Below are 72,089 nucleotides of genomic sequence, written 5' to 3' on the forward strand. Positions count from 1 at the left end.
AGTTTGGGAGAGAAACAAGGAAACCAAGTCAAGAAGGAAAAATGAGTTTTCCTCCTCTGCCCGGCCCACTCCCGAAATCCCTCCCTTCCCCGGGCGCCCACGGTGCCAGCGGGGAGGCTGGCGAAGGGTGAGCGCGCCCGTCCCCACCAGGGTCTTCCCTAAGTTAAATGAGGCTCGTTAGAGGGCGAGGGAATACATGTAAATAAACAACTTGGAAGATTTATGGGAAGGAGTTCAATTTTATAGGACTGTATTTATAGAGCCAGCGCTGGCTCACTTATAAATAGATTAATGGGAGGCTAAAATTAATGGACTTGTGAGCTGCGCGTTTAATTTCTAAGGCTTCAACATGATAGACAAGCGCCCTGGAAGACCTGGCGCAAGAGGCAGCTTGTGTTGGGGAGTCCAGAGCGCCCTCGAGAAGGGGCAGATCCCATTGGGCCCGCATTTCTCTGGTGGCTCTAAGCTCAGGCCGCCCTGGGTCCCTAGGAAGAGATCTCACGGGGCCCTTATTTGCACATGAAGAAAAAGAACGTGGCCTCATAAAAAAAATAATGGGATCTTCCTCCTCGCATTATTTTTAACCAGGGCCCTTAAGCCCCTAATACCGGCAGGCAGGCCGGCTTTGGGAGAACTGTAAACAGCTTGCCCGCGTGGGCCGCCTCCAGGCAGGCAGGGGCAGCAGCCACACTTCTCCCAGGTCACCTAGGGTCCCCGCGCTGGGTCCACTGCTGCAGCTCTTTCCTCGCCCCCTCTGCAGCCAGATAAGACAGTAACAAAGAGGCTGAGGAGCTCAGACAGGCAGCCCGGGGCCCTTCTGTTAGCCAAGGCTGTCTCCGGCTTTCCGACCCTTTCCTTCCCTTCCCAATTTTTCCTTCCAGGTCTTTCCTCTAGATTTTTGTTGTTGTTGTTGTTGTTCCCCCCACCCCTCTCCCCCCCTTACATTCAGGGACCTCGGGATCTTGGGTTTTACCCAGTAAAGGTGATTGTCACCGATCCTCTCCTTGTCCAGTGGTGATGGGTAGGGGTGAGGGAGGTCTATAATTTACCTGTGGGATAATAGATGGCAGGTCTGTTTCTCCCAAGCTAGAGCTAAACTTTATGTAGAGACATTTGCCATGGGATATGGAAATTACTCACCACCCTCTTTGTGTAATCCCCGTGGTAACCAAACACTCACTCTCCAAAACGCAAATGAAAAGGAAGCTCAATACCGTTGAGCCAGAGACATAGATTTACACCTATATTCTTTCTAGATGAATGGATTGCACGCCTTCTTTATCACACTTCCCTTGGTGTTTTTTTTTTCCTTCCTTCTACTTCCCTTCCTTTGGAGGGGGGTCTTTTCTTTGATTCAATCATGTATAGCTCTAGCCATGATGCACCCCCCTTTTAATTAATAAAGAAGACCTGGAGTGGGGAATCTCACATAAAGTAGATTACATGGCCCCTTCTGTCTTTCCCTATAAGGAAGTCCAACTGGGAATGATTACCTGAAAAACACAAAATTGATACAGGAGGCATTTTATTAAATAACTGAGCACCAACTATATGTGACGTACTCTCATACCCTGAGCTTATCAAGATTTAACTTTGCCTATTTTCCTCAAATGCATATGCATACTGCTTTTTCTGCTTTTAATGATTCGGCAATGTTGATGTTGGAAAGGACCTTAGGAGGCCCACATTTTATAGATAAAGACCTTGAGTTACAAAAAGAAACAGTGACTCCTCCAAACTGTATAACATCTTGGACGACTTTATTTTCCTAGCCTCGGGGAAGACGCCCAAGCCTTGGGATGGAATACAGATTGAGATGTTTGATCACTGCAGCCCATTAGGACTGGGCTGCAGCCCATTAACCCAAATGAGAAAGGCTCTGGCTTCTCTAAGCCTCTGAGCCTAAGGTAGGAACCAACCTCCTAAGACAGCTCCGCCTTTGGTCCTCTGGGTCAAGGGTCTTTTTCCTCATTTGTTTATGGAGGGCCTTGCACTGCTTATGAGGTCAGGGTTGGGCTCAGTCCTGAAGTAAGCCAGTTAGCTCCTCCAGATCCCAGATCCCAGGGTTTTGGGGTGCGGCAGTCCATACCTGGCCCTATGGGCATCTCTCGTGAACCCTCTCCTTCAAGGAACACTGTGCCAGACGCTGTACTACTAGCAGTGAGGAGAGGAGCATCATCTTTTATTTGCACCCAGAGCCCCTGTAGGTGCTGAGACATGTCACTAAATGTACGTATTAGGAAGTTTGACGCCTCATTCTTTAAAAGGGCAAAATAAAGCAAGAGATACCATTAACATGAGCTTTTATTGCAACTTGGTTAGAAATAGGAGAGAAGAGTGTCAGTTTGGAATTTTAAAACACCTCCACTGAAAACAAAAGTGTCAGTTTTTCTGAGAAGCGAAATTTATTGTATTTATGATGTAACAAAGACATTGCCTGTGTTTTGGTGAGGGGAGGACAAAAACCTCTTGGCTAGGGTTGGGGTTTTCTGTCTGTTAATTTCTGAATTAAACAATTTCCATATTCAAGAAACTGAGGATGAAAACACAACAAAAACACAAAGATCTTTTTATTTATGTAAATCAGATCAACACTGGACAATAAACCAATTTCTACCCATTACCATAACAGCTTGTCTATAAAGAACAGAAAAAGTCAGATAGGATTCTATCTAGGGTCAAGCGGGTTTTTTGTGTTTTTTTTTTTTTAACCACCCATTCACAGAGGTATAGATTCACAGATAAATAATCCCAAACTACTTGCTCGCCATATTTACACATTCCCATTAAATTAAGCATAAATAAATATATACAAACTTAACATGGACACCCTCCCGCGCTCTTCTCCTGAAGAGTCACCAGATTGAAGTTATGTGGCAAAAACTATCTTAGTGAATTAGAGACCAACTCAGCAGAGGAGTCAATTTTGACCTTTAAAGAATAGTTCTTGTTCCGCTTTTAAAAAGAAAACAAAACTAATTTTGATATATTTTTTTCTTTTCTTCCCCCTCCCCCATAATTTAACAACATCAGCACAGGAGGGAAAACACTGTGTGGGCTCTTGAGGCAACATCAGACGGTTTAAGGTTATTTCCTTTCCATGTAATGTATTACCCTTCCAGGATATCAGATGTGATGACAAATTCTCTCTAAACACTCCGAGGAGGAACAGGTTGCCATTTTAAGTAAGGCTTTGTACCGGAGAGACCGTGTGTAGGTAAGTTTGGGGTTTCAGGTTTTCCATTCGACCAACGTTTTCTTAGGATATGAAGCAATTGCTCGAGAGAAAGTAGTTTCCGTGGCCAAAGAAAATAAAACAGCCCCCAGTCTCTGAAAAGCCTCTTCGGTTCTTTATGTGGGGGGTGGAGAAAGCTAAGGTTGTGGAGCCAGAGAGGGGGAAAGAAAGTTCAAGATAATTGGGGCAGGGCAGGGGTGGGGTACCTTCCGAGTTTGGGGGAGAAGTTCAAGATCACTTTGAGATGGGAGGCTCACCCAGAACCAGAGCCACTATTTGCGGGGCAGGGGGGAAGTGCCCCCCGAGACTGGAAATTCCTATAGGAAGAGACAGGTGGACGAGAATGGTGGGGGGGAAATCGTTAGAACCTCCAAAGGAACTTGCAAAGTGGAAAGTGAGGGGCCGAGGGCTGCGTCCTGACTGCTCCTTTCTATCTTTAGCGCTTTTGGTTTTGGCCCGAGCATCAGGGAGGGGGCCAGGGCCTGATAAAATTGTCTAGAGAGGGTAGGGTGGGGGGAGAGCTGCAACTCACCTGTTTGGTTTGAAAACAAAACTCAGAAAAGCTCGCTTTAAAAAAAGGCAAACTCTTGAGTTAATCCTGTTTATTGATTTATGGGCCCAAGGAAACCCAATCTTCTAATAACTCAATTATCAGATAAACATAGCGGGCCTGGCTAAGGAAAGCAAGGGGGCGGCGGGGTGGTACACGAAAGAAGTGCAAAAGGGCGAGGGGGCCAGGGCTGTCTCCACCCCGGGTTGGGGGCAGAGGAGACGCGCATCCAGCCCTACTGGGCGGGGCGTGGGAGGAACTTGGGAATGAGGGTGCAGGACCACGCAAGCCTGAGCAGCCAAGTAAGACCATTCCTATTCCATCACCCGCTTCTGGAGCCTGAGGATGGAGTTTTCGTCCTAGCAAAGGTGGGGGAAACTCCGGTTCCCTGGACAGTTCTAGGCCACTCGCCGCCCTGCAGGAGCAGGCGCTCAGGGTGGCCGCTGGGAGCAAAGCGCCTAGGCGGTGCTGAGACCCCTCCCCGCCTGCAGCCCCCAGGACGCCTCCCCATTACCTACTGGAGAGTGGGGCTATCTCGGTCGCCTTAGCCCTTAAGATGAGACCGAGAGCGGGAAGGGCCCAGGCGGCCCGCGGCCCCTCCAGCGGCTGATTCTATGTCCTCAACACGACTGGGCGCGAGTGGCCCACGCGCTCTCAGGACCTGCACAGTAAGAGCAAGGCGCGTCCATCGCGTCTCTCGCACGTCACACGCGTGGGGCGCGTTGCCCTGCAAGGAAAGGAGACGATGGTTTTCAGTGTGGTTTCTCCTGGCCTTTGGCAATAAGAATACATCTAATACCAGCGGCCAGGCCCTCGGACCAAGGCGCAGGCTTCTGAGCTGGGGAGAGATGGAGTGTCTACATGACGCTCCCTAAGGTCTAGTTCCCGGCCTTGGTACTCCTAACACGCTTCTAGGGCTGAGCCCCCCGAAGGAGCTGGCAGTGTCACATTAACCCTTGCTTGGGCCCTCCTGGTGACCTGAAACTAGCTCCCTAACTCCCTCCCCCATAGAAAATGTCTACGCAAAGCTCCCAGCAGCTTCCTAAACCCAGCCTTTCAACCTTCCGAGGCCAAGACCCACCCTGGCGGCAGAACTGAGCGTCCCAGAGGGTCCTAACTGGAAACCCCTTATCTTCAAGGAATGTAGCAAACGTCCTCAAGCCTACTTTGTATAAAGAGGTGTCTGTATGATACTAAATTCAGAGAACTACCTCACCCACCCCTCCCCAGGGGACTTCCCACCGCTTTTGGGAGGGTGGGGACAGTGGGTTCCAGATCTTATTTCCAGATAATGCGCAGATAAAACTCAAGAAAGGAGAGGGGCTGCCAGGAGAGAGAGATCTTAAATGCATGAAACTGTATCCACTGGGCATAGCCCCAGTGCTGTATATCCAGACGGTGAAATTCAAAGCGGAGATACATTTCCTTTCACTCTGCATTATTTTAGCATCATACACCAAAACAAGTGCACGCCTGGGAGAGGGAGAGTGCCTCATTCATAAAGCATCTTGTAAGAAAGCAATTGTTGCTGAAACCTGGGAGCTTGCCCCCACTACTCCCCACGACATTGCCAAAGCTGCTTCTCTGCCCGCTAACATAGCAGTTGCCCAAGAGCCCAAGGAAATAGAACCCATTTTAAAGGCAGGGCAGTACTGTTAAAATAGGGGGCTCCAAGAACCCTTACTCCTCTCCTCTAACAGTCATTTTGCAGTTCAGCCGTTCCACAGAATTCCGCAATGAGGTATCTGTTAGCAACTAGACTCAGAGCTGCTTCCATCTCTTATTGGCCACTTTCTAAATTATTCCCTTTGAGCTTCTTTAAAGAAGTGCCCCTGCAGAATTCTGACACACAGGCTTTGATTAAAAAGGGATCGGATTTTTTTTTTTTCTCTGTACCTTATAGATTGTGTAGGAAGCCCCAGTCCTCTTTGAAGAAGCTCATAAACCATGCGGGCAAAGCTTTGGAAAACAGAAGAGAATGAAATGGTACATACCCCTCCGAAGGAATTACATACTAATCAACGTATTCATATTGTGGTGTGGGTTTGTTTTTTTCTTTTTACTATTATTCTTAAAATTGGTAGATGACACAAATATAACAAATGCAAGATTCTCTGTCTGCCGATGCTGGCAAGGCTGGGAACTAGTAACATTTCTGAAAAGAACTGATGATGAGTCTGAATCAACCTATTGGTCCGGATTTGGCTCAGGGCGGGTACCAGAAGCTGCAGCCACCGCCGCCTGCATCTCCGATGGCCTCCCACCCCGCCCGCCCTCGCCCTCCCTAAGTAGGCAAGCGGCTGGCCCGGAGCCGGCACCGGTGAGTTTGAAACGCGGGGCGGGGCAGGGGGGCCTGAAACACAATGCAAAAGTCCTAACCGTCTCGTTCATCCCGGCAGACTCCCGTGATAGCTCGAGGGAGGGAGGGAGGGCAGAATAGAAAAGGGTAGTTGGGAGAAGGGCGAGGTGAGGGGGGAAGGGCGGGGACTCGCGAGACAGTTTCCTAAAAATATATCAAAAATTAAAAAGTTCGTGCGATTCAGTCAACCAGCTGTCAAAGCACTGACACCAACAGTTTCTCCGATTTTCTTCCAATAAGTTAGCGTTTTCTCATGTTTAGTCTTATGTTTATTTTTCCAAAGGGGGTGGGGGTAAAAACATGGTTTTCTTTTATTATCAGTATGACTAAGCTCGAAAAGAACCGAAGTGGAAAATCCGGACGGTTGTCTCCAAGTGTATCTTGCAATAGACACTGAGAACCGATACTGTTGCTCCGTGGAACGCCTCAAGTTTTAAGTTACTTAGCTGTTCTGTTTTAATTTTGATTGCATATGTATTCTACCTAATATAATTCTTCCAAAGCCAATCCAGTATTTTAAAGCTAAAATTAATTTTTTTCCTGTTTTCCTTTTGTATTTAAAACATTTTTTTTCCTTTTTTTTTAATTTTTCATTTCCTGTGTTTCTCCTCCTTGTCGCCAGTTTTACTACCTGGGCCTTCCCCAGACGTGTGCCTGTTAGTGGCGGTGTTGTTCAAGAACATCTTGTCCATGCCTTTGAGCGCCTCGGTGAGATAGTTCTGCAGGGCCGTGAGCGCCGCGCAAATGGCCGGGGCGCCGAAGCCGTGCGTGATGAGGCTGAAGTGCGTGAGGCAGCTCTGGATCCCCGGCTCCAGGATGGGGCTGGGCCGGCTGTTCCCAATCGGCGTCCGGTCCTGCGCCAACAGATCTGTAAATTCTTTACAAAGTTGCCTGCAAAGGGGTGGGAGAGGAGCAGGAAAAAAAAAAAAAAAAATCACCCTTCGTGTCGTTGTCATTGACATTAGAAAGGAGATGCTCACACAAGCCCAGAGGCGCCCGGTCACCGTAGAGCCAGCCGGGGAGCGAGGCTAATGTGAGCGATTCCGCTCTGTTTCCTTTCCCAGCGCTCGCCCTTCTAGAGCAGCTGGGACTGGAAGGAAAGCGGGGGTGGCGAGAGTGTACACCCCTTGCATCCCACCGCCTATCTTCCCCCCACCCCCTCCCTGCAGCCTCCCCCCCCCCCTTCGTTCCAGGACTGCGTAACTGCTTTGAGAAATCTGCTAGGCTTTAGCGATTGATTTTGAATATTCAGCCATTTTTAGCTCTCACCTGGCTGTTCTTTTAAAAACCCTTCCCCCCTCCTTTTCCCTGCCTCTCCAACCTCTTGGTTATCAGGCTCAAAAAGCCCTGAAAGATTTCAGCCCCTGGGCCACACGCCTGTCCCTGGCACAGAAGCAGATTGCTGGAGCCTTGCATGGCCCAGGGCAAGCAACTGTTTATTGCAGAAGAGAATGCTGATTCCGTTCAAAGCAAAAATCTGTTTACCTGCAGTATTTGGGAAGGGAGGTATTTTTCCAGCCCCCCCCCTTTTTTTCCTTTCAAGTGTGAGTGACTGAAAACCTTTGTACAACACAATTGTCGTCAATATAAAAGGATTCCGACACTGTTTAAATAAATCCTAAAGGTAGATGGTTAAGACACTGGGAGGGGTAGATTTTTATTTGTTGAAGGTTTTTTCTTTTTATTTCCTCAAGGCACCTACAATTTAGAGGAATCTCCCAGCCTTAAAAACCCTGTGGGCCTCACTATAGATTGAGCTTATTTGAAAAATTTTATATATAGGAGGTAGGCAGGAGGATTTTAGCCCAGCAGGTCCCATGGCTTGGCTCTGCTGGCAGTCAGAGGCATGGCGTCCAAAGGCCACAGCCTTTTACCCACTGGCAGGCTCATTCCATCAGCCTCATTCCTCCACCACAGCTAGCCAGAGTGGTGAGAAATGAAAAACGACAGAATTCCAGCCCCAGGCCCTCTTGGGATAACCTGACACCTGGTGACACCTGGCCTGGCCACCAGGTAAGGCAGGCAGGTACCTGGAGGCTAATGGGAGTGACCCTTGGGCGTCCCCTCCCAGATTACCCCCAGGAGGAGTAATGTCGAACCTGGGTGGAGAATACCTCCCCCCCCACCCCCCCTCCCCCCATATGAAAGGTTTTTTTGTTTTAGGGCTGGTGGCTAGAGAACACTAACAGACATCCTCTCTCCACCCCTTTCTTCTGGTTCCTCCATTCAAAATGCACACATACATCCTCACACCAAAGAAGAAACATGTACCAGTTCTGACCTAAATAGGGCCGTTCTTAAACCCGAGGTATCCCAGAAGCATCGTGGGGTTCAAATGAACACCCACTGATTCCAATTCAGGGGGCTTTGGGCTAGGCCCACACACAAAAATATCTTGATACATTAAAGAAAAAAAAAAAGGAAAAAAATATCTTGATAAAGCTCCCAGATGGTTCTGAGACTCACCCCAGATTAAGAAGTGCTGGCCTAAGAGAAGCCACAAGGGGGGGGGGGGGAGTTCCAAGCATTCCTTAGGGAGGTGGCAGAGTGGTTTGTGGAATCCTGTCATCGAATTTATACTTTTCGTTTTACCCCCCCCCCCCCCACCGGCCCCAGGACCTTTACTCCTTTGTAAAGCACACTGGTCACCCACCACCAGACATAAGGCAAGGGGTAGGAGGGCAATTTACTGACAAAGATCTATTCTATTGCTACTGTTAGTATCAGAGGAAACCCTTCTAAAAATAGGGTGGGTGCCAGGTTTTGATCTTTGGAAGAGATGGTTCAAGTCTTTCCTTAAGTTTGTACTCATTACCGAAGTGCCAATAAGGAAATTCTGAACTGGGGAGAACAAATGCTTAAAAGTCAAACATTTTCCATCTTCAAAGCCCAAACCAGGGTCTGTAAGCAATTAAAGTTCTGGGACATTAATATTTTTTGACCCTGCGGAAAGGGGCAATCAAATTCCAATCACGTCTCAAAAACATCTGGACAAATTTGAGCAAATGATTTTTCAGCCTTCCATATATTTCTTTAAATTACGCTGTCAACGGAGCAAGCCGCGTCCTCCAGCGCTAAATAAATGAGCGCGCCGCTTGGGCCGCGCCTGCGAGAGAAACGTGCGCGCGCACGCAGCGCCGCCCACTGCAGGCCTGAGCCGGCCATAAAACACCAACAATATGACACGGAAGCCAAAGACGGGAGTAAATCAAATAAATAGAAAACCCACTGTAAAAGTTCAAATGAGCTCTAGACCTAAATTTAGCCAGAGATTTACTATTTTCCCCTCTGGAGCTGTAGTAAATTTAACGTCTCTGGAAGATGCCAAACAGCAACGTTGGAAAGAGAGTAATTAGAGCTGCGGGTAGAGATGGGCACACGTGGGGGCCACACAGACACCCTGAGTGAGCACACGTGGCTGTGTGGATATGGCAGGGAGGGGTGAAACCCAGGCAGAAATGTGCACATCGGGATCCGGGGAAGAACTGGAACAAGGACCCACGGAGAAGAGATCGGCCTGCTATCCCCAGGGTTGGAGAAGAGAACTCTGAAAAGCCTGCATTCAGAAGCCTAAAGCCACCCTCCCCAGAAACTTGGAAACAGAAGAGACAGAGGCTACCCCAAACCCACAGCCCATAATTAACAGGGGGAGTGGAGAGGGGGAGAGGGGAGGGGTAAGGGGGAGGAGGGAACTACCGGCTGAGCAGGGAGGGCTTCCAAGCCTGCAATACACAGGCTGCCAATCAATCCTACTTGTATGGCTGAGCACTTTCTCTGCCCAAAAAAAGGTCTGCCCTGCCCCCCTCCCCCCCCAAGCCAGGTGAAGTCAGGGATTTGCGACACTCACTTGGTGGCCAGCAGCATATTCTTTCGGGAGTGCAGGTCGCTGGGGTCTGTGTGCTGCCGGTTCAAATATTCAGAAACAGCTTTGGCGGGAAACTCTGTTTCGCAGATGTAGCCAAAATCCCGAGCTAAATGAACAGCTTCTCCTGCAAAAGCAGCAGCAGCAAAGGTAATCATCAGCACCCAGCCTCTCATCCTGCCGGGGCAGGAGGGGCTCCCTAGGAGGTCAATTCTTATTATTTACAGAAGAGGCCAGCTGTTGGGAGGCAAAAGCAAAGGTGTGACAGATGCCTGAAGTAAAAATGAGTCTCAGGCTGTAATTGACTTGATGGAACAAACTTTGCTCCTGCCTCTTTTTTCCAGTCTCTCCCTGATTATCCTTGCAGCCATTTCTTAGTTAGATATTCCCTGAATAGCTTCAGGGCCTCCACATCCCATGCTTTGTCTTAAGGAAAAGCTGGGCCGATATATTCAGAAGCCACTTTACAATTGCCCATAGACACTAGGTTGGATATTCAAGATAGATACCACTCTTCTTAGTAGGATTATACCATTTTAGATAAATATAAAAGTCTTTCCTATCTTTTGTGTTACCTTTTCCACCCAAATCCCTGTCTTGGGTTGAGATTACTATGACTGCTTTTAAAAATGACGATACTTGTATTAGGAAAAGTCTCTTATTAATAACCAATATATACAAACACAAATCATGTGTGCAGATATCCACATATATTAAAGATGTCCCATATGGAACATTAAAGATGTTGTTCCATATACATTTTACACAAATGAGTATTTCTATCCAGCAATGAAATATTTATTTTCTGTGTCTGTTTCTAGCTACTTAGTTTTCCGGTTTCTCCTCTTCAGAGGTCCCTGTTATCGTCCTTCTACTTAAGGACTTTCGACTGCACAAAGGTGACAGGGCAGCTATAGAAAACTTTGATGTCTGAGAGGTCCCAGCTTCTGTGGAAGCCCCTCTCAAATAAGGCATTATCACCCTTTAAAGCACAGCCTTAGGGGTTCGAGGGAAGATCCCAAACATGAAAAAGAAATACACTGAATTCTCCCATAGCCACATTATTTTTAAGAACCATGTCTTACTTTAATCATCATTATGACAGTAACAACAAAAGACCAGAAATGGTGCTTGCAACAATTCAAAAAACTGAAAACTGCCAACCAACTGCTGGAATTTCAGTTCCACCCTTTTCCACCCAAATCCCTGTCTTGGGTTGAGATTACCATGACTGCTTTTAAAAATGACGATTGTGATATTACCCATTCACTGAAGGGCAAAAGTAAACCCCCCGGGCTGAGAGTCAACCACTAATAAATGTGGTCTGGATATTTGGTGACTGTTGCCAGTGGAGGGTAAGTTTGGGCCAGGCAACTTTGCCCTAAAGCTGGCAAAGTGTGGTGCCTATAAATATGATGACTTTATGGTTGCTACTTACATAGTCTAAGACCCTGTCCTCCAAAAACCAGTTCCCCACATGAGTGTCATAATCTAACACCCATGAAAATAGAAGGAAAAACATACATGTTAGCCTCTAGACAAAATTCTACAACTTCCCCCATTAGGACCATCTGGATGTATTTCCTGTCCTTTCCTCATCCCACAAATTCAACAGCAGATCCTCTTGTTCTAGACTTCAGAAGATCCTTTTTAATATATATCATAAATATCACCCCCAACCCCAAAATGATGAGCAAATAATAATGCATTTGTTGTAATTATGTTCATTAATTCATAACTGATGGATCTATATTGAAGATCATACATGACTCCCTTCCATGTTTCCTCATGCCCCACCCAATTCTCTCCTAGGCCTTACTAAGCTGTATTTCAATAACAATAAGTCCCATGTAATCAATCAGCAGGAGATAGGGCCCTGGGAGTTTAAAATAACCATTGAGAATTATGAACGTAATAATAGTTTCATAACTAGACAATGTATTTGCTACTCCTGATTCAGACGTAAAATCTGGGAAGGAGAAGGGGTATAGAATGGATTGCTATTTACAGTGACTCTTGCTAGAGTTCAGAGGGTATTTCAGACACTCTGCCCTGCACCTGGCAGCAGAGGTGATCCCTGCACTGGCTTGGAAGCTGAACCTGAGTACTCTTCACAGCACAGGGACCCTTATAGACCTCCAGTGGCCTCTCTACAATCGCTGGCTCCCTCTAAGTAAAAAGACCTTTGAACTTCTCTCTCCACCAGTCGCTTGACATCCACTCATAAGGGCACAACAATTGCAATGATTTCCAGTTAATCATGAAATGTGTAAAATGTCAGCCTTCAGCCGACAGTTAAGCTCAGCCACTTCGTGAAATGGCCACACGTCTTGCTTACCTTCCACCAGGGAGGTGAGTAACGTGACATTTGCTGCTTTGCGCCTGCCCGCGGGTAAATTCAAACCGATTTTTTCTAGCCTTTCCCGCAAAGATCTCCCCCCATTTTTCGATTTGGCTCTGAAATTGCAAGAATTAACATTCTGATTAACCTCGGAGTGTTCCTGAAACAAAGTTTAGACTTAGCAATCTAAAGCCCAGTGGAGCTTGAAGAGGTTTTAACTTGAGGTTAGCACATTTCCCCCCTTCCTTTTGGTTATTTGCTGACAGTTCGCTGAGGTTTGCTTAATTTCTGCAATACAGGGCATAAAAAAAATTGCGCATTTTCTTTTTTTTATCTCATGAGGAAAAAATGATAGCAGATGGGAATAATTAGGGTGTAGGTTGTGGGTCTAGAGAAGGTAGATGTTGCACACACTCAAGCTCTTTCCTTGTCACAGAGCCAGTTAGGTGAGCAGAAACTGGGCGAGCACAGCCATGCAGAAAAGAGGAAAGAACTGGGTGGTTTAGAGAGGAGGAGGCACTAGCTGAAACAGGTGGGCTTTGCAAGGAAGGGGTCAAGAGTTGCTATAAGCCCAGCCAGGTGTGGCTAGTGGTTGAGCATCTTCGACCCAGGAACCTCCCACTCAGGGCATATGCCAGGGTTGCCGGCTCAATGCCCAGTGTGGGGCAACCAATCAATGATTCTCTCTCATCATTGATGTTTCTATCTCTCTCTCCCTCTCCCTTCCTCTCTGAAACCAATAAAAAAATATATATATATATCTTTTTTAAAAAAGAGTCACTATAAAATGGAATTGGGTTAAAAGGGGAAGGAAGATAGAAACATGAAACTAATGGTGATGCTAATCATAACAACAGTAAAACTAACACTTTAGGGAGTTTAGTTATGTGCTAAACACTTTATATTATCTCACTTAATCTCATAGCAAGTTTTATACACACACGCTTAAGGCCTGGGGGTGATTGAAAGAAACTTCCACACTCTGGGGCTCAAAGGACTCACTAGAAAACTGAACCGAAGTAGAGCACAGCTAGAGGATTCAAAGTGAGAAAAGCCCGCAGTTCACACCCTTAGTTCCTCCCAAGGCTCTCCCTGTACCTGCTAAGGTATGGGCAAAAACACAAGAAGAGAACCGGTTACTCTGACCTCTCTTGCTATTCCCTCAGCCACTTTTTGGAAAGAAGGGGGCCACCAACCCCTGAAATGGGCTAACCCGGAGAAGTTCGCCTCATACAATGTCACCTTCGCGTCAGTGCCATTACCAAAGGGTTCAGGCCTTGGCAGGGACTCTGGGGGAGGCTTTACATCTTAAGATAAAAGCCACCTCAACTTTCCACAAGGAGCCTATGGATTGTCTTCCTCCACATTAGGGCGTATCTTAATGGCCCCAAGAAATAACTATTGATACTTCTAAAGGGGTGACATTGTTATTATTGGTGGTAATATCACTGGGGAAAGAAGGTCACAAGTCTAGAACAAAGTGTTCCAAACTGTGGGGCACAGTGCACTAGCGGGTTGTGACCAACTTAGACGCCAACTGCATTTTAATCAAAATAGAGAGATTGATCAGAGTACCTTGCAGGTACGAAGAGGGTTGCTCTGTGAAACTTCTGTTTCAGACAAGTGTGTGTAGCTTTCAGGTCTCACTCGGGCTGCATGCCCGGGAAGTGTCCTGAGGCTAGGAGCGAGCCGGACGCGGGCCAGGGCTGGGAAAGTGGAAGGTTCCCAGGGTCGAGCACCCCGTGGCGGAGCAAGGCAGCGCGGACCTGCAGAGCGTGAGCCGAAGGAGGCGATTGCGCCCCCGGCCTCACCACGTGCGGCCTGCAACTCCTCTCGCTCCGAGCTCCGGCCGCCCGGTTGCTAAGCAACCGCGTCCAGCTTCCCAGAGGTTTTGGCGCGAACCCTCTCCCCCTCGCCCCATAATAACTAGCGTGGGGGCGTTTTACCTCCTGAGGACGCCGCCGAGGAGAGACGCATTGAGGCATTCGGGGGGCGAGAGCCGTCTCTGCACTTCCCCCACAGTTACTTTGTACTTTGAAGTGGAACTGAGCAGAGACAAACGGCCGGGAACCGAGCAAAACACCTCGCCGGTGTTGACGGACATGCCTCCCAGGAAGCCATCTTTATTCATCATCAGAGAAGTCACAGATTTGGGAGGAACCGGAACTAGAGAGAGAGAGAAAAAAAATATATGCCATAAAGGTGACCGGGTTTCGATCCTGGTGACCGGCTGATAGAATGTGTCCGTGCGTGCGCAGGGCCCAGGCCACAGGACGCGCGCTAAGCGGAAAGCGGGAGGAGGAAGTGTTTGTGGCGCTGCGGTGCGTTCAGAGCACTGTGTACCAGCAAATGGAAAAGCCGCCAGTCCTCTGGAAATTTACCCCGTGTGTGCAGACAGAGGAGTGTCGCTGGCCACGGCCCCCTTCGTTACATACACACATAAAGACGCAACCCAGAGTTTGGATTGTGCTAGGGAACCGGGAAAATCCTATTCCATACTGGCTTGGTGACCTTAGACATGTCACGGAACCTCTCTGAATCTTGCCTGGTTTGAAGCTTGCCTGGTTTCTTCTTCTGTCTCCTGAAGGTGAATTGTCACTCTCCATGATATAAAATGGTAATGCAGTGGGGCCCTCTCTCCTCTCCCGCTGGACCCAAATCCTGGTCATCACTGGAGAGGATCAAAAGGGTGGGCCCCATCAGGTGCTGTGCCCAAGACCGACCAAGTAATAAATACCATTAAGCTGGGGAGGTGGGCCCCAGAGTTGCTCATTTCTCTAAAACGAATCGCATTCTTTCCTACATCATAACAGCAGATTCATTTAGAAATGAACCCAAATGCTCCTCTCCAGTGAAAGCAATTCCGCAGTGACATGAATTTTGTTTACAAATTAACATAAAGCACCGGCTGTGATTGTTTGGAGCCCTTATGATTTACAACAGGTGCCCTGATCAATCAACCAATCACTCTAATTCATGTGAGCTGCGGTCTTGCCTTGCCCCAGTTGTTTCATTTCGGCAAGTAATTGATAACAAACCGCACTCAAGGTATGTTTTATGCAGAAGTTAATAAGAGCTGACAGCTGGTTGCCACTGCTACCCAGGCGCACTCAGTGTCTCCAGCCTGTATTTCTGTTTAATTGTCTCAGTGTCATCTGCACCCCAGGCAGAGGCGGGGCTCAGCAGAACCAGAAGGCTGGGAATGAGGAACAGTGAACGGTCAACCACCCAGTTCACTGGCACTCTGGCTCCCTTGGACTTCCACACTGCCGAAACCCATTTGCTTTCTTCAAGCTCTAGAAGCCACTGTGCAGGCGGCTTCTCCCGACCTGCCCTACACCTTAGCTTCTTCCATTGGGTAAGGAGGCTCCAAATATTCAAGCAGTATTTGTTCATCACCAGTCCAGGAAATTTACTGAAAAGGGAGGCTTCCGTTCCCCCTCTTTAATAAGGACCTGTCTCACCCTGTAATCCTGGTAGTAGAAAGAAATGCTCTTTCTGCCATCGGGAGCCTAGAACTCTACATGTCAAACAAGTTGTATAATTTCCCTGGTATCGAACAGACTAACCAGCACAATATTTTGGTAACAGCTTATTCTCTGTATCACAGATTCCAGCATTCAGACCTTCATGATTATTTAGAGCAGCGGTTCTCAACCTGTGGGTTGTGACCCCTTTGGCGGTCGAAGGACCTTTTCACAGGGGTCGCTTAAGACCATCATGCATATCAGATATTTACATTACGATTCATAATAGTAGCAACATTACAGTTATGAAGTAGCAACAAAAATAATTTTATGGTTGGGTCACAACATGAGGAACTGTATTTAAAGGGCCAGAAGGTTGAGAACCACTGAGAGAGCCTCCTAAAAGCCAGTTAGGTCCCAAATCTTTCATTTTCTATGAATTGTATTTGGCCCTTTACAAAGGTTTTGTGGAAGGGGGCTTTCCTAGGGCAGTGGGTGTAGGACTGAAGCATTCCCTTCTGCCAGTGCTTAGCAGATATTTTTGAATTTCTGGCTCTGTCCACAGAGTCCAAGACCTTATCCCAGGGCAGATGAATGATGTCAGCTAGCAGAGGGGATCTTGTGCACTGACGTGGGGAGGTGGTGAGTTACAGAGGGACTTGCTTCTTTCTCATTCCCCTCATCATATTCTCATCAGTGATGCTGCTTCCCACTTAAGAGGGAGCCAGTAAAAAGTTGAAGTGTGAGTATTAATTAAATTTGAGTTAAATTCACTTAATAGACAGCGATTGGGATGGGACCATCTATCATTTAATTCTCTTATACAGCATCCACATGTTTTAATCAATCTTGTTCCTCACAGCAGTTCCGATTTCCATATGTCAGATTCATATTCAAGCATTATAAACAAATAAATTATGATCATGGAAACTGACATTAGATCACCTTGGAAAACTTTCCCCCAAAATACAGATTGCCCTTTGTATTTTGACATGGTATGAGCTGTAGAAATAAACTGTATAAAAAATCTCACACTTGCTACTCAGCAATATTTTCATATTTAAATACTACTTAGAATATTTTAACAGAAGAAACCCCACTCATCTAAAAATAGTAAGTTCAGTTCCTAGTTCCTGGATAACTGAGTATCTCCTGAGGACTGGAATTGTACCTGCTTCTCACAGCCCCAGATGCCAGATCTCTTAAAGAGCCAGGCCTTTAGAGACACTTTATAACTTGCCCTCTAATTTCACTATTGTTAATTGCCTGATTTACCTGACAAGAGCTATTTCCTTTGGGGAATGTGTATTGCTCCCTCCCGTGGGCTGTACCTTCCTTTCCACATATACATTATCACCTAAATATCACCAATCCAGTCAGCTTCTGCCAGCACACTGCTGTCTGGGGGAGAAGGGGGAGGAGTTTTTTGTTTGTTTTTATCCATAAACAACTATTTGAACAGACATGCATCAGATATTTCCATTTTTTAATTTAAGTGTCCGTCATAGTCCTATCCTGTATTTTCTCAACCTCAGGTTACAAACCTCTTTTCCACCGGGACCTCAGCATTGGTCACCTAGACTAGAGCCTATACATTTCTAGTTCCAACTTTCCTGTAACTCCATAGCACTGTTATCATCTACCTTCCCCTCCACTCTCACACCTGCTTAGCTCAGCTGATTAACCCCATATTTTATTCTTGGTCTTTTCCCTTCTGCTTTCCTCCAGTTTATCAATAAACCCAGGGAGCAACAGGGCCCGGTTGATTTGTTAGTAATTATGAGTACACTGTTCCTGCTCACGGAACCCAGAGATGACTAAGATAGGTTTAAAGCGACAGCAGGAAATGGTAAGGAAATGGAGCATAGCAAAACTCAGCACGAAGCTTTCAGTTCTTTACATGTTTACAATTTTCTGTGCATACATTAAAACTGTTTTGTGGTGTGTGTGTGTTTTTTCTCTCTTCAGTTCTCAGTTGCATGGCATGGCATGCAACACCCTCAAAACTTGCTCCCCTCCTCCCCTTTCCCTTGCATTATTTTGGGGAGAAGGAAAAGGTTTAAAAACTGAATAGTATTCCATTACTGTGACTGGAGTTTTATTTAAGAAAGAGGAAGAAAAATGATTAGAAGGAATATTATTTATTAGTGGACTATATAGAGCCAAAGTGTTAATAGGCTAGCTCTTAATCTGTATTCGTTAAACTTAAGTGTGAAATTGTAGCTTTTAGATCTTTGTGTTTGACTGGAAACAGACCCTCTTAATCTGATCTGCTGGGGGGGAGAGGGGGGAGGGAAGAAATAGATTCAAGGGCTAAGTCCTTCTGAAAGGTACATGGGCTTAGATATGTAAACTATACCAGGAAGCCTCCAAGAGATTGAGCATTGCTTGAAATAATTGCTTCTCACCAACAGAGCACCCCCTTTCCCTACACTTGCATTGTTTCTCATCTACCAGACGGCTAAATTTTATTCCAAATGTATATATAACAATTGTACAAAATGAGGACTGAAATCCTGGAAAGAAAAATAAAAGGATTCCCACAAAGAAAGCTGGAACATAAGAAAAGCTGCAGACATCCAGAGCTGGCACCCTTTAGGGACAAAGTCTAAAGAGGCTAGAAACTGAGTTGGGTCCCATGGCTTACTCGACGCGTGGGACCTCGAGAAAGTCATTGACCGACTCTCTGTGTTCCCACACCGGGGGTGGGGTGGGGTGGGGTGTGGAAGAAGCGCGTCTAACCTTCCCAGCTTTGAAATTCTATGCACTCTGATTCCTCCCTGGGTGGCTGGAATGTATCTCAGAGTTCCTACTTGAATCAAGAGGGATCCAAGTCAGCTCTGGAAACTCACACCTTTTCAGACTCTCAGTCCTTTTGAACTTTGAAATCTGCAAATTCTCTATTCTCCCCCACCCAAAAGAAAATCCGCACCAATCAAGGTGTTTTTGTGGGGAAGGGGCCAGAACTAACGGGGAAAAGGGAGAGAATGGAGGTTACACTGAAACTAACCAAACAGGATATCCCTAAGACCAACGAAAATGCCCCACAGTCACATTTGGACATTGGACTCCAGCCACACGCGCCTTTCCAAGAAATCCCAGCATTTTTTTCTGATGCCTAAGGTGTGTAACCAATTGCATATTGGCCTCTGATTGCACCAAAACCTTTTTCTTAAAATCTAGGTGAGACTTTTTTTTAAATTTGTCTGTAGGATGTTGGCAGTGATCATGGTATTAGCTGGGCACCCCCACCCCCAACCAGCCCAGATTCCCAATCCTAATGGAACTGAGAGTTAAGAATTATTTTTAATGTCTCGTTGGATTTTTAGACTGTTAATGTACCGAATCCTTCTCATTATTACTTTATTGATTGCTCATTGACCAGCCCCCTTCAAATCGTATTAACCACCCTCTGCCGGTTTAGATTAGGAGAGTTTAAAAAGCACCTTTCATTATTCCCACCCTCACCCCCCACTCCTGCCATGGAGTTGAGACTCTGAGACTTGGCAGCTTAATGGGAGCTCTAATGGGGCAGCTAAGAGGAGAGGGGCCACGGTCCCTGCCGACTGCATTAATAGCTCAAAGGGGGCCAATCCAGAAAATTAGCTGTAAACGAGCTCTGGAGATCCTCAAATGAAAGAGCCATTTATCACGCTGGCTACCTTCACTCCACTCGTTTGCTCTCTCTACTGGGAACAACTCATTTCCTCTTAACTAAATTACTTCAGAAATGTCAGCTAAGCCCAGATAGCAAACATAACGAGAGAGCTAGCCTATAATCTATGGGGTGATATCAACACGGCTGAAAAATTGGAGTGGTCAAATTTTAAAAGTGAGGTGTCTTTCCATAAGAGAGAGAGAGAGAGAGAGAGAGAGAGAGAGAGAGAGAGAGAGAGAGAGATCCTTTATACCTAAATTTCCTGGCTTCATAAACACAGGCAGAGACACCCAAACCTGGGCCAGTTGGGGCAATTTTACTAACAAGGTAGAATTTTTAAAAATCTCTTTAAAGGCCCATTAGAAAATAAATTAAGCAACCGAGTCCCCTGCCAGTTGTTGAAATTTAGAATACTTTGTTCAGAAAACTTTCTTACCTCCTCTTTTATGAAATTAATCTTTTGGAGACATCCCTCAAAAGGTGGGGGTTGGGGGTGGGACAAAGATGGAGACCAAAGAGCAGAGAAGGAGCTAATGAACTAACTCATAACCTTTTTTTAAGTGGTACATAGTAATTTACAAAAGCCAATCAACCACTTACTCATATTTCACCCATGACTCTCCAAAACTAAAAAATATGATATTGGGATCTTTTCTTCATGTAATAATAAAGCAAATACTTAAAATATTAAATAATGGAGTAAACCTAACACTTCCTATTCATACCACACCCCCTAAATCAATAAAGTGACAAGGGTGCCACTTAGATGTTTTAAGCTGCACATTATTTAAAAAAAACAAAAAACAACAACCTTTTAGGGCCATAACAAGTACTGCATGTTTCCAAAACAAAACCAGTATCTTTAGTCAATATCCTCCTTTTCTTATTCCTGAAGATACCTTCATGCATAAATATTCACATTCTGATGACAAACACATACAAGCCCTGAAAGGAAAGCCTCACACATCTGAGAATACAGTGGGGCCTTGACTTACGAGTGTCCTGACTAACGAGTTTTTTGAGATACCAGCTGTCTCTCGGCCGATTTTTTGCATTGAGTTGATAGAGTAATTTGAGTTAACGAGCTCCTTAACGAGCTCGGTCTCCGAACGAATTAAACTCGTAAGTCAAGGCCCCACTGTATGTTCAGCTCCCTTTGGTTAGGCAAGCTAAATTCCAATTATGTTTATTGGCCTGGCTATGAATAACATTTCTGATTGGTCATCGGTTGGCATGCCCCACTGCCAGCCCAAATGCTGCTTCTAGGATCTGGAACTCTTGAGCTAAGGATTCTGGCTTTCCATGAAAATGGATGGGAACTAAAACAGAAAGAAACAAAAGCAGCCAATGAAGAATTACACCTCCCATTCCCTCCCCCCCCATTAACCAGCAATTAACCAAAAGAGAAGACCCAAGAGGAAATGGTGAAAGTGAGCTGTCAGCACTGTTGCAAATCTAAGCAACCAGACACTGGAGCGAACCCAAAAGCTGGCATTAAAAACTGAAGAAACGATACTATCTAAAGAAGAGATGGAGAGATATTTAAAGCAACACTTAAGTAGTGTTGCCCCAAACCTTACTATTCTTCGTTCATTCCAAAGCCAAATGGCATCATTTTAAGCTTCCACCTCCCAGCTCCCACCTCTCAGAGCTACTTTCTCTGCCTTTTGTAAAAGAAATGTAGAATGCCTCACCCTTCTTGGAATCCTCACTTCACAACCCTCCTACTCTATCAGCTTGACTCTGGATTATTTTCCATAACATCTTTCATTGTTTTTGTGCAAGTCATGTGGCTCCCATGAATCATAAATGACTGAGGCTGGGGCTTGTTGACACCAAACAAGGACAGGTCTTCTCCAGCATAGATAAGAAAGGGTTACTGTAGTTAAAATTGTATCTCCAAACACCAGTTCTCGTGATAATTAAAGATCGTTCTGTTTACACATTCAAGCTCCTAAATCTGTGGCATGTGAGTGACATTGGGGCCCTGCGACAGCCACACTAATCGCCACGCGTTCTCTCAGTGACAGTCAGAGAAGAAGGGGAAAAATGAAGCAGCTGCAATACGCCCGAAATGAGTTATTGTAATTACATTTAATTAGTTTAATTAGTTAATTATTTTGCTTACAGCTGTACAAGAGACTGCAAACATTTGTTAATATCGCATGCCCTTTAACAGTATGGGGTGATTCCACAGTCACACTAAATCATGAACGCATATGTAGGAAGACTTAGAAATGTGCATTGGCTGGCTCGGCTTCTCAGGATGCGCATATTTAGCGACACATTTGGCACAATTAAACAAAATAAGGAACAACTCATAAAACACAGAGTCCTGGGAACAAACAGAGAACCACCGAAAAAACCAAATGCAAAAACAAGGAGAGAGGGCACTGTCTCAATGACCTAGGGTTTAGTTCAGCAAACTCCAGTTTCAATGAAATAATTACAGTACATTTTTGAAAGCAGTGTTTCCCAGCTAGTTCCATACATGATGGTAGTGCAATTATTTGAGAGAGTATTTAGAATTGCTACCAAATGTACCAGGAGAGAAATGGCAATAGTCTCTGTCCCTCTGTCTCTCTCATCCGGGTTTCTGCCTGCGGTTTTGTTTTTCCCTCCTCCCCCCATTTCCTTCTTCCCGACATGCCCTTTCACCCAGACAGCCGCTGTTCTGTAATTGTTAACAAACATTTGTGTCTTATAAAATAATGAATTGCCCAAAGTGAAAACTCATCATGAAGACCATGAATGCACAGGAGAACTCTGGTTACTTTTGGGGGGAAATATTCCATACCTTTTTTTATGACAGACTGGTCCAATAGATTCATGCCGCTGTTATTGGCATCTTCAACTGACTGTGAATATAAAAACATCACTATTCAAATTGACTGGATATTAAAGAATCGCACACATAAATCATGTCATTCCAAACTGGAGTGTCTGTTATTTCCATTTATATTAATTCACAAAGGGAGGTTTTATTATTATCATTATTATCTCCAAATCGACATCGAGATGAAATTCACCCAAATTATACATTCTTCCCATGAAAGAAGAGGAAAAAGGAAACTGGGAGAGTCATCTGGGATGTGGTATTGGTTCAGTTATTATATTCAACACAGACATTACATAGATATGTAAACTTTTCTATTATTTGCTCTTATGAATTGTGAAAATTTGGCAACAGCTGAAAGATTTCCACCAATATTAGTAAGAGCAATTTCAGTTTTCTATTCTATCCCTGCGCATCTTAACTCCAGAATCATTTCACAAATACATAACAGTTTACATTATGGGATTTTAATTAAAGTCTGAGCAATTTGGAATGGAATGCAAACAGCAACACATAGGAACATGTTTGCAAGCCCCCAGGACGGCACACCCACTGCAGTCCATACACATCCCGAGCACTGTGGCCTTCCTGCTATACGACAGTCCCTCCGAGGAACCTGCACAAGTTGCTCCCCTCTCAACCCAGCTGCCCAGCAGGAAGCACACCTGTTAGGAAGGCAGTCACTACAGATACACAGACACACACAGAGGCCCGGATGCTCCCAGTCAGCACCTGGCGATTGGCAAGAGCATTCATCTTCTGTGCCACAGTTTCATCCCCCCAGAAGGCAAGTTTCCACCCTGGGTGTTGGCAGCACTTCTGAGGGGAAATAGCTGTTGGAATGGGTTTCTCACTGTCTGGCTGTGCATCCCTGGGCCTCCAAAAGCAGTGGGTTCCCTTCCCTGCCCATGCAATGAGGATAAATGCTGGGTCCTTCTGAAATGGACAACTGCTTTCCTTGATCCACAGGAATCTAAGCTTGGACCAATTCGTCACCCATTGTACAGAGAAGTCCAAAGCAAAGGGCCCGGGAGCGAGGCGGAGTTTTTACAGCACCTCCCCACCTCCCTCCCTCGTGCGGCATCCCAGACAAGGTGTGTGCTCCTCACAGGGGAGAGACTGCCTGCCCCAAACAAGCAGCGCGTTCGAAACTAGAGATGAGATGATCTAATCGTGGAGGGGGCATGTTACTCTGTTTCTTTGGGTATTTAATAGTCACTCCCCCGTTCTCGGAAAGGTGAGGGAAATTGTTATTCTCAGTAAGAACCGTTTTTCCAAGTTGCAACATGCCAGGCACATCTTAAGAAATAGCAAAAAGCCTTTAAAAAAAACAAACCGACTTCATGGAACTTGTTGGAAACTCCTCAAGAGACCCCATCACACGCGCGGGCGCGCGCGCACACACACACACACACACACACACACACGATTCGCGGCTCTCTGTGCCCACGTGTCTACAGTGGCGACGTGTCCACGCAGGACCAGAGCATTCGCCTGTGTCCGGGGGCGGGCAGAGCCCGCGATCTCACGCGCCCGGACCAGTGCGCCCCCCACACCTCGCCCTCACGTCGGTACGTAAATATGTATATACGCCTCATCAGCGACGTGGGGTAGTTGTGGTAGTTAATGAGAAGGCTCTTGTCTGATTTTCTATCTAATTACGGCCGCCTGCTGGGTTTTTGTACAGGATATTCACGCAGCATGCTGGCGCTTAATCGTCACAGGGAGGATCGTAAAGATTTAATTAGGACTGCATGCGGAAGCGCAGAAAAACAACTCAGACTCGTAATTACTAGACTTCTTTAGTTAAAAGTGATACCAGGGGTTGCTTTAAGACACTGGGGTGTGTGGGAGTGAGTGTGTGTGCCTGTGTGTGGGGGGGTGCGCGTGCGCGCGCGTTGGGAGGTTTGACCGAACAGCCTCATGTGTTTATACTCATGGGTGGTAGAGGTGATGAGAGGTGAGAGAGCAACTGATGGGAAGAAGAAAAGAGGTGTTCCTGGTAACTAAACAAACTCCAAACGAGGTGTCATCTCAGTCCCTCTTTCTTTCTGATGCTGTTTGTTCTAAGTTTTTTTTTAAACACTGCCCCCCACCACCAACACACACACACACACACACACACACACACACACACACACACCGTGAAATGTAGCATACCCAGAACCCAAGCAGCGATTTGCTAGTTTAATAGCCCCTGTGAGTAAATTGAAATAGAAATTGACAGGGTTTTATAGTTTCATTTAAAAAAATATTAGGAGCATTTGGTTAATTAGCTCTCCTTCTCTCATGGTTGGGGCGGTGGCCATGAGTGTGTGTGTGTGTGTGTGTGTGTGTGTGTGTGTGTGTGTCACAACAGCCCCCCAACCCTTGGCCAGATGAGGACCCCTGGTTGTGAAGTCCGCCAGCAGGCAGCACTCTCGGGATCTGTCTGGTTGGCGGGCGGGGTGGGGTGGGGGTCCAGAACACACACTAACTAGCCTTTGAGACTGAACCAGTGACTACAGCCCAGGCCTGTGGAACCCCGCGCAGCAAGCCCATTCTGGCTGCAGGGAACTTTGAGACCCAGCAGTTTTCTGTAACTTTGGGCCCCCCAAGCTCCAGATCCTGAAGCTGGAAATGGAACCTCTGGATCCTGGGCTCTGGTCTTGGATACATCTCCTCTCCCCCGTCTTTGGCATCCACCCTGTGTCAAGACAAGCACACCTCACGAGATGGGCCCCATCTGGGAAAGGTGCAGGGTGTATCCTTCTCCACCCTTAGCACCGGGGACCATCCACACAAAGTCCCCAGAGCCTCCCCATTTCCCCGGACTCCTGGCTGGGATGCTTCTGGGGAAGGAACTGGGCAGAGGTGGGGTGGGGAACCCGTGAGGCTGGGCCTGCACCGGCTCCCCTCTGAGCTACCTTAGCCTCTGTGGTCTGTGTTCGCACCTGCAGCAGCTGGGCCCACTGGCCACGCTTTGACAGGGGAGTTCTCCCAAATGCTAGCCCCATTTTTCTCTCGCCCTTCACATTTGGCCAAACACCCAAAACACTCAAAGCGCCTCACAATGATCTTTTTCTTTAACATCTAAAACCAAATAAATCCGTTCCCTCTTTGGGGGGAGGGAGTTCCTCTGTTGGGTCACCTGAGCCACTTGGCCAGCAGGGTGGGGGTGAAGTGACAGCCAGTGTCAGCACTGCCAACAGCAATGGTGATGAGCTGATCCACTTTCATTATCTAGCACTTTGAACCGTACTCAGAAAGGTTAATTTAAAAACTCCTTCCCCCCAGACACACATCACTCCAATGCATTAAAAAAACCCACAACTATTAAATATTTCTTTTCTCATATGATATTCTGAAATGAGCATGATCTCCAGACAGGGACAGTCAAGCTCGATTAAATCAACAAAACTATCATTCTTATTACGGTGGGTAAATTCAGCCACAAATCAGGTGAGACCGTCATTTTTTGGAAACAATAAATAACTGAATTTCCTTTAAAACAGTAAACCATCACAGACTACCCACAGACAGCATTTGATGCTGCCACCGCATTTTAACTGTTCAGCATACATTTCTTTTCTTCATCAAAATAGAGAGGAAGGACTTGTGCACCCTTTTCCCTTTCCCATTTCGTTTTTCTTTGCCTCCGAGGTATGCCTACCATAATGCACAAAGTATACAACTATGCCAAGGAGACCAAAGTGTCAATTAAATACCTTTCAACCATATTTATCTTTTCTGGAGACTATTTAAACTAAAGAGCCAAAGGAGACCTGCTTAGAATCACCCAGACAGGTTTTAAAAAGCATTTCTTTGATGTCTCTTTGTTTAGTTTAATCAAGTATTCTCAACCAAATCAGGCTCCATTGTGTAGGTTGCAGATGGGATGGTGTGTGGGTAGGGGGAGTGTTTTGAGCCTTTTGTTTTAAGAAATAAACACGTGATGCCTTTCCATTGGGATGGTAACATTGAGGAGGAAGAGTATTAATGGAAGGGGAGGGTTGAGAGGGACGTGCAGAATATTGCTCCACAGGCATTTAATGGACCGAAAGGTGAACAGGACCTCTCAAATAGTAGTTGTGCTCGTGGACTCTCAAAACAGAATTGTGGCTCTCTGGGTCTCTCCCACAAATATTCCATTTCTTGGGTGATGGTTCTGGAATTCAAACATCTTGGCAAAGGGACCTGCAGGTTATGGGACATTCTAAGGGATACCTGGCTTGGATCAAGGTAGCCCATGTTTTTCTTCCAAAGTGCCCTGTCATGCTTAACCAAGTCTTTGCAAATCCAGCAGAACCTCTGAGCCTACAGAGGACCCTGTGCCTCTGCGCAGTAGCCCCAGCCCCTAGGCAGCTGGGTCTTCACCTGCCCAGTCCTGGGGCCAGGCCCACTCCAGGACGGGCTGAGCGAGGAGGTGCCGTGGGGAGGGTCCCCAGGTCGCTCACACAACACACCAGCGAACAGGAAGGGGCCGGTAGCAGGAAGGCGAGACAAACACATCCAGCCTTGATGCTGATGATGCTAAACGATCAAGCTACACACACATATTTCCCTCCTTCATGATTTCATTCCTAGCGGTTCTACTTTCATAATTGGACCTCCAGACATCGCCACTAGAGAGCCACACACGTCCCTACAGACAGAAACAGTTACACATGCTGTGTCCAGCGGATCCCTAAAGATGCAAACTACCTCCCCCAGGAGACAGCCCCCCTCCCCCGCCGCTCCCCTCTCCCGGAGCCTTCGCGATACATTTACTGTCATTTTCGTTTGTTCGGTGGTGGTTACCTGGACGTCTTCCATCCCGGGGTGGCCGAGGCCGTGCAGCGAGAGGCTGTCACCCATGCCCGCGTCCAGGCCGTGATGCGCCGAGTGCAGCAGCACGTCGGGCCGGCGGACCGAGTGGTAGTCCCTCCGGGGGTCGAGGCCCGAGAGCTGGGGCAAGGCGGCCCGGGGCTGGGGCAGGAGAGAGCCGGCTTCCGAACCCACTTCTTGCCGCTGCCGTTGCCCCCAGGGGTGCTGCTGGGGCTGGTGCAGGGGGTTCAGGGAGTAGGGGTCGTTGACGTGGGAGTAGGGGTCCTGGCTCTGGTGGTAGGGGAGCGGCTGGTAGGGGGGCGGAAAGTAGGGCGGCTGGAAGTCGGACGACGGGGTGTGGGACAGCGGCGGGGCGCTCGAGTAAGGTCCTTGGGACACCGAGCCCAGCTGGGAGAGCCGAGAGCTGTGGCTCGGGACGCCATCGTGCCGGTCCTGGGAGCCGAGAGAAAGGGAGAGAGAGAGAGGAAAGAGAAGGGGAAGAAGAAGAAGGAAAAAAAAAATACAAGCGACAAATGGAGAACCGGCTTCAGTGCTTCTTCCCGGGACGGGGGAAGCAGGAGTCTGAAACTTACACGGCCAAGTTGACTCAGAGGGCGAGTGATTTTCAGCAATTCCAAAGGCAAGGCTTTGGGGGGCAGGGAATGGGGAGAATCACCCACACAACCGACATCGGAGCCTTCCGTGGGGAGTGCAAAGCCAGCAAAAAGGGCGAGGGGGAAATCGCTGTGCATGGGGTGAGGTTCTCAAGTCCTTCGTTAAAAATAGAGCCGGCTTACAGATCGTCTTTGCTCTTCTGGGTGTTCAGGGCAATTGTTTCTAACTCTGCCAGGGTTCCCAAGCACAACAGATGAAACTGCACCCTGTCAGCTGTGCTGCTCCTCCAGTTCAAAACCAACTTCTTCCTTCACTGGCAACCCAGGGGAGGGGGGGGGGGCCGCCCGAGGGACTCCCCACACCGCCCGACAATTCCAGGAGCTGCGAGGAATCTGTGTGATCTGGGTCCCCAGTCCCCCCTCCCGCCCCAAGAGGAATGAATTGAAATCGTGTTTGATTGAAATGGATCTCATTAGGAATCACATCCTAAGCCCCTGTGAAGTTGAGCTGTGGTTTGAAGGAGCTATTTCGAAGGTTGCCTTTCTCTATCTAATGCTATTAGATACTCCAGGGTGTGAAAATGAAGGACTTGAGGTTGGAAGGAGGGAAAATAAAAAAGCCCAGAACTCCCTGTTGGTCCTATCTGGAGTGGTAAACTAAGTGGAAAAAAAAAAAAAAAAGAGGAGGTCTGTGTGAGAGAGAGAAGGGTGTTGAAGTTTCTCCCTCTCCGCTGTGCAAATGCCACGGTAAAGTCCCTGTGTTTCTTTTTGGAGAAATAGTCACCTCAATTTCTAAACTGCAGTAGCAAATGAAAAGTTTTCTCTTTGGTTCCCCCCCTCCCCTCCCCAGCTGACTCCAAGAGCTCAGACGGAGAACACACAATGCAAGAGAAGCAGCTGCAGCCTCGTCCAATTATGGTGCTAAATTACCAAGCCAAAGGCGCTCGGAGGAAGACAGAGACAGAGAGAGTGAGACACGCACACAGAGACGGAGAGACGCAGAGACAGCGAGAGGGAGCATGCAGTTCTGGTACAAAGTGAATCCAAACTCACCATGGATGAATAGGTGTGGACTAACATCTGGAAAAAAAAGCCTGGTTACTGCTCAAAATCAAACAATGATTTCCAAAAAAAAAAAAAAAATCAAGGAGTCCAGCAAAGAAACGAGCTGGACCCAGAAGCCGAGCTTGAAGTGTTTCCAGGGCCAGCCATCAAAAAAAAAAAAAAAGTCCCCCCCCACCCCCAAACAAGATTGGCACTGCTGTCACACACAGAGCTCTTCACCGGTCTCTTGCTGTCTTTTTGGCCTTTTTTTTTCCTTCTGCCTTTTTTTTTTTTTTTTTTTTCCCGGGCCCCAGAAGCCGTCCTCTTCCACCCGCAGCTGGGCTCAGACTGCTCGGGCGCCCCTTCCTCCCTCCGCTTGCCTACACCGCCTCATAATAATTGATATTCATGACTATTAATATTACACGAGTACTTTAAAGGGAGAATGGAGGACAAATGGAGCGTGAAGCAGCAGCCAGCGCAGAGCTCCCCTACTATTGTAAATGACGTTCATTCAGTGGAGAATTACTAGATGTAATCAGACGAGGGGGCTGGCAGAGGCGGACGGGGGAAAAAGTTTAGCAGGAAAGAGGCAGAACTTCAATGGACTGAGCTGGGGACAGCCGCTCGCAGAGCAGCCTCTGTTCCCTGGGACAGGGCAGTGAGGGAGAGCATCGCAGGGGGCTGGTGTAGCAGGAGGTGTCCTGGTTCCTGGAGAGGGACTTTCCTGATGGGAAGAACTGATCGCCCCGAGGTGCTTGGTGTGCAGATTAAAAAGCAGAATGAGAAGGCGTTGTCTCCGCGTTTGGAGGGGAGAGGAGAGGAAGCCGGCGGGCCCCCGTTGTTTACAATGATGTGTGCGGACATCCACCGGACATTGGAGATGATGCTTATGTGTTAGAGGACAGAGGCGACATGGGGGCTCGTGCAGCCGTCCCCACTTTAATGCTCACACACTGAGTCTGTGATTTTTACCTCAATTTAAAATACATGCCATCAATCTTCAGGCACACTAAACCTATCCTTTCCCGGCAAAGCCAGGGGCAACAGAAAACCTTTTCGGATATTTCAGGAACCCGTTCGACTGGCTTGACTGCCATTTCTGTTAAAGTTCAACCTTCCTCCCAACTTAAATGGGCTCCTTCCACCAGGCTGCGGGTTCTCCTCTATTTTTCAGCACAAAATTTAGCAGCTGGGAATATCTGCAATTCTCTCTCTCTCTCTCTCTCTCTCTCTCTCTCTCTCTCTCTCTCTCTCTCTCTATCTCTCTCCTCTCTCCCCCCCCCCTTTATTCTCTTCCCCTCTTCCACGCCACCCCTTCCTCTTCCTCTCGCCCTCCCCTCTTTCTTCTCTCCCCCCTCCTTTATCATTTAGCCAGTTTACTTTCCACAATCGAAGAACGAGTGATGCCCTGCTGACTTTCTCGCGCCCCCCGAAACCCGTCTAGATAGACCACGAGCGCGGCCCACCAGGCCCCTCGCCGCCAGCGTCCGGCCCACCTGGGCCGCTCGCCTTTTCTTTCTAACGCTCGTCCCGCCGCCTTCCACTCCGCGCTCGCCCCGCGCGTTAGAGCAAAGGAGGCCGAACCGAAACGGGCACCGCAAGGCGGAGGCCAGGCTCTTGGTTACAGTCGATACAAAACCACAAAGAGGAAAGGAAAGCCCCAAGCATCATGTGTCATTTGCAGGAAGAGGTCTCTCTCTCTCTCTCTCTCTCTCTCTCTCTCTCTCTCTCTCTCTCTTTCTCTCTCTCTCCAAAATTAGGATTCAGGGCTGGGCAGAGCTGGGGGGCCCTGGGCGCGAGCTCTGCCTGCGGGCGCGGCAGGCGAGCCCCCAGTGTCCCGCGGGCGGGCCGGGGCGGCGGCGTCCGTCGGAGCTCGCGGCCGCCCTGTGCGCCGCGGGGAGCCCAGTGTCCGCAGGGCGGCCGAGTCCGGCTTTCCCGGGTCTCCCCGGAGCGGCCGAGTCGCGTTTCCCCAACTGGTTGGGGGGAGAGGGGGTCTGGGTCTGGTGTCCTACCGCGACCGCTCCTCCCGACCCGGCACCGCCGCGCTCGCCGCCCCGGCCCTTCCCTGCTCCCTCCTCGCTCCCGTCCCCCCTTTGCACTCGCACCGCCGGCCCGCAGCTCCGACCTCCCTCCCCAAGTCCTCTTCGCGGGGCGCCTTTCTCCCGGCTTTTCTTTCTTCCCTCCCCCGACGTCTCCTGGAAATCTTTGCCCCCCACGCCTCCCCCCTCCCCCCCGCTTCCTCTAGCGCCTAATTCGGGGGCTCCGAGGCCATCCCGCTCGGGATCCGGGCTCAGCGGGCTGCCGCCGGCCTTTCCTTCCCGTCCAGCCGCGAGCCCCGCGCCCCGCCCGGCCGCCCGCCCGGCCTGGGAGCCGCCCCGCCGCTCGGCTCCCGGGACCGAAAGGGGGTCGCGGGCGCGGCCGCTCCGACTGCGGGCGCCCCGGGTGGCGGCCAAGTTCTCCGCCGACGGAGAGTTGCGCCAGGGAACCGCGCGCACTGAGCAGCGGCAGCAAATTCGCTAAAAATGCCCAGACGTGGGGTGGCGTGGACGCTCTGCCCCTCAGAGAAGCAAAACCCGAGAAAAGAGAAAAAAATAACTGTGACGACTCCTTGGCGAGGGCTCCATCGACACCCATCTATCTACCTCCCTCTTTCTCTTTTCCGCCCTCTGTTTGGATCCGTTGATGGTCGATTTCAGAAATTTTATTTGAAAATTTAAAAAAAATGAAAGCCTGAGTCCAATGAGACTTGAAAACCTAATCCTCGCCCACACTCCGGACCAGGGTTGCCCCTGCCTTCCGCAGCCTCTGTCTTCCCTGCCCGCCTTCCCCATCGGAGTCTTAGGGGGCGAGGGGGTGGCGAGGAAGGGAGAAAGAAAAAGAACAGAAAAAATAGAGAAATCTTCTAAGTTAGCCAGATTTCAACCTTCAAGTCCCTTCTCAGAATAGCGAAGTCTCCCCCAGCCAGCTTTTCTAAAAGTTAAGAGAAAGCTGAGAAAACCGACCGGAAATCTGCGAGGAAAACAGCTTTTTTAAAAAAACACACAACACAAATATATCAGTTGGGGTGTCAAGAAGCTCAAATTGTCTATCTGCAAAAAGTCTAAGATGCACCGGGGGTGTCCGCTCACCTCATAGATATCTTCGTACTTGACATTCTCCACGAGCTTCCAGAGCATGATGGCAGCCTGGTCTCTAGGAGGTGAGTGCATTCATGTGAGGAGCAGATGTCTGGCTTCTCAGGACTCCGCTGTCTGTAATGATCCATCTATAATTGGAAATGGGGGATACACACCAAATCCGACGCTCCTCTCCCATCGCAACTTATATCTGCTGCCTCAAACAATAGGCTGGACAAGTCAGCCTCAGCAGAGAGGAAAGACATGATTACACACTCAGGAGTTAGATGCAACCCACAGACAGATATATATATATTATAAAAATCATAAACACGGGTTTACACCCAGATGCCCACATTTAGTTATGTAAGCACCCCCTGGGTCACGCAGTCCACAGACGCTACCCATGCATTTTAAAGGAGAAAAGATGGTTGATTCGTGTGATTAATATAAATATACACATTTTAAAAGCCTCTCTATTGAAAATGATGAATCATGGTAGCCACTAACGAAAGACTTTAAAATTCATAATGAGAAACCAGGGGGCCAACAGCCCCCCCCCCATTTTTCTATCTAGATTTTAAAAGGGAGATCATTAGTGAGATTTTTAAACACAAAAGCTCCTATTCCTCTGTGTTTCGCAGGAGGGGATTTTTAAAGCTGGATTTTGGGATTTTAAGGGTGATCTCTCTGTGTGGATGGCTATGTAACTTTTTTTAAAAAAACTGTACCTCTGTCACTGTAGAACAAAAAGCCAGCTCACCGGAGTGACCGTTTCTAACATTTTTTTTGGTCATTTTGATGAACACAATGGGTAACTTAAATGCTATATGAACACCTCAGTCCACACTGTTTGTCATTTTATCGGTTGTTTGTATTTTCAACAGATCCCATGAGCCATTTTTTTTTTCTTGGCTGGAGTCTCCATTTTATGAAGTTATTTTTTTCTTTTTTCAGATCTTGGGAGCAACGTAAGAACATGCACCCATCTACACAATGAGTGAATTTGGAGCCTTCTTTGCGGAAAGGAGACAGTACATTTTCCATTTACAGCTGTTTGTCTATAACTAACTTTTAAGTGGTTTTAATCACGGAGAATCAAAAACAGTCACCTAACCCTCTGGAAGGTTTGAGCAGAATGCTCTTTTAAGGCATCCTGAAAAATATTTGGGGGTTTGTGGGTTTTTGTTTGTTTTGATGTATTTTTTCCTAGTAAGGTGATTTGTATAGTGTTTTTTTTTCTTGTCTTAATAAGGACAACGTAAACAACGATAACAACGAAGTTCCCCAAACCTGGAGCATGGGAGCCCTTTAAGGCACAGGGACTCTGAATTTCATCACAAGGTGAAGATTCACCTCATTCCCCTCTTTCCCATCCCCTCTATTTTTTTTCCTATTCCCTTTCAGGGTGCGGAAGGATCCCCACAGCCAGAAGGGAAGTCCAGTGGAGGATCCCCGCCCCTGGGGCAGAAATTAAATGACAGGAGGGAATGAGGAGGGACCAGGGCAATTTGGGGTGGAAGTTATTAAACCTGATAAGGATGAATCTGCAAAGGGCGACTGTCTGTAAGTCTCAGGACTGCGGCAGCGGCCGCGCTGGAGCAGGGACGCCCCGAGGAGAGGGCTCCGGACACCCGCGGTGGACACGGCTCCAGAAAAGCCCAGGGATGCTCCATATAGCGTAGAACGAACAATTCAGCAGTTTTTAAGTTGAAATTTTTAAAATGATAGGTGAAATGAAAGGAACACAGAGAAGTGCTTCAAAAGGAACTTTAGAAATAAACCCTACCTTAGTGTCCAGTTTTAATGTTTATGCTTTGCCTTTCTGTCCTCCCTCCCTCCCTCCTTTCTTCCCTCCATCCTGTCCTTCCTTCCTTCCTTCCTTCCTTCCTTCCTTCCTTCCTTCCTTCCTTCCTTCCTTCCTTCCTTCCTTCCTTCCTTCCTTCCTTCCTTCCTCCCTTCCTTCCTTCCTTCCTTCCTTCCTTCCTCCTTTCCTCTGCTTTAATACTAACACCTTAAATTATACAAAATCTATTCAGATTTTCCACTAGAAACATGAGCAAAGATTTATCTTCTTGGCCCCCAGAGCTGGTTTAAATATTCTTCCTCATTTTATTGTGTGGTGGGACTGGAAACAGGGTTTACCCTCCCTTTCCACCCTTTCCAGTCCTACCACCAGTCCCAGATCAATAGTTTGCAAGATAAAGATTATAGATTTGGAAATTCAGATTCTAGACACAGTTTTATTGATGGGAATAATTGTCTTCTCACTTTCAAATCAATACCTCCATTATCTTTTTTTAAATCCAAAGATCATTCTTACCCAAAATGAAAAGCATTTGGAACTGTCTTAATTTTTTTCAAATGCTTTAAACAGATTTTTCATTTCTTTTTTTTGGTATATCATTGATTAGCCTAAAATAAATAGACTCTAAGGGTTAAACCAAAAAAACCCTGAGAGAAATACTTCATAATAAAACTATTTAAAAAATACATTGGCATAAATGCTGTATAGCCTTATTCATGCATAATTTCAAATTTTGCACATGCCAATAGTGGGTGTTTTTAAAATTAGAAAGGTCTTGAAATATTTCATTAAAATATATATAAATTCTTTAGGAAAACTGAAAAATAACCAATCTAGTTTTATTAAGAATGAAACATAAATTTAAAAATATATTCAAACATATAAAGAGATAACCAAAGAAATACATAACAATAATTAAAACCGAGTCAATTTTTCAACCTGGGCATTATTCAAAAAATCTGAGAAATTGCAAGGGAAATCCTTCCTAGGGAGCCTCCTCTGTCATTGAGCGGGCAACAGCGCCCTCTGTCGGGATTTTGTACAAGCACATCATGCAAGGTTGTTTCTACAGCAATTTCTTTCCGTTCTTGAAAACCTGTTATTGCTAAGAGCATTTGAGTTGAATTCTATTATATCTACTACTTTGAGAAACGATTGTTTCGGCATCTAAAAAGCTTAAACGCCTTTAAAAATGTACAAATAAAAGCTCAATCTCTACTGAGAACATTTTCCTAATTTGAGCCAACTTTTCTTGCCCTTAACTTTCTGTTGTATTTCGCTTTAACCTTCAATCACATAATGTAAGAAAAGATTCCCGCAAGAACTCAATTAATGCAAACGCATATGCGAAACAAACTCTGGTTTCGAAGTGAAATTAGGAGACTAATATGCATTTTCACCATCATTTCGTTTTTTCATGTCTTCTTGTTTTGTGCCCGTATTTTACTTTATTTTTATTTTTTAGGGCACGCACAGGCTTGCCTAGGTCCAAGCGTGCTGGAGAATCCTAGGCAGTTATATTCGTCTTTTCACTTTCACTTATATTTATGTCCGTTTATAACAGTGGACGGGAGAGTTAATAATACCTTCCTTTTATCAGCCTCGAATAGAGGGAATATTTTGGGATGAATGTCAAAGACACTGATGGAAAGCGATACACTAGCATAGTGCCCTCTGCTGGCGATTCTTGGAGTAGGTTTTAAATAACAAAAAGTTACCGAAAAATATCTTACATTCAAACAAGGCCAACTATTAGCACTGCCATGTCTGATTTCTTATTTCTTCTAAAAATATAATTATGGAAAAAGAATAACTGGAAGGGAAGGGCCAATTTAGATGGAGTTCGTTGAGGAAGCCACATTGATGCTGATACCTGACTATTGAGATTGAGATGCAAACTGTCATGCAAAGAGATTTGGAAGATGCCTGGCCAGTGTAGGTCAGCTGGTTGGAACGTCATCCCGGTCACCAAAAGGTTGCCGGTTTGATTCCCGGTCAGGACACATGCCTAAATTGTGGGGACTTAAAAAAGGAATTCAAGCCCAGCCAGTGTGGCTCGGTGGTTGAGCATTCCACCAATGAACCAAGAGGTTATGGGTTCGATTCCTGATCAGGGTACATGGCTAGGCTGGGTTGCAGGCTCAGTCCCCAGAAAGGGGCATGCAGGAGGTAGGAGATCGATGTTACTCTTTCATCGATGTTTCTATCTCTATTCCTCTCCCTTCCTCTCTCTCTCAAATCAATAAAAACAAACATTTTTTTAAAAATTTTTTAAAAATAAATAATTTAAAAATATAAAACTAATTATGAATTACCTAAATTTCTCAGACTTCCTTTCCCTATTCCTATGAGGTAAGGCTTCATAAACTATCTCCCTTTGAGGTTGCCTGATGGACTGCCTTTTCTTTTACACATTACATGCTTGGCCAGGGTTTCCCTTTTTTATCTTCCCAAAATATAAAAATAATAAAATAGCCAAAAAAAACCCCAAAAACCCCAAGACTTAGAATTAGGATTATTGTGTCAAGTCCGGACGCTGCTCCTTCTCATGCTCAGGGGGGATAGGGCAAGCCTCTTAACAGCATGAACTTCAATGTGCTGAGCTATGCACTGGGCATGCTTGTGAGAATTCACCGAAACAATGCTTGAGAACGACTATGATACTGTCACTTTGCACAACAGTTTAACTTCTCAGCATTGACATGAGACACTGGAGCTGGGTGTCAGCAAAGTGAAAACTTCCTCAGTCAGGGAACTTGCTAAGTTATCCTGGGGAATCCCATTTGAGGTCTTCCCACTGTGCACTCAGCAATTCCCCCACAGCATCAGGGTGCTGTCTGCCTGCCTTCATTCTGAAATTAAGAGGACAATCTTTGACCCTGCTGGTGTGGCTCAGTTGGTTGAGTCTTGTCCCATGCACTGAGATCACCAGTTCAATTCCCAATTAGGGCACATGCCTGGATGGTGGGCTCCATTCAGAAGGAGGTATGCAGGACGTAGGCCAGGTGTTTCTACATCAATAAAAGCATATTAAAAAAATGGAGGCAGCATTTAGGGACTATAAGGTTTTTCCAAAGTTATTTCCCCCTTCCCCTGGATCTATAAACAAGCAAAGGAAGAGAGAAAGGGGAGCACTGACTTCTTCAATATACCCAGACCAGCTGTGGGCAAACTACGGCCCGCGGGCAGGATCCGGCCCATTTGAAATGAATAAAACTAAAAAAAAAAAAAGACCGTACCCTTTTATGTAATGATGTTTACTTTGAATTTATATTAGTTCACACAAACACTCCATCCATGCTTTTGTTCCGGCCCTCCGGTCCAGTTTAAGAACCCATTGTGGCCCTCGAGTCAAAAAGTTTGCCCATCCCTGACCCAGACACTACCCCCACCTCTTACCCATCAGAAACATTATTGTCCACTGAGTTGATTAACAAGACATGACAGCTGCACTTTTTATTGTAATGACCTGACTCTATATTTCTCCATCTTTGTAAGATCAAGGTTTTTCATCACGTTTTTGGGGAATCTTGGTTTTGTATTTTTATCATCAATTTGGAAAAATTACTGTTGAATGTGTGAAACTCCAATTCATGCACCTGCGCTTGGATTTATAGGGCTTTGCTACCACAGAGGTTTTAGTGATCTGGGTTTGAGGAAACAAAATAGGAGCAACTCCTTGCCTTATCCGTGTTTAAAAAATTAAACGATGGTGGGCATCTCTAGATTGATTCTTCATGATCATACAGACGGAGGCAAACACTGCAAAGGAAATCACATTTCTTTCTTTAACCATAGGATTTAATCAATGAATTTGCAAAGCGGAAATCACTCATAAGAATGAAAATCATTGTGACTATGGAACTCCTACTTTCTCTTGGACTTTTGGGGAGCAGGAGTAATTTTACCACATATTTGGGGTGTTCTGAAGTGCTTAGGTTTTTCTGTTTAATCGTGGGGTATACAATTGCCAAGGGGACAGTTTTAAAATTTCTGCTTCCTGGAGATAAAAAGGTTAAGGAATAGAAGACTGGGAGGGGGGCGGGTTGGTTAAGTGATGCAAACAGCCACAGAACAGTTGTTTCCAATACCAATGGATGTTTGACATACAAAATGTGAGAGGTGCGCTTCTCTCCCGGCGTGACTAATGCAGGCGGACAGGTGTGTTCATCATTGTGGACATTTCCATGTTATTGCTTTAAGAAGAAGCAATCTCAAAGGGTGAGAACACTAAACAATCTAGTTTTAAAATGCAACCAATAGACCAATACATATCCGTGAGGAAAAATTTGCAAATAAAGACGTCGAAAGATGTAGAGCAGAAATATAACCTTTAAAGCATGAATAAACACATACAATGTACAACACCAGAGCTGAAGCATCTCTTAAGTACAAGGGACATTTAGGAGAAATTAGCATTATATTGGAACTACTTCCTAAAACTCGCATCTGTGAATTTTGATAAAAATAGAGAATGATACTCACTTTATGACACTTTTTGTTTCTTTAACATTAGACGATTCTTTCTCTTACCAGCTATGTTATGTTGGGCAAGTCCTTTGGCCTTTCCAGGACTCACTTTTTCATCTATAAAATGAGGTTGGTTTACTAGTTGATATCCAAGATTTTTCCTTAGAAATGGACTTGATGAGATTTATGAAAGCATCAAATAGAAAGTAAGGAAAAGTTTAAAACAGAGGTGTTGCTTTTTTAATTTTTTTTATTGATGAGAGAGAGAGAGAGAGAGAGAGAGAGAGAGAAACATCGATATAAGAGAAACATCTATCAGCTGCCTCTCCCCTGTGAACCCGCAGCCTGGGTGTGTGCCTTGACCAGGAAACGAACCTGCTACATTTTGGTATAAGGGATGAGGCTCCAACCAACCCAGCCACACAGGCCAGGGCAACGTGTTCCTTTCTGAACATGTTGTCACAAAATCTCAGCTCTCTGGGCCCCTCGGTGGTGGTGGTGGGGCCGGGCAGGCAGTTTAAGAGAATTGACTCCGATCTTTTGGTAAATGCTAATCACACACAAAAAGTTTTTAGGAATAGCATCATAGAAGAAAGCAAACAAAGGAAAGATAAGAATACAGCTTGAGGGAAGAGGATATCATTTTAACAGTTAGTACCTCATAGGCACTTTAAAGAAGTCAAAGCATCTAAGTCTAGAAGAATGACATCCTGTTGCAGTAAGAGGGTTTGCAGTTTTGATCTTGACATTATGGTCAGTAACCTTTGATAAAGTATGTGAAAGGGAGAAATGTCTACTAGCAGAGGCTGGAAAACACTTCATTTTCGGAAAGAAGGGAAAAGATGGGAACTGGAAACAACAGATGAGGAGTCATGCTGTAGCATCACCCCCTTCCCAAATGATAATGTAGGTTGTCAAAGGGGTTAGTCCTGCACTCTGGGAGGGAGGGAGGAGATGCCTGGACACCAGCCTGGACTCAGGAAGAACAGACCATCCGTGTTCTCCTTTCCTTTTGTTATGGATTTACTAGGCAGGGGACACACTAGGCAGGGGACACTAAGTCCCTGTGGATCATGAAGACGCTTCAAAAATGTCTCTTTGACCCCAAACAAAAGGAATCCAAGGAGGACCACACCAAGACACATCATAATTAAAATGCCAAGAGCAAAAGATAAAGAGAGAATCTTAAAAGCAGCAAGAGAAAGACAGTCAGTTACCTACAAGGGAGTACCCATACGACTGTCAGCTGATTTCTCAACAGAAACCATGCAGGCCAGAAGAGACTGGCAAGAAATATTCAAAGTGATGAATAGCAAGAACCTGCAACCAAGATTACTTTATCCAGCAAAGCTATCATTCAGAATAGAAGGTCAGATAAAGAGCTTCACGGATAAGAAAAAGCTAAAGGAGTTCATCACCACCAAACCAGCATTATATGAAATGCTGAAAGGTATTCTTTAAGAAGAGGAAGAAGAAAAAGGAACTCTTACCATTTGCCACAGCATGGATGGAACTGGAGAGCGGATAAATACCATATGACCTCACTCATTTGTGGAATATAATGAACAACATAAGCTGATGAACAAGGACTGATCCAGAGACGGAGAGGCATTGATTGGACTGTCGGGACTTGGAGGGAAGGTAGGGGAGGGTGGGGGTAAGGGGGAAAGATCAACCAAAGGACTTATATGCAAGCATATAGGCCTAATCAATGGACATGGACAACGGGGGGGTGGGGGGTAGAGGGTAACGTGGGGACAAGGACACATATGTAATATCTTAATCAATAAAAAATATATATATAAAAAAAAATGTCTCTCCGGCCCTGACCAGTTTGGCTCAGTGAATAGAGCGTCGGCCTGTGAACTCAAGGGTCCCAGGTTCGATTCCGGTCAAGGGCATGTACCTTGGTTGTGGGCACATCCCCAGTAGGGGGTGTGTAGGAGGCAGCTGATCGATGTTTCTCTCTCATCTATGTTTCTAACTCTCTATCATCCCTCTCCCTTCCTCTCTGTAAAAAAAAAAAAATCAATAAAATATATTTTAAAAAAGTCTCTCCGGCTCCCAGCTGAGTGATAACATTTGGGAGCAGTCTGCCTTTTGACCAAGGACAAGAGCTTTGGAGTGGACAGATGGGTGTGAATTCCAGATCTGTCACTTACTCTCCTGGACATTTGGGAAATTACTGAACCTCAATTTCCTTATATGAAACATTTGAAACATATTTCCATATATGAGACATTTTTACTATATGAAATATGTACACAGCAATAACCATTGCATGGGGTGGTTCGTAATCCTATCTAATACTAGACCAACAGGGTAATTGACCATACCTTCGCTATGCCTCCCATTGGCTAATCAGCACGAAGATGGCGGTTAATTTGCATATGTAGGCTCCAAGCAGCGGAGCGAAGACTGAAGGCGAGCCGGAGCAGCCAAGAGAGAAGACAGAAGACAGAAGGCAGCTCTGGCCAGGGCCGCAAAGACGGAGGACGGAAGGTGGCTCCGGCCAGAGCGAAGGCCTGGGTCCCGGGTGCCGGAAGAAAACTGGTGCCCACAGCCAGGAGAAGGAAGGCCTGTTGCACGAATCTCTTCATGCACCAGGCCTCTAGTGAGGAGATAATACCAATGAAATGCTTACCACTGCCTCCAGCATAAGGAAACCACTCAGTATATTGAAACTACTGTTACTATCACAGATTTGCAGCTATTTGAATAATACTCCTCCCCAATAAGTTGACTGATTAATAAAAACAGATTTGAAGCAATTGCTTTAATAGTTTACCATGGAACTCTGTTCTTAGTCTTATTCTTTTTTATAATATTTAAAAAAAAGGTGCCTCAAAAGAAGAATTAAAAGATGTGTTCATTACTTTTCAGGTGCTAAACATTGGCGGGCAATAGTCAGTACACTGGATTACAGAATGAAGATTCAAAAATATTTTGACAGGCTAATACTCTGGAACAAATCCCCAAATCTAATTTAACAAAGATACAAGCAACAAAAACATAACTGTAAAAGGGAGGACGCTAGACTGGCAGAGAAAGACATGAAAATACCTACAGTTTTCCACTGCTCAGGGTTCTTATTGTTTCTGGAACACAATACTGTAGTCACATCAGCTTCATACACAGCAACTTGTTGAGACTGATAAGCACAGATAGTGAGTGAAATCCCAGGTTGCATTAGTAAGGATTGTATGTTCAGGTCCAGATAAGTTGCAATCCCACAGTCAGACTGGATTTCTGGCATTGTGCTCAGTTGGGTGGCCTGCTTTAGACTGTCCCTGATAAACCAAAAGGTCTCTAAAAGAAAGTGACAGGATTAAAGAAAGTCCTAGAGGCCATGTCAAGGGAGAAAGGGTTTAGAAAACTGGAATAGTTATCCTAGAACAGAGAAAACCTGGGCATGTGAACTCTGTCTTCTACTACTTGGGGTTAATCTTGGGGAAGACAGAGTAGAGGAAAAAATTAGCACATGTCTTATTCACTGCTATATTGCCTGCATAGAGCAAAGTGGCTAGCCCAAATTCAATCAAATCATTTTAGCTAAAATCATTCTCTTTCCCTCTAAAGCAGGGGTGGGGGACTTCTGGCCCAAAGGCCATGTAAGGCCCGAGAAATCATTTGGTCTGGTCCTGCCAAGGCATTAGGGGTGAGTTAATTAAATGTTTGACCAAATATAGCAGGCTAATGTTTAAGTTGATAATTTTGTACGGCCCACAAATGATGTTATATGTAAATATCCAAATGGTGCTTGGCAGAAAAAAGCCCCCCCACCCCTGCTTTAAAGATAGAGGATAAAGATCAACAGAGAAAAGTTATTAGGAGGCTGATTTAACTCAGTGGGAGAAAATAATTTTCTAAAAATGTGAAGGACTGGACAGGGCAGCTTTGATTGAGGTCTTCCAGGATGCCAGCAGAGCCTGGGAGGCCTCTGTCTGGAGTGGGGTAACGCTGGGCTGGGCAGGAGGTCCTTTACAACACCATTTTGAGGCCAGCAGATTAGTAATGGTAAAGGACTGGCATTGAGATGTGAGATCCCATTATTTCTGCATCCGTATAAGTATTATCTGTTTGGGGAATGTGCAATTACTGAGCCCATATCTTCATGTACTGCATGTACTATCTGATTCCTATTAGTAGAAATAACATCACACAGTAATTATACTCAATAGCCTTATTGGTCTGTCAGTTTCTGGTTGTTTTGCTTCTGTCATTATCACTTTTTCCCATATTTAATGGGATTTCTGTGGGTGGCTTTATAGAATGAAAAAAAAAAGGACATTTATTTATTTAGGGTATGGATGAAGGGCCTTTTAGGCTTTCATTTGCAATCATTTTTGAGGGGCATTTGTTTGATTTCTAAAAGAAATAAATCTCTTGCAGAAGATATAGCCAATGATCACACTCCAAGCCAGACTTCCTTTGAGCAAGTTTCAAAAATCTTTAAACTATTAGCTAGAGCTTTGTCACTCTAAACAATGAACAATAACTTTGATTTCTGGGTTCTTTTGTATAAACAGACATATTTGCTCTTTATACTACAGTAATACTGTGTCACTACAACTCACAGAAAGGTATGTTAAATAAATAATTTTAAAACAAGAAAAAAATTTTAGGAGATTTAATAAGTGCACAATTAACAGAAAAGCAATTCTTTCTAAATCTTTTCTTTTTAAAAAAAATATATTTTATTGATTTCAGAGAGGAAGGGAGAGGGAGAAAGAGATAGAAACATCAACGATGAAAGAGAATCATTGATCAGCTGCCTCCTGCATGCCCCTCACGGGGGATTGAGCCCGCAACTCGGGCATGTGCCCTTGACTGGAATTGAACCTGGGACCCTTCAGTCCCCAGGCTGATGCTCTATCCACTGAGCCAAACCAGCTGGGGCTCTAAATCTTTTCTTAACTGCAAGGAAAGGTAAAGATTCTTTATGAAACTTTCACTATTATTTATAAAGAAATTGTGAAGTATTCTGTATTGTAAAATATTTTTATTAACTCTACCATCACAACCTAAACATAGAGTGAAAAAATATTTTAAGACCCAACTAAGCATGGGCAGTCAGTTTGAGTTTTTTAAAATATGTTTTCATTGATTATTTTTATAGAGAGAGGGAAGGAGAGAGAGAGAGAGAGAGAGAGAGAGAGAGAGAGAGAGAGAGAGAGAGAGAGACATAGATGAGAGAGAAACATCTATTGGCTGCCTCCTGCACAGCCCTTACTGGGGATTGAGCCCATAACCCAGGCATGTGCCCTGACTTGGAATCAAACCAGTGACCTCTTGGTATATGGGACAGTGCTCAACCAACTGAGCAACACCAGCTGGGCAACAGTCAGATTTTTTAAAAATATATTTTTATTGATTTCAGAGAGGAAGGGAAAGGGAGGGAGAGGTAGAAACATCAACGATGAGAGAGAATCATTGATCTGCTGTGTCCTGCATGCCCCCTACCTGGGAATGAGCCTGCAACCTGAGCATGTGCCCTTGACCAGAATCAAACTCAAGACCCTTCAGTCCTCAGGCAGACGCTCTATTCACTGAGCCAAGCCAGCTAGGACAACAGTCAGTCTTTAATCATCTTTGTTTCACCAGTTTCCTTCAGAATTTTGGTTAATATATGAAATGTGGAATTTTCAGCATGAGAATATATGAAAGCCTCTAAGGAACTGAAATGAGAACTTGACTTAGGACATATTTACAGCTTCTGAAGCCACCTGATGCTTTTGTGGGGCTCATTCTTTCAATAAATATTTAGTAAGAGCCTATTTTTTGCAATGTATTATGCAAACATAAGGATAAATCAGAAAAGAAAATTTCTTAGAAAGATTCTGTTGTCTTAGTAATGAAAATGAAATATAGGATGAGAAGAGTTTGTGATCTTGAGTATGAAACTATATTAAGTGGAATTTTATTTCCTAAGTTAAATGTTAAGTAATATCACATTCTATCTAATGTTTAGAGATCCTAATACTAACAAATGTTACTTTTTAGGTTAGGAGTTTTGTTTTATTTTAAATAAAAAACATGATTAGTGATTGGTATATGAAATGCACAGGTATGTGTATGTGTGTGTGGGAGGGTCTCTGTCAGTGATGGCGAAGTTATGACACGCGTGTCAGAGGTGACACACGAACTCATTTTTTTGGTTGATTTTTCTTTGTTAAATGGCATTTAAATATATAAAATAAATATCGAAAATATAAATCTTTGTTTTACTATGGTTGAAAATCTCAAGAAATTTCTATATGTGACACGGCACCAGAGTTAAGTTAGGGTTTTTCAAAATGCTGACACGCCGAGCTCAAAAGGTTCGCCATCACTGGTCTATGTGTTTCCTATCAGGCTGTAAGATTTCAGACTTTAAAAAATTATATTTACTGGGGTGACATTTGTTAATAACATTATATAAGTTTCAAGTGTACAATGCTACAATACATTAACTGTATATTGCATTGTGTGCTCCTCACCCCAAGTCTAGTCTCCTTTTGTCACCATATATTCACTCTGATAATCATCATACTGTTGTCTGTGATAGACTTTATTTGTTTTGTTTGTTAATTTCTTGCTTTCTGTTTTATATCCTACATATGAGTGAAGTCATATGGTTCTTGTCCTTTTTGGTTTGATTTATTTCACCTAGCATGATACTCTCAAAATCTATCCACGTTGTGGTAAATGGCAGTATTTCATTCTTATGGCTGAGTAGTATTCCATTGTATATATGTACCACATCTTTTTAAAAAATGGTTTTTATAAATTTGAGAGAGAGAGAGAGAGAGAAAGGGAGAGGGAGAGACAGAGGAACATTGATTGTCTGCCTCCTGCATGCCCCCCAGTGGAGATTGAGCCCACAGCCTGGGCATGTGCCCTGACCAGGAATCGAACCTGTGATCTCTTGGTGCATGGGACTATGCCTAACCAACTGAACCACACTGGCCAGGGCCACATCTTTATCCAATCATCCATCAAAGGTTTTTTTCATGTCTTGGCCACTGTAAATAATGCCACAAAGAACTTAAGGGTACATAGATATTTAGGAATAAGTGTTTTCACATTTTGGGGGTAGATACCCAGAAAAGGGATTGCTGGATCATATAGTAATTCTATTTTGAATTGTTTTGAGGAACTTCCATACTGCTTTCCATAGTGGCTGTACTAGTTTACGTTCCCACCAGCAGTGAATAGGGTTGTTTTTTTCTCTACATCCTCTTCAACATTTGTGATTTCTTAAGACTTTTCATTTCTTCCATATTTTGCCAGTGGTGACTTTGTGCAATAAAGTCTCACTCTAAGCATTCCCAGGACTGGATTTACACCATTAGCAATGAAAGCCTATCTTCAGGGCTACCTCTCTTATCGTTTCAGTAGCTCTTGGCTCTTGGCCCAAGGAAAACAAAGATCATTCTATTGTGCACTGATGAGGGGGCTAGACTTGGCCTGAACTCCAATGTACTTTCTGGCCTTGGCTGGTCTTTTACCTCCCTAGGTCTCAGAATCCAGGATCAGGATTGTGTGAGTGGGTGTGCCCATGTTTTGAATGACAACTCTTGGGGAAAACCGGTCTTGGCAGCAAGTAGTCCATTACTTATAGTTGCTAAAAAGGATCTGTCCCAGAGCTATGAGGCAGAAACTTTCCCGATTCTCACAAATCTATAGTGCAAGTCTGACCATGATTTATTCTTAACCTGGTATCTAGGAGCAATTACTCTCTTTTATTAATGTTATTTTTGCAAATACTTTTCATTTCAGTTCTAGTTATGGGGACAGTACTAAAAAATTAGGAACACAATTTTAAACCATGTGACGATGTTGGCTGCAATGTGACCTTTAAAGTGACTTCGAAGAAACAAATGATGTTGGCTACCCAGAGAGACCAGAGGTCTAATAAATAAGGATGTTTTAAGTTTTTTCTCTAAACATGATTTGGTGAGTTAAACTATTGTTTCCAGTTAACAATTTTTGTCTTCAATAAAAGAAGGGAGCCATTATTTTGGAATGAATATTATACAGGGTGGGGCAACAGTAGGTTTACAGTTGAGTACACAAAACACAGAGTATACTCTTATATTACTTGTTATTAATTATTATACTATTTTCATTTGAACAACTGTAAACCTACTTTTGCCTTACCCTGTATTAATATAGTCTAGTACCACTGACTTATATTTGAGAATGAATGCAGTTGTTCCTATATTAAAAGTCATATTACAGAAACTTTGATTAAATTAGCAGGTTTTTTTATTTAACACTAGAGGCCCGGTGCACAAAAATTTGTGCACTCGGGAGGGTCCCTCAGTCCGGCCTGTGCCCTCTCGCAGTCTGGGACCTCTCTGGGAATGACCACCTGCTGGCTTAGGTCCGCTCTCCAGGGGATTGGGCCTAAGCTGGCAGTCAGACATCTCTCTGGCAGCGCAGGAGCCCTTGGTGGATGTCCACCTGCCAGCAGGGGGCAGGCCTAAGCTGCAGTCGGACATCCTTAGTGCTGCTGAAGAGGCAGGAGAGGCTCCCACCACCACCGCTGTACTGGCAGCCTGTCAGCCTGGCTTGTGGCTGAGCAGAGCTCCCACTGTGGGAGCACACTGACCACCAGGGGGCAGCTCCTGCATTAAGCATCTGCCCCCTGGTGGTCAGTGTATGTCATAGTGACTAGTGATTCCCAGTCATTCTGCTGTTAGGGTCAATTTGCATATTACCCTTTTATTATATAGGATGGCAGAAAGACTCAAAAGACAACCATCATTCACTTTGCCCTTTATGTTACATTTATTTTCTTTAGACTAGTAGATTCTACCTGTTTTGACAACTAACAATAATAATGCTTTCATTTCTATTATAAGCTCTTCTTAAAATCTCTTCACTGTGACTAGTATAGCTTCCTTTTTTTAGTAACCTAGTATTCTTAAATAATACTTCTCACCTGTTGAAACTTACCATTCCCATGCCCTATGCTAAGCACATTAAATTTATTAGCTCACTTAATTTTTAAAAAATATTTTATTGATTTCAAAGAGGAAGGGAGAGGGAGATAGAAACATCAATGATGAGAGAGAATCATTGATCAACTGCCTCCTGCATGCCCCACATTGGGGATCAAGCCTGGTTCATAGGTCGCTGCTCAACCACTGAGCCATGCTGGCTGGGCATTAATTCACTTAATTTAATCTTCAAAAGGTCTATGAAGAAGGTATTATTCCCCTAGTTTTTTAAATGAGAAAATCAAGGCCCAAAGAGATTAAGCAACTTTTCCAAACTGTCATAGGACCGATAAATGACAGAAATAGGATCTGAGCCTGACTTTGACCTCCAAGTTGTTCCCTTAGCCTTATAGCCGTTCTATGGGTGTTCATCTGATTCAGCTATTTTTTAACTTATACGGGCCAGTGGTTTGGACAATGACAAAGCAAAATCACATGTAGTAGAGTCAGAAAAAAGAAATGAAGAATATCAGGAAAAGAAAGAAGAAATCAAACATAGGAAAGGAAAGAAAGATGGATGGAGAGAAAATGGGCAGAAAGGAAAGAAAACAGATGCAGCATGTGGTGAGCTATTGAGTTTCTCCAGGCGTCCTCAAACTACAGCCCGTGGGCCACATGCGGCCCGCCAAAAACATTTATCGGGCCCGCCGCGTGCTCTTGCCGCCGCTGCCTGTCCTGCTTAGCAGCCGACTCGTCCTGGGCCCGCAGTGCGCATGTGTGGAATGTCTGAGGGACAGTGAACTGGCCCCCTGTTTAAAAAGTTTGAGGACCTCTGGCTCTAAGCAGTGGTCCTCAACGTGGGGATGGTCTTGATCTCCAGAAGGCATTTGTAAATGTCTGGAGACATTTTTTAATTGTTACAATTTGGGGTGTGGGGAATGATACTGGCATCTACTAGCTAGAGACCAGTAATGCTGCTAGACATTAAACAATGCATAGGACAGCACTTCAACAAATAATTATCAACATAACAATGGTGCAATTATGGTTGAGAAACCCCAGTCTATGGTTTGCTGGTTCAATGATTAAGATGGGACATTTGGAATAACCTTGTAATTTTCTAAGGGAATTTAAATCATAATCCTCAAACAAGTCTGTGGTACGCAAAACAGAGAAGACTTACCTGTTGAAACTTACCATACCCCATGCCCTATGCTAAGCACATTAAATGTATTAGCTCACTTAATTTTTTAAAAATATTTTTATTGACTTCAAAGAGGAAGGGAGATAGAAACATCAGTGATGAGAGAGAATCATTGATCAGCTGCCTCCAAATGTATCTTTTTCCCCTCTGCAATATTTGAGAGAAAAAGACTGAATAATGTTTTAGAATGATACATTTTATATTTTTAATATAAATAGAAAAATACATTATTCAATATATAGTTCAATTCAACTAAATTCAGTCAACTCTATAACAACAGAACTGGGTTGAACGATCAATTCTACTTGTTCTGTGTGAAGATTTTCGAAGACCAGTGTTAGAACTGGGAGCTATTATGCCAGGCCCACCCTTTTACAGAGGAGGAAGATAAGGCTCGGAAAGGTGAAATGATTTGCCCAAGGTCATACATGGGTCAGAAAACCCCAGCTCTACCTTCTAATTTTCAGGGGCTTTTTTCCTCCACCAAGTTTGCTCCTGCAATTCACTACTACCTCTCCCTGTGGAAACAACTCAAACGTGTTTCCCTTTAATTCCTCAGGTCTATTGGTTACAAGCACATACACATATTAACATTTAAGGACCCTCTTAAAAGTTTTGTGATGAGTGACAAAATATTTGCTCTTTCTTCTGAGAATAGAAATGAAAGAATAATGAAGCACCGCATTTGATAGAACCAGATTATAGTTTTGCTATGAGGGTGTTTGTAAACTTTTATAACATACAGTAACTAAGGAAAACCACTACTAATTCGCTATTTCTCTTCCTTTAATGCAGTTTTCAGATGTGTCTAACTTTCTTATCAGCATAACTTAACCATGGAAGAATGGAGCACAACAATGAAAACTAAATACATAAATAAACCATGCACTAATATACAAACATTTGTTCGACGCCTGTTTCTTGTCTTTAGCACCTTAGGTGATGATAGTGATGCTAACACTTAACAGGTCAGGCAAAGTTCTAAGTGCATTTGTTGTATGTACCATCTGGAGATGAGAAGAAATTGAAATAAGATTCCTTTGACTATGTATTTAATCAAGGAAGCAATGTATACAAGGCTAAAACCCACTTATATATGGAAACTAGAGGCCCGGTGCACAAAATTTGTGCACTTGGGGGAGGTCCCTCAGCTGGGCCTGCACTGTCTCACAGTCCAGGAGCCATCGAGGGAATATCCAACTGACAGCTTAGGCCCGCTCCCCAGGAGATCAGGCCTAAGGGAGCGGGCCTAAACCGGCAGTAGGTTATCCTTAGTGCTGCTGCAGAGGTGGGAGAGGCTCCTGCCACTGCTGCTGTGCTCGCCAGTTGAGCATCTGTCCCCTAGTGGTCAGTGCACATCATAGCAACTGGTTGTTTGCATATTAGCCTTTTATTATATAGGATAGGATACCTGACCTAGTCTAACAATGAAATGGATAGAAGGGAAAGGCAGTACTAGTTGGAACATGACTTTAATCAGAGAGGATTTCTAATCAGAGAAGGTGGGTGTACAGCTAAACTTAAGGAGAGCAGAGAAGGAAAAACACAGAGACACAGGAGGAATGGGTGCCAGGCATTGTGAAAATGTAAAGAAACCTCCTCCCAACTGCAACTGGAAAATCATGTTAATGATATTGGAAGGTGCATTTGACTGATAGATATTTGCCCATGGTTATAGTTGAAGGTGGAGTTCTAAAGCCAATGAAATGACTCAAGAGGAATTGGATGCAACTTGACCCTCCTGAACCTGGTACATGAAGATTTTGTAAGAAGCCAGCCAGAGCTAGGCGGGGCTCTGAGCAGAGGATCTCTCCTGGGAATGAATGACATTTTCCTTGGTGCTAAGGAGTCCGTCCACACCTCCACATGCATCTAGTAGTTTGTTTCTTCACCCAGCCAACAATCTCACTCCGGGGAGGAAAAAAGAAAAGAAGATCAATTTCCTGGTGACAGAGATGTGCAAAGGATGGTGGATAAATTGGTTTACTTACCTAAATATTTTTGTTCAGATGTGTAATTCATTTAAATATCATATAGAATGAATTAACTAAAAAAAAAAAAGCAGAAATAACACCACCTTTGTTTTACTAACAGTACTTTAAAACAATATTTTAGAGAAATTGTAACAAAATACTAAAGCCTAGGTACAAAATTTCATTATGTGGTTCATTAAAAATATGTTAAGAACATATGCTAATTTACCATAATAATTTGGGGGGGGGGGCTACCTCTAGTTGAACAATACAGGGAGGCCTGGTTATTACCTTTGGTATATAGGGAAATAGGGTCAAAGGATAAGGTTAAGAGACCATCCTGAGTCCGTGCAGTGAGTGAGAGACATCGCTTGAGTCATTAGGGAGTAGATTATTCTGTTTTGAAAGCAAGTTCTGCCCTATTTTCACTTACTGATTTTATGTTTGCTTTTACCTCTTTGATTTTTTCCCCAGTGGTTTTCATTTGCCCTGTTCCTTGGATCATTACTCATGTAACCTTTAAAAGGAGGTTATTAGAAACTGTTGATACTCCCTGTCCACAGGATTTGACGTTAGAAATAAATTATATTAAAAATCATATCTTAAAAGTTTTGCATAAAGGGGACCTGTAATTAAAAGCACACATTCCAGATTAACCCCTGATACAAAATGAAACAAATAAAATGAATGAGATATGGTAAAGGAAGATCAATAACAAATGCTGATAAAGAAAACATATTTCTTTTCATTACCATGTAGCTTGGGTTTCATAAGGAATGAAACCTCTTCTAGCTCTGACAAATTTTAAATTTGGCATTGGTTGCTATTAGACAATGGGGGGAAATATAGCTTTCATTGTCTATGCAAATAATTGCAATATTATACTTTGGACATTCATGGGACAGAAGACAGAAAATTTATCTTAACAATACTTTAAAATATATTTTTTTATGATATTTTGATCTGAGTGAAGAAGCCTAAACCAAATTTAGGAATTGTTTAAAAAAAAATAACACAGTGAGCAATATTATTCTCTCTTTCACATTCTGCAACATTGGATGGGAACTAAATTTTCCTTTTAACTTTCCAGATTCTGAGTCTACATTTCTATACACAAAGGAATAGTGAACTATTGTGTATCTAACATAATTAGTTTGATACAAAGGATGAAGGAAGTTATAGAAATCCAGATGCGACCATGAGTAAAAAAAATGTACTTGGTACTCTAGAGCACTTATCCTCTTTAGCGAACTATTTAGATCTTGAACAAATAAGGTGGTTGACCTCAGTACTTATGATTATAAACACACATGGTTCATCATGTAATTAAAACAGATAGATGAGGGAAGTGTGGAAGTCATTTTTGAATGTTTTTTCATGTTACAAGATATAAAAGAATTAAATTAGACTTGGCAGGACTAGCATAGAAATGGTATGTTCTCATTGTATCATGTCAGAAGGCAAATGATGGCAATCTGTCATGGTTGGTGATACTGATGGATGGCTTGGCTCAAATAGTGTCTGCCAGGTGTCTCCTCCCTAAAGCCACTCTTTTCCCTTTATGAGGAGGAAACACTGGAGAAACGCAGTTTGGTTGATAGACTATGAAATAATTGCTCGTAACATAAAAGACTGAGAAATTGTTCTATGTTAAAGGAGATTAAAGAGATATGCCAACTGAATGCAATGCATGACCTGGTATTTTGCTATAAAAGATGTTATTGGTATGATTGCCAAAACCTATATAAAATGATGGATTATAAGTAGTATTTTCTCAATACTAAGTTCTTGATTTTGAAAATCACATGTGGCGATATAAGAGAATGTCTTGGCATTTGGGAAACACACATGGGAATATTTCGGATGTATATGAGGCGAGAGGTAGAATGTTAATATTTGGAGAATCTGAGTGAGTGTAAGTTAACACATTTCAGCAATCTCTAAGGCAGAGTACTAGGCTCAGTTTTGGCAGCTGGTCCTTCTTCTGATTTCCTGTCTAATCCTGAGCAACATACTTAGACAATCTTGGTCTTTCCCTACCTCAACCATCACTCTCAATATTTTTCACTTTGTTCTGTTTTCATTTGGAAAGGCTTTGTATTCAGACTTTGAAACGCAGTTGCTTTATAGCCTTAGTGGGCTCGGTTTTATAGACCTGCTAACAGGCTGTCTTTCCCAGCCTCTGATGGTCATAGAGTCGTATGGCCGGGAGCCCTCTGTGCAGTGTAGTGGGAGACTTCAGGAAGGGCGCTCGAAGAGAGCCTATGCAACTGGGAAAGGCACATTTACACTTTCTCAAGTCTCTTCCCTCTTCCTCTTGCCTGCATCGTGGGTCTGATGGCAGTCACCCTGGACCACGATTTGAATCTTAAAGAGGGAAGCCAGGGTTTGGATGGTGGAGCTAAAGGATAGAAAGAGCCTGAACCATTGACAACTGGAGTCACTACAGCAACGCCAGGCTGCCTACCTCTGGGGGTTCTTTTGGTGTTGTTTGTTTGTTTTGTTTTTATATACGAGAGAAGTAAACTTTCATCTTACTTAAGCCATTTATACTTGGAATTTTCTGTTGAACCTTTTCCTATCTGATTCGCCAAATTACTTTGAGATTCTCAAGAGCAGTCTCTCTAGGCATTTACTATATTAAGGAATCAAACCTATATTAATTAGATTTTTGCCAGTCTTTCAAGTTTGCCACACTTTACGAGTATGTGGCTGAAGGCTACAGAACTCTTCTTTAGCTTGCTAGAGGAAGGTTGAGTTGAAACCTTTGTTTCACTATTTGGATCTTCCCAGATAGGTATAGGTGGGGGACCAGAGGTACACTGATGATAGTTTTCTTCTGGGACACAGGGGTACATGTTTCTTCCCTTCTTCCAAAATTTCAGAATTTTTACTAGATCTGGAAAGTGAAGGATTCTGATCACTGGGAGAGGCTGAAAATGTGAGGACATGCTTATTCTCAAGAGAAAATTACAGTAGAATCAGCATCCAGCACAGACCTTCCTAAGACAACATCTCTCCTTTATGAGTATTTGACTGGCTCTCTATTGCATCAAACCCTCTTCTGGACTTTAAGAATTCCAAAATGTTTTCCATTCCTTTTATACGGTTGATTATTTTTCTCAATCTCACCAAGCCATTCTCACAATTGTGCATCCATCTCATCATCCCAATGTCCATCTCTAGACTTTTCTAACTTTCTAATTGTAATATTACCTCGGACCCAATCCAAGTTCCAACTTCTTCCAGAATCATCCTCCTGTTAGTTGAGTTTTACTGATTCCTCCAATTGCAGTTAGAGTCATCTGTATACAGTTTGGTAATTAGTCATCATTATCTCTTTCTTGACCTAGCATCTCCTTGGGCAAGATGGACACTTTTTTGAGGCTAGACAACTTGGCATATCCCTCAGTATGCCCCATAGGTGCCTCTTACATTCTTTTGTCTGCATAACTTCTTGTATCCATGCTGTTTTATTAAATTTCAAAACAGTTAAATGAGGTGCTTAAAAGATATGTTAAGCCAGGTGGGTGTGGCTCAGTGGTTGAGCATCAACCCATGAACCGGGAGATTGTGGCTCAATTTCTGGTCACGGCACATGCCCAGGTTTTGGGCTTGATCCCCATTAGGGGGTGTGCAAGAGGCAGCCGATTGATGATTCACTTTAATCATTGATGTTTCTCTCTCTCTCTCTCTCTCTCTCCCTTCCTCTTTCTGAAATCAATAAAAAGCATATTTTTTAAAAAGATATTTTAAAAACAATAATCTAATAGGAAGAACAGCTGTGAGGCTAGGAAAAGTGAAATGTTTAAATTGGAAAATAAGGATTAGAACCCAAACCTCTTATTTCCTAGATCTTTTTTTTCCATTACATAACACAAGTTAGAATGTAAGCACCGTGAGGATAGCAACATCAGGCTTTTAAAAAAATGTGCTGCAATTCACCATAGCTAAGATCTGGAAACAGCCTAAGTGCCCATCAGTAGATGAATGGATTAGAAAACTGTGGTACATCTACACGATGGAATACTATGCTGCTGTAAAAAAGAAGGAACTCTTACCATTTGCAATGGCATGGATGGAACTGGAGAGCATTATGCTAAGTGAAATAAGCCAGTCAATGAAGGAAAAATACCACATGATCTCACTCATTCATGGATAATAGAGACCATTATAAACTTTTGAACAATAATAGATACAGAGGCAGAGCTGCCTCAAACACATTGTCAAACTGCAGCGGGAAGGCCGGGGAGGGTTGCGGGGCAGGAGGGAGGGGGGTAAGAGATCAACTGAAGGACTTGTATGCATGCATATAAGCATAACCAATGGACATAAGACACTGGGGGGTAGGGGAGGCCAGGGGATTGTCAAAGGCGGGAAAAAAAAAGAGACACATATGTAATACCCTTTGTAATACTTTAAGCAATAATAAATAAATAAATAAATAAATAAATAATAAAAAAATGTGCTGGTATATCCCCAGTGTCTAGAATGTCTGGTCTTCAATAAACATTTATTGATTAACTGAATGGGGATTTTTGAACCTAGACAATAATTTTTTTTTAAAAGGAGCCTAGAAATATAACTAAGAAGTTAAGTCTATCTGATTGTAGGAAGAAAAAATATATAAGGCATATTTATGACAAAGAAAAATATGCATAAAATATACAAAGCATCTATTTCTTTCAGGTTCTTAATTAGCTAATAAAATGAGCCTTCCATAAATAGGTTATTAAAATTGTTATTTTTTATGTTTGTGAAATAAAGCCTATATTTTTAAAATAGTTGAAGAGATCATTTATAAAAAAGAAAATTGATAATGTATTTTGAGAAGTGAAGAATTCTCTATAGATTGGGACTTTATTACTATATAAATTTGTGCATACATGTGACAGGTTTGCTTGAAGTATGGCAAACTGATAATGTGGGAGTGAGGACCAGATTTTTTTTACCTGTCAACCTTCTACAAATATTACACCTGTACTAATCATTCCTCATTACTGACAGATGGTGGGATTCCTAGGTGGAAATGTTTACAGGAGTAAAAATGTATGTATTTTTTTTTTTAAAGAGAGATATCCCATGCCGCTGAAATGTCCTAATTAGTACCATGGAATCTAACCTGAAGTTACACGGAAATCCCCTCAAAATTTTCAACTTAGAATCATAAAAGCCTCTTTTACCAGAGGGTTTATGAGCGAACCATATAATTTTGCGGCTCACAAGTAAGGTGTAGTAATGACGCCTTTCCATATGTTATTTACTTATACAGGTTAGAGCAGCAGACACATGAGGAAAGATCTGAAGAATAACATTGCGATCTTTTGGAGAAACCACATCAATGGTCCAGGCAACCAGGGAGTGTAAACACTCTATACGGGAGGAGACATTATGGAATGGTTCAGGGAGTAATCAGGGCTGAAGACATGCTGCAAGGGAGCAAAAGACATCTCTTCTGAAACCTGGAGACTGCGGGGAGGACACCTGTGTTGCCTCATGATGCTCTACGAGTCAGGAACGGCAACTCTGCGATATCTCTCCTGCGGTCTCTGGGTTGGACATTACTTCTAAATAATGACTCATGAGAATAAATTGATTTCCACCTATCCTGTGCATCTTGGACTTGCAGATGCTTATAGTAACTAATTAGTTCAAATAGAGTGGGCTGGTCCAGATCTCGGTAAATTATGGGATTGCATCCACCATTTAAGTCAATCATGTTGAAGCTGTGAGTGCAGGAGGTAGAAGAATGCCCACCTTCATAGCCACTCTGATTGTGTACAAAATGTCAGTTAGGTGGGGAAGTGCTGTGTCTACCCAACCTGGTCATGGATGGGTAAGGAGACAGGAAAGTGGGGGAAGCCATAGGGCATGGGAAAGAAGGGTGTTGTCCTCCCCCTTCCCAATGCTCCATGGGCACTGCATTTTCTCCCAGCTGGCCACACCTCATGGGTCTCCACCACCTTCTCAATTAGCATTTCCATGTCCTGGCCCCCATCTTTCCTTTAGCGTGGACTCTCTGGCAGTGTTTGAGCTACCTGAGGAAGACAGGTGTGCTTTTCTGTGCTGCTTCTCCTCGGATTCATTTTCTCAACACACTGGCCAGAGAGGAGTCCTTGAAACCTGCTGACCCTACAAAGTCCTGAGATGGCCTTATTCTGGGTGATTAACTCACTTGGAGCTGCCTAGTGATTTCCATGGAGATTTGGCCAGTTTTAGAAAGGAATTATGATTTTGAATCTAAATATGTTGCTATAGCCCTAGCTGGTTTGGCTCAGTGGGTAGAGTGTTGGCCTGCGGACTAAAGGGTCCCAGGTTTGATTCCGGCTAAGGGCACATGCCTGGGGTTGTGGGCTCGATCCCCTCCCCAGTAGGGGATGTGCAGGAGGCAGCCAATCAATGATTCTCTCTCATCATTGATGTTTCTGTCTCTCTCCCTTCCTCTCTGAAATCAATAAAAAATATATTTTAAAAATATTTAAAAAATAAAAATGTTGCCATAAATTAAGAAATGTGATTAAAAGCAACAATCCTAGCACACACTTATATACATCCATAAATACTGCTCTGAAATTCATAGACATCTAACCTACATAGATCCTATTTTTGCCAAGAAGGGGAAAGGCAAATAGGAGAGAGAGAGACACTATGGTGGGAGGAGGTGGAGAAGAGGTAGGAGCAGAGAAGAAAGTTGGGGAAACCAGATTTCTCAGTCCTGGGAATGCAGGCTTCAGAGGTGTACTGTACTGCCCCCTATGTTTGACTTTAGTTATCTGCTCTAAGGTGGTAATTTTCAGACTTTTAGGTGCTTTAGAGGGGAGTGCACAGTTAATACAAATTCTCAGGCTCCACTCTTAAAATATTGATTCGGCAAATTAGGATTAAGGCCTAAGAATTTTCCTTTAAAAAAAGGCTTCAGAAAATGTAGGTTCAGGTGGTACTATGGAACTTTTAAGTGAGAGAGAGAGAGAGAGAGAGAGAGAGAGAGAGAGAGAGAGAGAGAGAGGGAATGTGTATGTGAAATGAAACTTCCTTTGAATAAATGTGATCATACTGGAAATTCAGGGTTAAGTTATTTTGATAGAGGAGAAAGAAAGGATGTTTGAATCAAGGAAGGAAAGGGGAAACCTTTATCTATGAGATGCCATGAGGTCTAAAACCTAATAGGGGAGATGTCCTGTCATTATTTTTCTGTTGTGCTTCTTCAACTGACACATGTGGTTTGATTAGCTTTAAGATCTGACCCCAAAAAGGGTGGTCTAGCCATCCTCACAAGACTTTCAGAGGTGGGGATAGCAATCTCTACCGGGGGAAAACACAGAGCGACAAACGACACACCAACCTGACAATGAGGAGTTCCAGGGTCCGGTTTCGATGCTTCTTGGGACAAACCTTTTCTGTTCTCTAGGCATCATTATTCTTTCCTCTAAAATGAAGGCTCCAGGAAAGATGGTCTGGGTTCTTTTCCAGGGCTGCATTCTGCAGGAAGGCCTGGTAATAGCCTTATTGAGTGAATCATTGCCGTTAAAAACTGGATAAATGTCAGGTCGTCTATAAGCACCAAGTCACCAAGGGACAAAATACTAGCAACAACGTTATTCAATTCCTCCTGGAAACCAGGATTGGTGTTTCATACTTTATGTGTGTTTTTCCCAGTCTTCCCCCAAGCGCAGCAAGCTGAGTTTCTTTACTATCATTTTATACATGAAGAAAATAAGAGTCAGAGAAAAGAGGTGGCATAATATTAGGGCTTAAGAGCAAGGATTCCAGACCCTTAGCCACGGGCCTGAATCCTGACCGCACCACTTTCTAGCGCTGTGAGCTACATGTGTGAAAGTTACTGAGCACTCCTTGTGCCTTAGTTTCCTTATTGGTAAATGAGGACGATGAGGGCCCTCCCTTGTGGGCTCTTCTACATGGTACATATTAGGCAAGTGTTTGCTCCGACCGTCATTACATGTTTTCTTAGAGCAGAAATTCAAACCCAAGTTTGTCTGAATCTGAAACCCATGCTAGTTCCTTGCTCAACAATTGGAATAACATTGCTGAGCCAGCATTCAAGCCCAAACACAACCCCAGTGAGTCAAGATGCCTCATTCAGACATGAAAGAGAACGTCAACAGTACCTGGAAGGGGAGGTTACAACATGTTCTCAATCTAGGAGCCATTAAACTTTAAGCCATTATATTTCACATACATCTTCTGCAAACTTTGAATTAAACCTAAGGTTCAAATAAAATGATGAAATTAAACATAGCATGTATTTTAAGAAAATTCACACGCACGCACACACACCTGTTTGTCACCCTCAGTAAACTTGTAATGTTGGAATAAAACTTTTTCTTTAAAGGTGGATGAACTAAGGTACAGAGCAATGCAATGAGTTACTGAATGTTGTTATTAAATGCTCTTATGGACTTCATAGTCCAGTAGGCCTCATAGTGAGTAGAGAAACATAATAAAAAATTATACGGCTGCCCTGGCAGAGTGGCTCAGTGGTTGAGCTTCGACCTATGAACCAGGAGGTCATGGTTCAATTCCTAGTCAGGGAAAATGCCCGGGTTGCAGGCTTGATCCCCAATATGAAGTGTGCAGGAGGCAGATGATCAATTATTCTCTTTCATCGTTGATGTTTCTATCTCTCTCTCCTTCTCTGAAATAAATAAAAATATATTTTAAAAAAGAATTATACAGTTGTGATAAGTCTCCTTTACTCATCCATTTATTCTTTATTGATTTGACATCAATTTCCTGTTTGAACATAGATCTTTCCCCTCTACTGAGCAGCTTCAGTTCATCAATTATCTGCACATTGGTTAAAATCAACTCCTTCCACATTCCCTACTTGTCAAATGCTTATGATTTTTAAAGGAGTATACTAATTTTATTTTTCAATCTTGTTGAAGTTTAACTTAGTTCTGTGAATAATCTAATATAATATAATATAAATTGCAGTCTTGTCTCTGAATATTCTATTATCTATCATCTATATATCATCTATCCAGCAACCATTGTCATAATAATCATCATATATCTATCATTTATAATAGGTGGTACATTGGCTGTCAGGTGATATGTAACTATTTGAATGAATTATGGAGAGAGCAGCCATTTCTTCCTCTTGCTCTAGCAATCTAGTTGATGGGTGATAACTCTCCATCTTCCAGCAGAGGGCAGTAGAATACACTCTCTAGTTTACCAAGGCCTTCAGAGTCACTGTTGATATTTTGAAAGGAAGTACCGTGTTCAGAAGAAAGCCTAATATCAGAGTTTTGGGTGAAAAAAAAAGTGGGGGTTACATTGATCCCTGTTATGAATCAAAATAAAAAATTATTTCTCATTGTAACTTTTTTCTTCTTTAGCAAAGTGGCAATTGTTGTGTGACTCAAAAGCATTCATCCCCATATAATCTTATACTTTTTTTTAAGTATCTTTGTTAATTATCTTTTATATTTAAATAATATCCTATCCATATTGTATTTCCTCATGAAAGGGCCAATAAATATGCCCCTATGGTTACTTATTTATTTAGAAAGGTAAGTCTGTGCCTTATGGCTACTAAAAATATTTAATAGTCAGATATCTGTGCTCTATAACTATTAGTTTATTTATTAGTCATTCAAGAAACATTTTAATGTAACTTTAAAACACTTTTAGGGCAGAGATCCTTTTCCACAGCCCCTTTTCCACAGACAGTATTTTTGCAAAACTTGTTTGTTTCTGGCACATCTATCAACATGTTAGGATATGCAGAAAGTTCTCCCAATCCTCGCCCTTTGATCTTACTAGCTGTTTGATCATTTTTTCATCCCCTGTCACTCCCATGTACACATCTCTGTTAGCCACAAACATCCACACTGCTCTGTCCCTCCTTCCACTGTGGTTATCACTGTCTGTGCCAGTTTTCAATTAAGAAGATAGAAAGTAAAGGGAGTGCGAAAATCTAAATGTTCCTTCAGATTGCAACTCCTCCAGGTGTCCTGGTGCTGGAAATTCTCAGCTTCTTAGTAGGCATGATGAAGTGGAAACTGGAATTTGGAGAAACAACAGGTAGGGGAATAAAAATGGGTCACAACAGAAGCAATAGGAAGAGTTTGCTGAGCAAATTCACATACATGGTTTTTGTTTTTGATTTTTAAGATTGTTTTATTGATTTTTTAAGAGAGCTAAGAAGGGAGAGGGAGAGAGAGAGTAATATCAATGTGAGAGCAGAGCATCTGTTGGCTGCCTCCTGCATGCCCCCTACCGCAAACTCTCCCCCTTCCCCCCTCCCAGAACATGTGCCAGGACCAGGAATAGATCAGGAAATCCCTCATTGCAGAGTACTGAGCCACACTGGCCAGGGCTACACGGCATTTTTAAATAGCTGTACTGGATAACATTTAAAGTCTATATTATCTCAAATATTGTATTAATTCTTATTTTTAGGGCTAAGAAACTGGATTGTATTGCATCTTTGGTTCATTTCAACTCCAAATTCTCTCAATAGTTCCTCTTACCTGAGTGTTTGAGTGGTTTGATGTAACAATCTTTAAAATATATATATATATATATATCATATATATATATTAGAGAGGAAGAGAGAGAGATAGAAACATCAATGATGAGAGAGAATCATTGACCAGTTGCCTCCTGCATGCCCCCTACTGGGGATCGAGCCCAAAACCCAGGCATATGCTCTTGGCTGGAATCGAACCTGTGACCCTTCAGTTGGCAGGCCGACGCTCTATCCACTGAGCCAAGCCGGCTAGGGCTTCGCAATCTTTATCAACAACTTTTCTGCTGTCCCAGACATTGTAAGAATAAAATAGATGAGGTCTCTTCTCTTGTGGACTTTATAGTCTTGTAGAGCTCATAAATGAAAGGAGAAATGTAATAAAGAATTATAATGTCCCTCCATTTAGCCCTTGTTTGTTTATTTGAGTAGTACTTATTGATGACCTACTCTGTGTCACGTACCCTACTCCCATGAAGACAGGAAATAAATCACTAAACAAATGAATAAGATAATTTCTGAGAGTGATAAATACTAGGGAAGAAGTACGCAGAGTAATACAATGTGGAGTGAATGGGAGAACAGTGTGCTCTGACTGAATCTAACCTGGGTTTAGATGGCAGTTTTGGTCGTTGTGCGGGACACCACAGAATGTTTACCAAAAGGTGTGATATGTAAACTAAGACCCAGTGGATTCATAGGTGTGAGAGGTAAAGGGGAAGTTGGTGGGTGGAGAGCATTACAGTATGTGCCAGATCTAGATAGTATGACTTGCCCTCTCAGGTTGTTGAAATAGTTCAGAATCTTCCCAGGAGCTCCGAGTGAATGTGGTGGGGCTGGAGAGAGGCTAATGGGGCATGCATAAATAAATAAATAAATAAATAAATAAATAAATAAATAAATAAATAAATACATAAAATTAAAGGGGCCCTATGCCTTGTTAAGGTATTTGGACTTTGTCACAAAAGTAGTGGGAAACTAATATTCATTTAAATGGAATTGCTTAAAGTTTTAAGAAATATTTTCTGAATATGCTTTGGTACAGGGTGACATTTTTCTACTTTGTAAACTCTTACATTTGGAATAACAGAATTTTTTTTGTAAGGACCCTGTATTAAACATGTGTTGTCCAAAGAATACTTCTAATTTCATTCATTTATTTATCAACTAGAGGCCCAGTGCACAAATTTGTGCATGGGGAGGGGGCCCTCAGGGTGGACTGCAGAGATCGGGCCTCAGCTCATGCCCTCCAGCCTCACAGCCCTGCAACCCCGCCTAGCACCCCACCTTGGCCTGGCACTGCCCCCTCACCTGCTCCACCATCCTACCTGTAGGGCGATCGATCAGGGCCAGGGCCCCCCTCCTGGCTCCCTCAGTGACTGGGAGCCCGATGGTGGCTCCACCCTGCACCACTGCTGCTGGTTGCCATCTGCGGGGCGATTGGCAGGGCGATCAGGTCCCTGCTCTCACCTGCCTTGACCTGGTGCCGCCCACTCATCTGCTCCACCATTCCGCCATGGTCCCGCTCTTGTTGGGTCACATAGGGGCCAGTAGTGCCTCCATTGCTGCCCGGAGCCAGCACCACATTGCCGAAGTCTGCCATGTTCCACGCCGCCCCCTGGTGGTCAGTGCAAGTCATAGCAAGCAGTCAAACTCCCAGTCAAACAACCACCCGAGGGGATAATCTGCATATTAGGCTTTTTTATACAGGATATTTAAGTGAACACTTTATGTCAGGCACTGTTTTGAGTGATGAGGATATGTCTGTAAAAAACAGATTAAATTTCCCCACTATTGGAGGTTCATTTAAAGGCATAAATTAGAAGAGAATTCCTTAGGGGGTGGTTTTGTCGAGAACTGTGAAGGCCCTGAGATTTTACCTTACTTGCAAGCTGACAAGTTGTCCTGCTGAAGCTGTTGGAAGACACGAGACTCCTAGGTCAGGGACAAGGAGTTTATTACTCATGGCAATAGCAATAGCCAGAGTTTAAACATCTGCCCAGTTCCCACAGGACAATGTGAAGAGAGCCAGATGATACCTATACATACAGCAGGTTGTGTTAGAAGAGAGGAAACCTGAGCTTATGGAACATAAATCTTTAATAAAGGGCAGTAAACAGAAGCATGACTGTTCCCTGCTCCAGAAGGAGATATCATCTCTACCTTCCACGGTGGCTTACCACATAAACGTCCCTGAGGAGATCATTCAGACCAAAGTGGTCAGTGCAAAAGACACGTAGACACAATAGAGACCCGCGGAAAATTGTCTCCTGACAGGTTGATCTTTGTTTTACTCAAAGCATAGAGCATAAAATCATTACATGGCCAAAATGAGACTGAAACTTCTTTTATTAGAAACAATCTATCTGGATATATGCTTAGTGGGTCTGCAAGGTGAACTTTTGTAAATAGCTGGCCTCAGTGTATTTGATCTGTAAGTTTGGTTCTGTCTACAGATATGTACACTCAGTGGCTGGGAGGCTTGAGGATATGATGCACTACCTTTTATGACTGCTTGAAGTTTGTTTCACCTTTTGGGACACTTCAGGACTGCCATTTTTGTTTATGTTGAACTTATATAAACACTAGAGGCCCAGTGCACAAATTCATTCACAGGTGGGGTCTGGCTGGCCTGCCTTGATTGGGGCCTATTGGGCCAGGCCCACCAGGGGGAGGGGCCATGGGCAGTTGGCCAGCTGGCCCCGCCTGGTTGAACTCCCATTTGAACTCCCCCTGGTGAAACTCCTGGTTGAGGGGACAATTTGCATATTAGCCTTTTATTATATAGGATTATTATATAGGATAATCATATGAAAACTTACCGTATTTTTCCGTGTATAAGATGCTATTATTTTCTAAAATCGTTAGACTGAAAATCAAGGGGCATCTTATACATGGAAGTTAGCCAAGGAGGGAGCCCCCCCGCCCTGTGCATAGCTGCACATACCTTGTCAAACAGGCTTCCTCCAGTCACGAACCTTATTGTTACTGACGTCAGCTGATGCCATAATTGGAGGTGGAGGTGGAGAGTGCACAGATGCCACAGGGACCAGAGTGTTCTGAGTCCATAAAGATGTCAAAAAATAAAAAGATAAATACTGGTACGCGATTGTCTTACTCTGCAAAATTCAAATTGAATGTAATCAGCTATGCAAAAGAGCCTGGGAATAGAGCTGCAGAGAGACCATTTGGACCTCCTCCCACTGAGTTTAGAATCAGACAGTGGGAAAAACAGGAAAAACAACTCCTTAAGATGCCAAAAAAAAAAAAAAAAAAAAAAGCCTTAAGAGTGAAACCAGCAAAATGTTTAAAGTATTGATTTCTTTTTTTAAAACATATTTTTTTGATTTTTTACAGAGAGGAAGGGAGAGGGAGAGTTAAAACATCCATGAGAGAGAAACATCGATCAGCTGCCTTCTGCACACTCCCCACTGGGGATGTGCCCGCAACCCAGGCACATGCCCTTGACCGGAATCAAACCCGGGACCTTTCAGTCCGCAGGCCGACGCTCCATCCACTGAGCCAAACCGGTTAGTATTGATTTCTTAATTTTGGGTTGGAAAAGTGGGGGGCATCTTATATATGGGGACGTCTTATACATCGAAAAATATGGTCTATAAGTATATATAAAAAGGTAAGAACTAGGTTTAATAAAATATAGTCAGAAATAAATTTCTCCTCAAAAATTAATTTGTAGCCCTAGCCAAGTGGCTCAACTGATTAGAGCATCGTCCCATACACCAAAAGGTTGTGGATTTAATTCTTGGTCAGGGCACATACTCAGGTTGTGGGTTTGACTAAGTGAAGCAACTGATTAATGTTTCTCTCTTCCTCTCTTACTAAAATCAGTAAAACATATACATAGATGAAGATTAAAAAATAATTTAATTTGTAAAACTATCAAGGTTGTAGCACTTAAGAAATTGTTACAGAATTTTTTGGCCAAAATTGAGAATCCTTTTTGGTGACTACTTGCCAGTGACTTTAAGGGATTTTCAATCACATAAACAATATTTTAATTATTACTTATTACTTTGAACCCTAGTTAATTTGAAATTTAATATTAAAATATTTTCACAGGAAATATATTTAGTTCCTTATGTAATGATTACTATGAATTTTTAAAATGAGAAATGCTTGTCAAACATTAAAAAACATCCAATTTTGGGGTTGCATGGATAAAAGAATTTTCAAAATAGCAGTGGAGATAAGACCAATGGCAATACTTAGGTAGGCATAAGATTTTTTAGAAAATAAATCACACTTGAAAGATTTACTTTGTTTATTGATTAATCCAAAACAACATTCAATTTCACATAGTGATTTTCCTTAAAATTCCGTGTGTTCTCTTTCTTTTGGAAAAATAAAATTACCTGGTAATTATATCACTCTTACCTCAAGGATTTAAATGGAAATAACTTTTTCTATTCTCCTCTAAAGGATGATAAGGTTGGCATTTTTACACAGACGTCATCAACATTTATAATTCTTGATATCATCGGAATGTTCATAGTTCTAAAAACTCATATATCGTGGGATGGAGTTCCTTAAGGCAGTCTCAGAGTTTTCATGTTTATTTTGTGTACCAATTATAGTAACAACCTCATTCATGTGAAAACTTTACCTAAGCCCTGTGTTCGTGAAAAATAGCAACAGTTAAATTCTTTCATTCTTCTGTGATTGGCTAACTGCAAAGAAACATCTTCTCCATAGGACTTAGATAAGACCCAGATGCCCTCTTTCTGACCTATGACAATGACAGATGCACACCCTCCCAAATCCCATTCCTTATCTCATAAATGATTAGTTGACTTGTTTGTACTTACTAACTAATCTGAACCAAATAGCTGACTTGGCCAAACTGTACTTAAGCTGTCTCCTTCCCCTTCATCCCTGAACTTGAACTCACTCTCCTCAGGAGCCAGTGTACAACCCTTTCTCAACGACCATCTGAGAATGGCTGACCAAAAGGGCAAGCCATTCCTGGGTATGTCCTGTTTCTCTACCCACTCTCCCACCCAGATTCTTTCTAGCTTTGTTTACCCCTCCATATTAAAAAGTCCTTTTCTGCCCTAACTGGTTTGGCTCAGTGGATAGAGCGTCAGCCTGTGGACTGCAAGGTCCCAGGTTCGATTCCGGTCAAGGGCATATACCTTGGTTGCGGGCACATCCCCAGTAGGAGGTGTGCAGGAGGCAGCTCATCGATGTTTCTAACTCTCTATTCCTCTCCTTTCCTCTCTGTAAAAATCAATAAAATATATTTTTAAAAAAATAAAAAGTCCTTTTCTGCTTGACCTTTGAGACCTTACAGGTTTTACATGTGGATTATTCTCCCTATTGCAATAGGATCTCTCCCCTTCTTGCAATGACCCCTTTGAGTGGAGTTTCCCCATAATTAAGCTCAGGTTAGTTTTTATTTAACACATTAGAGGCCTGGTGCACAAATTCGTGCACCAGTGGGGTCCCTTGGCCTGGCCTGTGGGATAGGGCCGAAACAAGCTCTCCAACATCCCCCGAGAGGTCCCAGATTGAGAGAGGGTGCAGTCCAGGCCAAGAGACCCCACCGGTGCATGATTGGGGCCAAGGAAGGACGCAGGAGATCGGCCAGCTGGGGAGGGACTGTGGGAGGGCTCCAGGGCATGTCTAGCCCATCTCAGTCCCGATAGGCCGGACTCCAGCAGCAAGCTAACCTACCAGTTGGAGTGTCTGCCCCCTGGTGGTCAGTGTACATCACAGCAAGCAGTTGAGCATCCTTAGAATTCATTAGCATATTATGTTTTGATTGGTTGAATGGATGACCGGACACTTAGCATATTAGGCTTTTATTATATAGGATGTTAACAGTATGTTAACGTACTGTCCTTTTCACCACTTTGCAAGAAAACTGGTGATCTTGCCCGTATGGAAAATTAAGTTCAGTTCACAGTTCAGTTCAAAACACTTAACTAGACTTATGATTATTTCTCAACATAAACAAATTTCTAATCATTATGTTGTATACCTGAAACTAATAGAATGTTACATGTCGATTATATCTCAATAGAAAAACAACAGCACATGACTATTGTTTTCTCAAAAGCTTGGCACACATCTAAAATGTCAGGTTCACTTTCAAAAGAATCCACACTGAAGATAAAACATGACACAGGTAATGCGTGAGAATCAATTGGTTGTGAGGTCCACTATCAACCGTCCTCTTTCCAGGCAATTAGAAACCTTGGGCACTGAAGGAGTGGCTCCATGGTGATCTTTGCTTGGATGTCTTCACTGAGGGCATCAGCAACCCTTGCTTTTGAAGATGAGGTTTATCATGCTCACCTCTGTGGCTGAAGGTCAGGGTGGGTGCTGGGAGCAAAACAAGGTCTAGAGCCTCCCCTCAGGATCTTGCCAACACTCCTTGTCTACCTGGTCATCTTGGCACACACCTGGTTCCTAATAAGATATTTTGAATTTGCCGTATAGCTGGTGAAGTTGAGCAACTTCCTAATAAGATTTTAAAACATTTATTTCCAAGCTTCCCAAATCACCCTACTGTTCCTCAACTAGAACAGAGCCTGAAGGGAAAAAAAAAGGAGTGGAACAAGAAGTCTAAAGGTCAGATCTTAAGAGGTATTAAGGACTGAAAATCCCTAATATTTCATCACTCTCTGAATTAAAACCCTCACTGGCTCCCTATTGCATTTACAATAAAATATAGGATTGTCAGTGGGACTACGTGATCTGAAATATTTCTGCAGCTTCATCTCTACCATCATCCTTGGCTAAACTGTTCCTGACTCATTGTATGGCAACCTCACTGACCTCTGACAATTCCTACGAACTCCAAGCTCTCTCCTTCCTCAGGGGCTCAACACGTGCTGTTCCTTCACCAGGAGTGCTCTTCCCTTTCTCCTAAGACTGGTTAAATACTACTCATCTTTCAGGTCATTCTCCCTTTTATCAGAGAGGTTTGCCCTACCTTGCCTTGTCTAAATTAAATCTCTGTCATTTTGTCTTCATAATAGCCCTTATAATTTGTGCGTTTGTTGATTAATTTAAATAAAATTATAGATAAAGAATGAGTATTTACTGTGAGTCAGGCATATGCTAAGTACTTTACATGGTTTTATCTTCTTTAATTCCCTATTTAATTTATTCTACTTTCCGCAAGTTTTAGAGAAGTTGAAGAAAGCAGTTGAGCCCAAATTCCAACTGAAGCAGCTTGACTCCAGCATCTTCTCGGATCCTGACTCTTTCCAAAACTGCCTCTAAAATGACTTGCTCTGTGCTAGGCGATCTGGTAAGCAATTTGCATGAACTCATTCAGGTAAACCTTACAACAAACCTGGAAGGTAGTGCTGTTAGCATAACCATCCTCATTTTACAGACATAAAAAACAAGACATGGAGAGCAATTTGCTTAAGGTTATACTCAATTTGCAAGTACACATTTTTTAAAAAAATATATTTTATTGATTTTTCACAGAGAGGAAGGGAGAGAGATAGAGAGAGTTAGAAACATCGATGAGAGAGAAACATCGATCAGCTGCCTCTTGCACATCCCCCACCGGGGATGTGCCCGCAACCCAGGTACATGCCCTTGACCGGAATCGAACCTGGGACCTCTCAGTCCGCAGGCTGACGCTCTATCCACTGAGCCAAACCAGTTTCGGCTGCAAGCACATATTTGCACAACTAAGGGACCACACTGGAAAGTGACCGAGTCAAGACCACCACCCAAGCAACTTGATCCCAGTCTTTGCTTTAAACCAGCCTTGTACATGGCCCCAGTGCTGCTCTCCTGTCTGGGGCCATGTACAAGGCTGGTTTAATACTCCATATCCAGCACAGTGCTAAGGCCCAGTGAACGAATCCATGTACGTTTGTCCTGTGAAGGAAGACAACACTGGTCTTTTCTATTGTGGCTGAAAATTTTGTTTGCTCAAATAAAAATATTTTATCATCAGAAATTATTCTCCAAAAACTTACTAATACATTTGTCATATTAAGCTGTGAGCCAGTTTTCCTCTTTTGATCACTGGTCCAATGCTTTTTTTTTGCGGGAGGGGGCGGGGTAGGTGCAGGGGGATCAAGCCTCAACCTGGGCATGTATCCTTGACTGGAATCGAAACTGGGACCCTTCAGTCCGCAGGCCGATGCTCTATCCACTGAGCCAAACCAGCTAGGGCTGGTCTAGTGCTTTTGATGACTATTGGGAGCATTTTCTGCAGACACAGTCAGCTCACTCAGAGCAAAGGTGAGAAATCCTACATTGGCCCCTCAGTTTTTCATGAGGATGTCAACCTGTTTCAGTATGCCAGTGGTTAATCGGCACCTGTGTCAGTTAGATATTGCTAGGTAACAGACCACCCAAAACTTAGTGGATGTAAACAGCAACCATTTGTTATTTTTTGTAAGTATAAGGTTGCCTGGGCTGTTCCGCTGATCTGGGTTCGGCTGTGCTGTGCTGGATTAGTCTTGCTCATGCATCTATCTCGAGTGGTTGGCATGGGCAGACGATCACTGGCTTATTGGCTGATAACTCATCTCTTTTCCATGAAGTCCCTTCTCCTCCCACAGGCTAGCCTGGATTTGTCCTCTTGGCAAAGGCAGGAAGAGGGAGAGAGGAGGGAATGAAAGGAGAGAAAGCCTCTGCTTGCATCAAGTTTGTTACTTTTCCATTGGCTAAAGAAAGCCACATGGCTAAACTCAAGAGTTGGTGTGGGAGGGCACTATCAAAGGGTGTGGGTTGTGATACAGGAAGGTGGGAAATTAGGGCAATCACTTCAATCAAAAGCAACTGGGAACAGTATTTACCTAGAAGGACAATCTGTGTTTTTTTTAATTTTAATTTAAATTCTTTATTGTTGGAAGTATTACATATATCTCCCGTTTTCCCCACTGACCTCTCCCCGGCCGCTCCATAAGGACAATTTTGAAGTTAACTGCAATCTAGTACCGATCAAAAGTTTACCTAAGAGGAACAAGTCTTCTTAAAGTCCTGACTGATTCATATCAATTTGTTTCTCTAAATATAACCCAGAATTGTTAGGACAGTAGCAGACTGAGTAACTGGACTCTTGTTCTGACCCAAAAGAGCCTTGTTTTCACTGAACTGTGTTTTGCTATAATGGCAATTATTTAAGAAACGGTGTTTCTCCTTGATGGATCTACTCCAGTGTTCTTAATGGGCAGGGCACAGTTGAGGTGATGTGAGATTTTAGCTTCCAGGAGACATTTAGCGATGTCTGAAGGCATTTTTGATTGTCACAGCTGGGGGAGGGTGCTACCATTATCTAGTGGAGAGAGTCCAAGAGTTACTGTTCCAGACCCTACAATACACAGGACATCCCCTCCACAGCAAAGGGTTACCCAGCCAATACGTCAAAGGCGCGGAGGTTGAGAAACTCTAACCTGCTGAAAGAATGTTCATAGTTCTTTTTCCAATAATTCTTTTGAAATTTTTCTTTTTTTTTTTTCTCTAAGTGTCAGAAATAGTTGTATTTCTGCTGAACAATTGTTTTAGCTTAGTCTTAGGCACAAACACAAAATTGAATAAATGATCCTTTTGCAGTGGCTATTAGAAAGCTCAGAGTTAAATTTGTTACCCACCTGTATGTAGCAAATACAACCCTATTTTTTATTAGTCCTATTTCCAGTTCTATTTTATAACTTTACCATTAATTTATTTTTATTTCTCAGCTATTTCTAATTTATAGTGTTTTATTATTTGTGTAAGAAAGCTGCATTAAATATTATTTTTGAAGACTCTAGGAGCATAAAGAAATAAATGCATAAAATAAAGTATTTCTAGTCTGTGTTGAAGCACTTAAAAAAAATAACATGAGAATTGCTATTTATGGCCACTGAAAATGAGCATGAGCTCCCAGATCTAAAATTTGAAATTAATCTGAATTTTAAAGAAGCAAGACCAATGAAAATAAAGGATTAAATAAAATTTAAAGTTCTAGTGCTGAACTTATTCAGCATCTTCTATTATATGTTTGGCCTTGTGACAGGCATATACTAAATTTCAAATAAATATAGGGTGTCCCAAAATATATATGTATATACTTTGAGTTATATATACATTATATAAAGTCAATGTTTATTAACATATAATTCATTTTCAAAATTTAAAAGAATCTACAGAAATGAATACTTTTTTTTTTTTTTTTGTCAATGCCTGTCTTCAAACTGATTATCCAGGCACTGCGGATAATGAGAAGCAATGGAATTGCAAAAATCAAGAATCATTTTGTTCAGTATTTGTGCACCCTCAATTCATCAACCGTTGCAGGTTTTTCTACCATAACCTTTATTTTTTATGTATCCCCATAAAAAAAGCCTAGTGGATAAATTTTCTTTGTTCAAATCTTAATCTGCTTCACCCATTATGTCAAATCAGTTAAACCTAAAAAGGAATGAAAATTAAGTGAGTTACCAGCTGTTAAAGTGTATATACATTTTGGGAGGAACACCCTGTATTTTTTGAAAAGTGAATGAAAGAATGAGTGAACTGATTTAATTAGTCTTCATTCGGATAAAGTCTGTGAGGGGATTTTATTTTTAAAATGTCTGGGTTCAAGAAAGTCTCTTTTGATTAAATACTATTTGGTGCTAATGGCAAAAAATTTTAGCTTGACCAATTTGCAAAGAAATCTGGAATCTCGAAAGTTACTGATACACGTTCTAGGAGCTATATGTTCATACAACAATTAAATACATGCTTTCTTATAGGGTAAGTGAAGCCAGGCAATAGGGGAAAACTTAAATGTTTTCTCTGCACATAGTACTGCTTTTTGCTCCATGTTCTAAGGAAGTCATAGGCAATCTCCTCCAAAACCCTTTCAATGAAACCATTATAACAGCCTTCTGTCTCAAAGTCATTATAATAGCTTTATAACCTCTAGGATGAAAGGCTATAATTTCCAGTGGAATTCTGTCATTCATTATGAAAACAAAAACTTATCTACTATAAAATGGAAGTTAACTAATTAGAGAAAACATTTATGAAGCCAGAAAAGAAATACAGCTTTCCACATCCCCTCAACCACCCTCAGAAAAAAAAGAAAAAAAAACATCTTAACTGTGTTAGTAAATAGGCTTCAAATAGATAATTAGGATAATTTGGAACAATAAGCATTTATGCCCATTTCAGTGCTGTTTGAGGATATAATAATTTGTACAAAGAACATGTTACTATAGATGAGACAATAAGTTGTCAGTTTTATTTTCCATTACTCCTTTATTTAAAATCTTGTTTTAACAATGTACTTACAAGATTTATGCATTGGAGCCTGTGTGATAATGACTTTCTGTGTTAATGCATGAGATATTTTGTGCCTATCACTTTTCACTTGGC

The 72,089-nt window shown here is 43.4% G+C and overlaps 1 protein-coding gene and 1 long non-coding RNA gene across 9 annotated transcripts; one reads left to right on the forward strand and one right to left on the reverse strand.

Moving 5' to 3' along the window:
- Positions 1–2,382: 2,382 nt before the first annotated feature.
- TFAP2B (transcription factor AP-2 beta) lies at positions 2,383–32,182 on the reverse strand. Of its 8 annotated transcripts, none has more exons than XM_036316855.1 (10): positions 31,883–32,182; positions 28,761–28,787; positions 27,088–27,546; positions 22,270–22,330; positions 14,294–14,513; positions 12,345–12,463; positions 9,992–10,133; positions 6,776–7,035; positions 5,682–5,744; positions 2,383–4,512 (listed from the first exon to the last, which is right to left on the reverse strand). In XM_036316855.1, exons 1-9 carry the CDS (start codon positions 31,961–31,963, stop codon positions 5,683–5,685), a joined length of 1,431 nt encoding a protein of 476 aa, XP_036172748.1. In that variant the 5' UTR covers positions 31,964–32,182; the 3' UTR covers positions 2,383–4,512; position 5,682. The 8 variants fall into 8 exon arrangements, 7 of the variants coding, with proteins under 7 accessions (XP_036172748.1, XP_036172751.1, XP_036172750.1 ...); XM_036316858.1 differs by lacking the exon at positions 31,883–32,182 and adding an exon at positions 29,727–30,000; XM_036316857.1 differs by lacking the exon at positions 28,761–28,787.
- LOC118660002 lies at positions 23,733–28,850 on the forward strand. Its single transcript, XR_004968781.1, has 2 exons — positions 23,733–23,879; positions 28,558–28,850. It is a non-coding gene; the product is annotated as an uncharacterized LOC118660002 (long non-coding RNA).
- Positions 32,183–72,089: the final 39,907 nt, after the last annotated feature.

The sequence above is a fragment of the Myotis myotis genome, unplaced genomic scaffold (assembly GCF_014108235.1).
Source record: "Myotis myotis isolate mMyoMyo1 unplaced genomic scaffold, mMyoMyo1.p scaffold_m19_p_7, whole genome shotgun sequence".
NCBI lineage: Eukaryota > Metazoa > Chordata > Mammalia > Chiroptera > Vespertilionidae > Myotis > Myotis myotis.

Excerpts from the sequence above, each read along its gene's own strand:
- TFAP2B (XM_036316852.1), bottom strand. The coding sequence starts at position 27,845 with ATGCACAGCGATTTCCCCCTCGCCCTTTTTGCTGGCTTTGCACTCCCC. Across the intron at positions 27,547-27,686 it reads CTCTGAGTCAACTTGGCCGT|GACCGGCACGATGGCGTCCC; the intron begins GTAAGTTTCAGA and ends CTCGGCTCCCAG. Across the intron at positions 5,745-6,775 it reads CACGTCTGGGGAAGGCCCAG|CTTTGCCCGCATGGTTTATG; the intron begins GTAGTAAAACTG and ends TGTTTTCCAAAG.